The sequence below is a fragment of the Ipomoea nil genome, unplaced genomic scaffold, assembly GCF_001879475.1.
Source record: "Ipomoea nil cultivar Tokyo-kokei standard unplaced genomic scaffold, Asagao_1.1 scaffold3169, whole genome shotgun sequence".
In the NCBI taxonomy this organism is placed as follows: domain Eukaryota; kingdom Viridiplantae; phylum Streptophyta; class Magnoliopsida; order Solanales; family Convolvulaceae; genus Ipomoea; species Ipomoea nil.
This window is the reverse complement of record NW_017619597.1, coordinates 1,176,245-1,248,333: the sequence shown is the minus strand read 5'-3', so window position 1 is coordinate 1,248,333 and position 72,089 is coordinate 1,176,245. Positions and strand designations below refer to the sequence as shown.

The 72,089-nt window shown below is 38.8% G+C and overlaps 5 protein-coding genes across 6 annotated transcripts; 3 read left to right on the top strand and 2 right to left on the bottom strand.

The window, feature by feature from the left end:
- The first annotated feature begins 17,447 nt into the window (after nt 1-17,447).
- LOC109167613 (7-deoxyloganetin glucosyltransferase-like) lies at nt 17,448-20,097 on the top strand. Its single transcript, XM_019316661.1, has 2 exons — nt 17,448-17,986; nt 19,120-20,097. Exons 1-2 carry the CDS (start codon nt 17,485-17,487, stop codon nt 20,061-20,063), a joined length of 1,446 nt encoding a protein of 481 aa, XP_019172206.1. The 5' UTR covers nt 17,448-17,484; the 3' UTR covers nt 20,064-20,097.
- Nucleotides 20,098-37,890: 17,793 nt separating this feature from the next.
- Nucleotides 37,891-39,342, top strand: LOC109167520 (7-deoxyloganetin glucosyltransferase-like). The gene has a single exon (XM_019316542.1). It carries the CDS (start codon nt 37,891-37,893, stop codon nt 39,340-39,342), a length of 1,452 nt encoding a protein of 483 aa, XP_019172087.1.
- Nucleotides 39,343-39,591: 249 nt separating this feature from the next.
- Nucleotides 39,592-40,350, bottom strand: LOC109167519 (uncharacterized mitochondrial protein AtMg00810-like). Its single transcript, XM_019316541.1, has one exon. The coding sequence runs from the start codon at nt 40,348-40,350 to the stop codon at nt 39,592-39,594; it is 759 nt and encodes a 252-aa protein (XP_019172086.1).
- A 4,263-nt stretch (nt 40,351-44,613) lies between these two features.
- On the bottom strand, nt 44,614-63,298 carry LOC109167562 (7-deoxyloganetin glucosyltransferase-like). Its single transcript, XM_019316594.1, has 3 exons — nt 63,293-63,298; nt 50,808-51,158; nt 44,614-45,735 (listed from the first exon to the last, which is right to left on the bottom strand). Exons 2-3 carry the CDS (start codon nt 51,156-51,158, stop codon nt 44,650-44,652), a joined length of 1,437 nt encoding a protein of 478 aa, XP_019172139.1. The 5' UTR covers nt 63,293-63,298; the 3' UTR covers nt 44,614-44,649.
- Nucleotides 63,299-66,421: 3,123 nt separating this feature from the next.
- Nucleotides 66,422-68,149, top strand: LOC109167481 (7-deoxyloganetin glucosyltransferase-like). Of its 2 annotated transcripts, none has more exons than XM_019316491.1 (2): nt 66,422-67,079; nt 67,165-68,149. In XM_019316491.1, exons 1-2 carry the CDS (start codon nt 66,579-66,581, stop codon nt 68,095-68,097), a joined length of 1,434 nt encoding a protein of 477 aa, XP_019172036.1. In that variant the 5' UTR covers nt 66,422-66,578; the 3' UTR covers nt 68,098-68,149. The 2 variants fall into 2 exon arrangements, with proteins under 2 accessions (XP_019172036.1, XP_019172035.1); XM_019316490.1 differs by having other exon boundaries at nt 66,422-67,083; nt 67,163-68,149.
- Nucleotides 68,150-72,089: the final 3,940 nt, after the last annotated feature.

The following is a 72,089-nucleotide window of genomic DNA, read 5'->3' as shown; positions in this document are numbered from 1 at the left end:
CAGTGTTGGAAAATTTTTTGGGAAAAATACTTCTAGACCTTGGATTTTCTTGAAAATTTTTGTGTACAGTCTAGGCTTGAGGTAATTTTTATCTGGTAAATTTTGTGTCAAAATGGGTTATCATTTTTTCCCAGAAAATTCTGCAATCCAGGTCAAAATTCTGAAATTTTATGCCAGTTTCAGTTTAGCTTGTATATCTTGCTATTTTGTGATGTTTTCATGCTTGTATGAAACTATGAGATAAAATGAGAGCATGCTTGGAAAAGTGCTGTTTTTGACTCCCCGAAATAGGAATGAATGAGCCCGGCAGCAAACATGTGCTCGTTATCCTTTGACGAACGGTACTTCTCTCATTTTATTTTATAATTTATGAATTAATAGAATCTCTCTTGTCATGTGGATGTGCATGACTTAATTGAGTTTTTGGTGTCCAAGACATAAGAGACAATTATATTACATATTGAATATATGATAATAGCACCAGGACAAATTCCCCAAATGTAAAATTGACTTGGTACTGATTTAAAAGTCAATTGTTATTTGTCCAAATTCAAGTTTATTGGTTGCGCTAATTTATTATAGCGTTGTTTCACATGAGTTTTTGACATTGAAATAAATATCAAAAACAATTTTTAATATCATAAATTTTGCATGTTAAAAATATGAAAAAATGATAAAAGTAATGACCGCAGTCTACGCAAGAGTACAAGAGTATAATTAGGGACTAATTATAGCGTTAGTCACTCGTTATCTTGCTTGTCATTTATGATAGTCACATTGTACTCCGGTAGTAGTACATGACAAATTACACTAAGTGTTTTGAATGTCTATTGATTTTTTTTAAAGATATAAAAAACTTAGTTTCCTTTTGCGAGAACATACTCTTTGAGTTTTAAATCTTCCCTACTTGACAATGTGTTTGGTCATTGGGCCTTTAAAAAAAAAAAAAAAAAAGGGTCTGAAAGATTCTGAATATAGATTGATCTTTGAGCGACTAATGACTCATGACTCGTGAATGAAGTCTGCAACTTCTATTTTTAATGCTACTATGCAAAAATGCTATGTGCTTAACCGCCAAAAGCGAGTCACATCATGTTGGTTTGCCTGAAGCAAACAAATTGTTAATATTTGATAATTTTTCAACATCTATACTTCTTTTGGCATTTAATCTCCCTAAGATTATATTGTCGAATGTTTCACTCATTTTGTTCAATGTGTATGCTTGCCCTATATGATTTTATATGCCACTTGTGGTAAATTTCATATACATTTGAGAACTTATTGTGTTGCGATAATCTTTACATTTTAGAGACCCAATTTTTAATTATGGCATGACCAATTGGGTCATTGAGGGCAAACATACTGAGTTAGATATTATAATTTCTTATCCACATGAGAATTTTATAGAGCATGTGTGAAGGAGAAATTAGTGAATTATCTATTTTAGGGATATACTTTTGTTTGAAATCCAAATCTAACTCACTGCATATCACAAACCAATCCCTCAAGGATTGTTATACCTAGTACATGGTTTCAAAATAAACATTTCCCTATCTGCGTCATTATTTATAGTGCGCAGTCTATTTTAATATATCACCACCACAGCGTACCTCTAAAAAGGCTACCAAAGAAGCCTTAGTCTCTTGATTAATTAATGCCAAGAGCACATTGGTAGGGAATATCCCGACCGACATAGCTTCACCACGACCGAGAAGCCTTTGTCTTTTTCTCTTTGTCTTTGCAGGTAACAGGTCGGGCTCCTTGAGAAGAACCCGGTCGGGTGCTGACCGGGAGTTGCCCGAGCGACGGTGTCGACTGCCGAGCGGTAGCCCTTTGGCGAGAGAGCTGACGAAAGACACGTGGCGATTCTCTACGACGACAAACAGGGCACCCGGGAGGACGACACGTGGTGGCTACGTGGAGGACATGCCGAACGGCTGGAATCCTGTCCCTGGCATAGCGGCTATAAATACCCACAGTAGCTACAGTGGAAGGGACTTTTGGACGATCGATAGGTTGTTGTTAGAGAATCCCGACCGCAGTCAGTCGGTACTCAGAGCAACCAAGTAGATTGTACTTAGGGCCTTTACCGTGATCAATAAAGATATTTACTTGCTTTAATTGGTCTCGTGTTGTTATATATTGCTACGTATAATTAGCAGTATCATTTTGGCGCCGTCTGTGGGGACCCGTGCAAGAAACCAACGTCTTGACGAGCACCCGATCACTATATCGACATGTATCCGTGGGCACACAACAACTTTGCCGACGACCAGGCGGATGCGGCGAGCTCCTTCGACCACTATGCTACCCAACAGCAGGGTCAGACGATGGACCTCAACCTCAACCTCTCACCACCGCATCCATCAAATGCATACCCGGCCGCCCAGCAGCCGGTGAATTACATACAACCGGGATACCCAACACCCGGTCTGCCATACCAGCAGCAGCCGATGATGTATCCCGCCCAGTATCCGTACCCGGTCCCACCTCCGCCGTATGGGTATTGGCCAGGCCAACCGATGTGCTACACTTCCCCGGTTGGTTATCCACCATATACGCCTGCTTATACAGCTCCAGCCGCCGCCCCTCCAGTACAACCGACCGCACAGGTAGAGCCGCAGCGTCAGTCCGCATCCCGGGCTAGACGCTCGGCTCATTCGCGGTTGGGGTCGGGGGGTGCTGATGCAATGGAGGCACCAGCTCAGGCCGTTCAAGCGGAGGACCCTGAAGAAGTTGCCTGAGCGGTAGCTTTTGATCGTCTTCGACCGGAGATGCGCCAGCGTTTGGGACCCCAGGACCCGAACCGCGGGCAAGAAGACGTACAGATGCAGGAGGCTAGCCAGGAGGCTTCCTCTGGGTATAGCGGGTCGAGATCTCATCGACGGCGACGCGCTCGGGATACAGCCCAAGCCGCTCAAGCCGCCGAGCTCAACGAAACCCGAGGATTACTCTATAACCTCCAGGCGGAAGTTGCGCAGCTCAGGAATGCGTACCCTGCTAACGCCCGACCCGGTCGCACGTCTGATGTTTCGTCGTAAAATTGGCCAACCCGACCGAGTTTATCCGATCTCCCGGCCTTGACGATTTTTTGAAAGTAGATTCGTCATAATATTGACCTACCCGACCAAGTTTACCCGGTTTCCAGGTCTTGACGAATTTTCCGAAAAGAAGTAAGCCCCACGGTCGGGATATACCGAGCGATATGGGCCTATCAACACTTCATTTATCCCAGCCCCCACACTATTGTGCCCTCGAGGCACGAGTGGGTGCAATAGTGGACAGAAGTTGGACGGATCGGGGAATTATGCTGAGAGCTCCTGGCTTCCGCGATCAATGGCGTGACTCGAATGTCCGCCAATGTGGAGCGCATCTGACCGGTCGATAGATTCGCCCGGTCGGTGTAGCTTGAAGATAAATTGATCTGCATGCACTGAAGGTATAGAAAATAGCCGATCGGGCCGCCGTATGCAAACCGTCGTGCAATCACCGATCGTATATACATTAATCCTTCCCGCTCGCAGGCGGTTAAGTAAATATTTACAAACATAGGAATTTAATTACAAACGACGACCGGGACCTACACGCAGGTCAAGCCCCCTCTTCGTCCAAAGATTACAAAAAAGAGGCTTAATGCCTAAACACAACGAGGTGCTCGGAATTCCAAGTCCCCTCGATTACCCGACCAGTTGTCGTCTCCAGTCGGTATGTACCCGGGCGTATAATTGCGCTAATGATGTACGGCCCTTCCCAGTTTTGAGCTAACTTTCCGCCCTCTAGAGGTTGACCGGCCTCCCTTCGTCGTAGAACGTAGTCTCCGACCTGAAAGTAACGAGGGTTGACTCGAACGTCTTTCGAAATCTTAACACGCTTCTGGTACTCGGCCATACGTCGAGCGGCTAGCTCTCTTTTTTCTTCGACCGCATCGAGATCCACGGCCATCGCATGTTCGTTTTCCTCCGCATTGTAGGTTCTCTCTCGATCGGTCGGGACCCAAGCCTCGATCGGGAGTCGGGCTTCAGCTCCGTAAACCAGGGCGAAAGGGGTCTCCAAAGTAGCTTCCCTCGGGGTCGTCCGATAAGTCCATAAGACATATGGCAACTCATCGGCCCAACTATGACCGGCCGAGTGTAGCTTCTTTTTCAGACCTTCCAAAATCGTCCGGTTCGCGTTCTCCTCTTGACCGTTTCCCTGATGGTAAGCCACCGACGACCGGACGTGAGTCGTCCCGATCGTGGCCAAGAAGTTCTGGAAATATTGGCTTACGAATTGGCGGCCGTTGTCGCTGATGAGATGCACGGGCACACCAAAGCGGGAAACCACATTGCGCCAAAGGAAGCGAGCACATTGCTGAGAGGTAATCGTGGCTAAGGGCTCGGCTTCTATCCACTTGGAGAAGTAATCAATGGCGACGATCATGAACTTTCTCCGACCAGAGAGCTGAGGGAAGGGGCCCAAGATGTCTACTCCCCACCTAGCGAAAGGAATTGCGGTCGTGACCGGCTGATAGAAGGTTGCCGGTCGTCCAGGCATCCGGGCGTACAGTTGGCACGTCTCACATTCCCGAGCTAACTTTTCACAGTCTACCTGGAGGGACGGCCAATAGTACCCGATCAGCATGATACGACGGGCCAGGGATCGGCCTCCTTGATGTGAAGAGCAAATTCCCGAATGCAGTTCCTTCATAACTAAATCAGCCTCAAATGCGGTCAAGCAACGCATGAGGGGGCCTCCATACGATCGTCGATATAGATGACCGTCCAAGACTTGGAACCTTAGGGCTCTAAGCTTGGCCTTCCGAGCACGCTGTGGATCGTCTGGGAGGCGACCGTGCTCGAGGTACTCCTTCAGATCGGTGATCCAATTGTCATCGACCGGTTGGATGGGATTGACCGGTAGGCGGTGAATACTGTGTCTCGGGATCACCAAAATCCGAGCTATCTTCGACATGTGTTCCGGGGCATCTTGAGCCAATTTAGATAAAATATCTGCGTCGGCATTATCCAATCGGGGTATGTGTCGGACGGTATACCCCCGGAACTGAGCAAGCTTCTCCATGGCAAGATCTCGGTAAAGCTGCAGACGCTCTCCATTGATTTCGTAATCCCCGAGAACTTGCCCGACCACGAGCGCGGAATCTGTCTGAGCCCGAATGTACTCAGCCCCCAAGTCCCGAGCGCACTGTAAGCCATTAACAAATGCTTCGTACTCGGCTTCGTTGTTGGTCGGGTGGAACTGGTACATGAGAGCAAAGTAGACCTTGAATCCTTCCGGGCTCGTGACCACCACTCCTCCTCCTGCCCCTTTCTTGCTACTTAACCCATCTGTAGCCAGCGACCACCACTCAGCCTCGGGATCCGCAACCTCAGGAGGTCGGGTATCCCGGGCGGTGCACTCAACCAAGAAGTCCGCAAGAGCTTGACCTTTAATAGCCGGTCTCGGTCGGTATTCGATCGCGTACTGGGTCAGCATTAACGCCCATTTGACTAGGCGACCTGATGATGAAGCAGTTCGGAGGACTGGCCCGATCGGCTGATCGGTCAACACGCGAATTGCTCAACCTTGGAAGTAGGGAGCCAACTTCTTCGCGGCAATGTATAAGGCGTAGACGACCTTCTCTAGCCGGGAGTACCGGAGCTCGGGACCATGTAGCGCGTGGCTTACATAGTACACCGGTCACTGGACCCCTTCCGGATCGGTTCGGCACAACACTGCGCTTACTGCACGATCGGAGACGGCGAGGTACACGTCTAGCTCTTCTCCGGGTTCGGGCTTTGAGAGCACGATCGGTGACATGAGATATTCCTTCAGCTCATCAAAAGCCGCTCGACACTCCTCGTCCCAGACGAATCCATTAACCTTCCGCAATACCTTGAAGAAAGGTAAAGCGCGCTCGGCCAGCTTGGAGAGGAACCGGCTGAGGGCTGCCAACCGACCGGTCAATTGCTGGACTTCCCGAACGGTGGAGGGTGGCTGCATGTCCAGAATCGCTTTTACTTTGGCCGGGTTAGGCTCGATTCCTCTCTTGGTCATCATATAGCCGAGGAACTTGCCGGTCTGAACCGCGAATGTGCACTTGGTCGGGTTCAGCCGCAACTGGTACTTCCTCATGATCTGGAAACACTCCCGGAGGTCCCGAGTGTGGTCGGATCGGTCCCGACTCTTAACCAGCATATCGTCGATGTAAGCTTCCATCGTTCGGCCCAGTAGATCGGCAAAGAGCATGTTGACCATCCTCTGGTAGGTCGCTCCTGCGTTCCGGAGACCGAACGGCATCACTCGGTAACAATACAGCCCATCCAGGGTCACGAAGGCTGTCTTGCTCTCGTCTTCATGGTGCATCATGATCTGATGGTACCCCTTAAAAGCATCCATGAAGCTCATTAATTCGGCCCCGGCCGTCTCGTCGACCATCTGGTGAATGCTCGGTAGAGGATACGGGTCGAGCGGACAGGCCTTGTTGAGGTCCGTAAAATCGATGCACATCCTCCATGCTGGGGGCTTGGGAACAAGAACGATATTTGTCACCCACTCGGGATAGACTACCGGACGGATGTGCTCGATCGCCGCCATCTTTTTGACTTCCTCCCTGACAAATTCGCGGCGATCGGAGGAAAGGTGTCGTGTTTTCTGCACGACCGGCTTAGCTGCGGGATCGACGGCCAATTTGTGACAGATGACCGACCGATCGATTCCGGGCATGTCTTCGGGCCCCCACGCAAAGATATCAGCATACTCCCGGAGTATGGCCAAAACTTCCGCTCGATCGCTCGGTATATCCCGACCGTGGGGCTTACTTCTTTTCGGAAAATTCGTCAAGACCTGGAGATCGGGTAAACTTGGTCGGGTAGGTCAATATTATGACGAATCTACTTTCAAAAAATCGTCAAGGCCTGGAGATCGGATAAACTCGGTCGGGTTGGCCAATTTTATGACGAAACATCAGACGTGCGACCGGGTCGGGCGTTAGCAGGGTCGAGTAATGCAAGACCGGGCCAAAAGGCTATGAGGTCGAGCATTAAGGTTCGGCTTGTGCGTGAATAAAAATAAAGATACAGAAAGAGGGACGAGTGACGCAAGTTTAACAAAATGTGAATTTCATTGATATAATGGAGTGCCCGGTACAAATCGGGACCGGGCTCCCGATCAGTGGTCCTTTACAAAAAAGAAGAAGAAGAAAAGAAGCCTACTCTACTTCTTCGTTTCCCGAGCTCCAGCAGCCGTCTCCTTCCCGCTCGGGGTGGCCGCAGATGTTCCACCGGGCTCAGCCGCTCTTTCTTTCGGAGCAAAGGGAGAGGGGCCAGGGTCAGCTAGGTCGGGAGGAAGGGCAGACAGTACGAGTTGGAGGTCGTCGCCTTCGAGGGCTTCCCCCAACCGTTTCTGGGCCTTTTCTAACATCTTCCTTTGGCCGGCCTTGAAGGCCCACCGACCAAAGGAGAGAATCAGGTCCTCCCCGACCTTGGTCCTCCGAGCAGCTGTGAGGAAGGCCGAGCCGATCTGATCGTCCTTGAAAGCCGAATGGGCCAGCTCCTCCGGGCTCTCCAGGCGGGTCTTCAATTCCTTGTTCTCGCCGATCGCCCGCTGGGCGACCTTCTCTGCAAGGGCCCGGTCTTCCTCGCTCTTCTTCAAGGCCTTTTGAGCCTTCTCGAGCTCGGCTTGGAGCTCTTTAACCTCCAGAAGGCGACGGGCGGCCGTCTTCTTGTGGTGGTCGGCCTCCTCGGCCAGCATGGCCCGACCCTGTAGTAGTTGGGCCGCTCGGGAGATCTGCAAAGGCAAAAACAGTCGGGGTTAGCCCGGTCGAAGGCACTTGCACAAAAGATGGATAGTTAAAGGAGGCTTACCTCGGCCAGATCATAGCCGATCCTCTCGGCCACCTGTGTGGGGGTCATCTTCCCCAGATCTTCTTTGGCCCGCCCCGCATTGCCAATCCGGGCCAAGATGGACGAAGCGTCCCTTTCTCGCCCGACCGACGGGCTCAGGCTGCGTTGCTCACGGCGGCGTTTCATGCCGCCCACCTCCTTCACGCCCTGCTCGGGCATTTTCTCTTTTCCCCGGGCGACTTCTACCCGGGCGACCAAGACATCGGACGGCTCAACGATAAAGCCCTCGCCCGTCGTCACGGTCGAGGCACTTAGGGGTCGGGCCAAGGGGATCTCCTTTTCCCCGGCTGGCTTGGCTTTCGCCTTCTTCTTGCCGCCAAGGGAGATCTTGGTGGGCGGGGGAAGGGAAGTGTCTTCATCACCGAATTCGGCCATAGCTGCAAACAAAGAGATCGAGTTAGTGTGATCGAGGCATAAAGTTAAGTCGGGAGGGTTAGCTTGAGTTAAAACCTTTCTTCGTTCGCCTCGACGGTTTGGCGACCGTCACGCCCATCGGCACGGGCAGGTATTTCTCCTGTAGCTCGTACGTAGGGGGCGGGAGCTTGGATGCTTCAAGACTTTCAGCCGTCCGGAAGATTGTGTACTCGTGCAGCTCGCTCGAGATCCGACTGACCGTCTCCCTGAGCGCTTGCGTCTCGTCCGGCACCACTTGTTTCCGAAAGTGGGTGCTCCAAGCGCGGTCAACCGGGAGAATCCAGGGGTCGTATTTGAGGGAGAAAATCCTATTCTTCCACCCCCTGTTGTTCCCGGGCAGGCCTCTGATTGCGCACATGTCGGCTCGGGACTGCAGCATTAAGAACCCGCCCCCGTAGCTGCCCGGGAGAATTTTGACTTGGTAGATGAAGTTGAACAGCTCCATCGTGCAGGCGGCTTCATGCCGAGCGCATATCTGCGGAAAGCAGGCGATAATCCGGTGCGCATTGGGGCAGATCTGGGCCGGAACGACCCGGTAGTAGGCCAAGAAGGCGTTCAGGAGGGGGGTAAAGGGAATGGCGATCGGGGCCATCAGGGAGTCGTAGTGCATTCCGATCCATTTGCCCCGATGCCGATCGATGACATTCCCTAACTTCCGGCTCGTGTCGAATTCCACTCGACCTACGAGCCTTTCAGCAATCCTAGCCGCTTCACCCGTGGTCAATAGGCTCATTTGTTGTTCGACATTCTCGCTGTTCAAGAATTCGAACTCCGCTGCGGCTGGTGCGGCCGGCCCGGCCGTGTTTTCCTCGGCTTGCTCGGGGGTGTTTTCCCGGTCGCTTCCTCGAGCAACGGCTTCCGGGTGGTCCCCAACCACCCGGGTTGGCGTTTCCCTAGCGCCTTCGGTCGGAGATCCTTGTTTCCCTGACGTGGTTCCTTCTTCTTCTTCTCCTTCGCCGGAGCTCCCCGATCCGCTTGAGCTAGAGCTCGATGACCCGGATGAGCTGGGCGACGTGTCTTGTGCGGCGGCCTGCTCGGGGGCTGGCGCCGGTCGGTAGATAGCTTCGGGGGAGTAGGACATGATGTCCACCTCCTCGTCGCTGAGATGCTCGACCTCTTCGTCGTAATCCGCGATCGAGGTATTCTGACTGTCAGAGTCCGTCATTTCGATCTACCTAAAGGTCGGTCGGGGTTATTAGAGGACTTAGAATGTCCGGGACAGTTAGCTGACCTAGAAGTTCTACCTAAAATGGAAGCATAAAGAAAAGATAAGGGTTGAGAACTTACCGAATGAGGGAACTTCGCGGATGAAAGCTTAAAAGTCCTTGCTCGACTGCCTTGCAAAGGTGCTCTGCTCGGGACTCTCTGAGGGTACCGGTTGAAGCAAAAGAGTGAGGAAAGTTCAAATGAGGGCCTCAAGGGCCTATTTATAGGAGGGCATTTAGGCGGGAAAAGAGCCCACTTGCGCGACACGACCAGCGCTGATTCCGAGGCAACGGTTGCAGTCGCAGAGGCCGGCAGTGGCCGACACGTGGCGGAGAAGGGAATGACAGTTGGCCGGTCGGTTTAGCGGCCGGCGGTTGGGTTTCTTCATCCCGGCCCATTTTTTCCTGGGCGATAAAAAAGGCCCGGGCTGGGGGGCTCTTGGTAGGGAATATCCCGACCGACATAGCTTCACCACGACCGAGAAGCCTTTGTCTTTTTCTCTTTGTCTTTGCAGGTAACAGGTCGGGCTCCTTGAGAAGAACCCGGTCGGGTGCCGACCGGGAGTTGCCCGAGCGACGGTGTCGACTGCCGAGCGGTAGCCCTTTGGCGAGAGAGCTGACGAAAGACACGTGGCGATTCTCTACGACGACAAACAGGGCACCCGGGAGGACGACACGTGGTGGCTACGTGGAGGACATGCCGAACGGCTGGAATCCTGTCCCCGGCATAGCGGCTATAAATACCCACAGTAGCTACAGTGGAAGGGGACTTTTGGACGATCGATAGGTTGTTGTTAGAGAATCCCGACCGCAGTCAGTCGGTACTCAGAGCAACCAAGTAGATTGTACTTAGGGCCTTTACCGTGATCAATAAAGATATTTACTTGCTTTAATTGGTCTCGTGTTGTTATATATTGCTACGTATAATTAGCAGTATCACACATGATAGGAGGCTAATATACATATCCTTAGGTACGCTGACTGCATACTTAATTAATGAAGATCGTTTCTCGGCATTAGGGGGAGATAAGAGCTCAAATTTAATAGAATGCCAAGAAATTTCATAGACTGAAAATATCTTCATTATTTAAATCCATGTACTAGTTAGACTGAACTGGATGTTCAAAAGATAATCTATTTGTGATATTAGCAAATAATCTGCCAAATACATATATTGATCATACTGATCATAAAAGAGTGACTAGGTCTCATGTACCTTCCCCAACCTGGACCAAATGAATATATCAATACTCCTTGATACCAGAAGTATAGGAGATCCATCAGTGTAAGAAATAAGAATCATTATACTAGATCTAGTATAGAAACATTGTCACTCTTGAAATAGTATTTGAATAATTTAGTCCTGAAGACGCTCGTCCAGATGACGAGAATTTATAGTGGATGTGGAATGACCAGATCAAAATATCTTTGGGAAATGTTAGAATCTGGTTGTTTTAGAAATTGCCATTACTTTTACAAATATGGGAGACATTTATAAAAAGGTTATAGTTGTCGACAACACAATTGCCATTACAAATTGCTCCGTTATATGATAATCTGGATCCAGAGTTAGGCACCGGAAGTGTCATGACTATTTAACGTATAAAGGAGCAATTAAGGCATAGCTCGACTCGCTAAAATGGATAATTCTCTTTATAACAATACACCGTTTAAGCGTTAACCCTGAAGGTTACAAATGGGTGTGTGCATGAAAGAGAAATAAGAATAATGAGGTGATGAAGCGAGTTTGTAGCCTATGGGTTCACGCAGAGACCCTTAATTGATTTTAATCATATATACTTTCCCACGGTAAATGACATTAAGTTCCGCTATATAATACAATTGGCAGAATAATAAATTTAGATATGCCCGCAGTTAAATTTATTTTGAGAAATCCCTGAAGGATTTATATTTCCCAAAATGAGGATTTATTTAAAAGTATCATTATGTGCCATTATTTACTCTTTAAAGAGTTGCGAATGGGGTTATTATCCTCATGTAGAAGGAATAATATGTACCATTATGTGCTCAATAAAGAATTGATAATGGACTTATTTATTATCTCAGTCACTATTGATGGTATAAACATCAATGAAATATCGAAAGAGCTTGATATCAGTTTATGTCTAAAGACGGAGATTTTGAAGCAAAAGCTTGGGAAAGCTAATTATTATCTCGACCTGAAGATCGAGTTTTTCCTTAAAGAATTTTTATACACCAGTAAGTCAATATATAACCCAACAGGGTAGCTCAAGTGGCAAATGAGCTTTCTTTGTGGGGGAGAATTTCGGGATAACCAGGGTTCGATTCCCACAAGTGACGATTCCCTTTGGGCCAGCTTCTGTGCCTCTCAGAGCGAACCGGGTGGACCTGGACCGTTAAACGGACAGAGAAAGACCCGGACCACAATGTGTGGTTTCCACCAAAAAAAAAAAAAGTCAATATATAATGGGCTACTTGGATACATGCTATTATCTTTGTATTCCCATAATGCCAAGTTCCAAAACTGGTTGTACTATACTTACCCCTATTGTCCTATAAAGGGATAATAAAGATTGTATTGCAAAAATGATAAAAAGGATATATAATAAAATCTTTTTGACTAGATGTTATGATGTCAATATTATACCCACGTGAGCTCCAGAAGAGTCACGAGATTAGTATAGAGTATATTTATTCCATTGACATTTGTACATATTTATTTACTAAATTTCTCTATACTTTTTGAAAATTTAATGTATGGACTTAAAAATTGTTATCTTGAGGGGGAGTATCATTTTACATGAATCAATCCTGAAGATTGGGTCTTGACAACTAATGATTGTACTCTTTTCCTTAGCTAAGCTTTTTCCCTCTGGGTTTCCTTAGCTAAGGTTTTTAATGAGGCAGCTAATCTAAAACAAGATTATACATACATCATGTACTCTTTTCCTCAACTAGTTTTTCCCACTGGGTTTTCTAGTGAGGTTTTTAACGAGGCATGAGTATGATATAGTAATGTAAATGGGGAAAAGTTGTAAAATAATTGCTTAAGTAGACAAATCCCAAAATCCTGAAGATTATGTCGATTGTGCCCTGAAGGCTTATGATTGTACTCTTTTTCTCTTAATTAAGTTTTTCCCACAGGGTTTTCTTAAGTTAAGGTTTTTAATGAGGCAATCAGTACAATATATGTTCTTACAAATACCATGTACTCTTTTCTTCAACTAGGTTTTTCCCACGTGGTTTTCCTAGTGAAGTTTTTAACGAGGCATGAATATATACATATATACTCTTTTGTCTAGGTTTTTCCCACAGGGTTTTCCTAGCAAGTTTTTATCGAAACAAGATTGTAGACAAATAATGTCCAAGGGGGAGTGTTATAAACAAATCATCATGGTGGACATTATTATCCAATTGTAACCGTTGTAATAGTTATTCACATTTATGTGTATTCATTATTCATTATTACCTTTATATTGTATATAGAGATATATACTGTTGTAATTGGAAATTGTGGAAGAACGAACAAAGATGATCCTCCCTCTTCTCGATTTCTCTATTCTACGAATTCTTTCAACAAAGTGAAATTTATGTCAAAATTTATTCAAGTTGACCACCAAATGCGACAAATAAAATCTGTGTGGATTATAGTATTGTACCCGTCATTATCATGGATCTGGATCTGGAACACGTTTTAATTAGATGGCGACTTTAATTATATTTAAAGGGTTTCTGCAGATAGGGGTTAAAAGAAACCATTGCAGGGTTTTTAATTCATTCAAATGAATGATTAAGCTAAGCATAAACTATATTTAAATGGATTAAAAAATAAGTTTAAAGTTTAAAGAGTAAATTTCATTTTTGGTCCTACTGTTATAAGGGTTTATCTAAGTTTAGTCCACCTTAATATAGAGCAATCATTATTGTATGGACCATGGTACACAAGTTGTGTGGACCATATTTTGTCTACTGTAAAATAATGTACATTTAGTACAAAAATAATGTACAATCAGTACAAAAATAATGTACATGATATTCAGGAGATATACATTATTTTTGTTCTGAGTGTACATTATATTGTATAATGTACATTCAGTACAAAAATAATGTACATTTAGTATATTAAAAATATATATTTTATTATGGTCCACATAACATTGTGTGGACCATGGTCCATACAATAATTTGCCAATATAGAGGGAAGTGGTTCATGCAATCTAATGCTTTAGTATTTTACAGCACGTTTGGTTCACAGAATGAATTTTGAGGTAATAGGAATGTTATTCCATAAGGAATAGAATAGGCAAGGAATAGAATAGGAATTGTATTCTATTGTTTGGTTCGCGGAAGTAATAGACTTTAGGAATTATGTTACAATTTTTGGTTGGTTTAAGGAATAGAATGAAATATGTTTCAAAAGACATAAATACCCTTATAAAAATATGTGGTGGTAGCAGTGGCGGTGGCGGTGGTAGCAGTGGCGGCGGTGCTTGTGGTAGCGATGGTGGCAGTGGAAGTGGTGGTGGCGGCGGTGGTTGTGGTGGCGATGGCGATGGTGGTGGTGGTGACGGTAGTGGGGTGGTGGTGGAGACAGCGGCAGAGGTGGCGGTGGTAGGGTATTTTCGGTATTATAGTACTAAAGCTATTCCCAAATACTTGGGAATAGCTAATACCAGGGGGTCCTCTAGGAATGGCTATTCCCCATGCAAAGGGAATAGCTCATTCCCGGGAACGCTATTCCCTTGAATAAAATGACAAAACAAACAATGGAATAGGTGTATTCTCGGGAACTGTATTCCATTCCCGACCTATTCCATGAACCAAACACGCCATTAGTGAATTGAATAAGATCGGGAATATATGCATAAACCTCTACTAAGTACTAACCTCTCTGGCTTCATTCATCATGGCCATGAAATTTTGCTCTTCCAGCTCAATATCGTTTGATATTCGAAGGCTTACAAAATAAACTGGCCAATATTAATTACCGTCGAACAAAATAATCTGGCCAATTCCGAAAAATTTTTGGCAAAAATTGTCCGGTACGTTGTGTATCCACCAGTTGACTTCGCTGTTACATATACATCGAAAACAAAAACCGTCCACAAGTACGTATCCACCGAAAACAAAAATCATACGGTATGTTACCTATCCACCGGTTGACTTCGCCGGTACGTATCCACCGAAAAACTTTTAGCAAAAGAATGGACGTCCGCTTGATAGGAGCATATTGTCTCTCAGAATGACAGAGTTTGGGGGGTTCGATCGGAATTGCAGAACAAGAAAGCAGAAGCGTGGGCTAGCCACCTTCAATCCCGGTCTGTTTAATTACCTCCCCAACTGTTTTGCCAAAAAAAAAAAAAAAAAGACTAATCAATCTGATCTGCAACCAAGAATTCCTGACAGAAAGTTGGGATAGGGGAAGAGAAAGTGTTTTAATTCATAAGGTTAAAATATATCATTACTTTAAAATAATAAGGGTAAAGATGGAAAAAAAGTTATGAAGCTAGTAGCTTATTTTGAAGCGCTACCTAAAGTAGCGTTCCAAAATAAACTCTTATTTTAAGCTAGGAGCTTATTTTGGAAATATTACCAAACAGAGCTTATAGCTTATTAGTAGTTTAAAATAAACTATAAGCTCCTAGCTTAGCGTTGCCAAACAGAGCCTAAGCCTTTATACATATTTAAAGATTTGTCGCCGCGAGCTTTGGCAATAGTTATTAGAAAATTCATTTATAATATTAACAAACATAGATTAAATAAATCAACTTGACGCTTATTACATAATTGGTTGGCGCTTAAACCTCCCCTCTCACGTGTTGATCTGACAAAAACTACATAAATAAAAATTGTGATTTTTTTTAAATACTACTGACTCTGTAGTATTGGTTTCAGGGCCGGTCCTATCATTTTATAGGCTCGGGGCAAAATAAAAAAAAAAAAGACCCCGATTAATATATATTTCATGCCTAAAATTTAAATTAAATAAGGAAAAAATTCTTAATATCATTAACTTTGAATAAAATTAACAAGTTTTTAATAATTAAGTGGCTTGTGGTCCATTGGTATCTGGTTTGGTCCCTTATGTGGGAGGTTTAGTGTTTGAGCCTTTGCATAAGCGAATATTGGGTATACATGTGGGTGTCCCCCTTTCTTTGTAATAAAAAAAAAAAAAAAATTTTTAACAATTTCACATACACAACAATAATCATGAAAAAAATTTCTAGGTGCTTTCCTTAATACAAAATAATAAATAATCGTATAAGTGCCTTCATAAATAAATAATATTATAGTTTATAAAAATGAATAAATAATTTAAAATCGAGTAAACTTATAAACAATAACATTTATCATAATAAATAATAAATTAATTATTATTAAAAATTTATAAAACAATAATTACAAACATATGGAAAACTAAAAAATATTTTTTGACTACGAAGCAAGAAATTAAAATATTTCAAAACGCAATAAAAAAATGCAAAAAGATAGAAACATAATTATCTAGATAAAATAGTTTGAACATAAAGCATATTATAAATCACACAATCTTCTATATTATTTATATGATTTTTATAAATACTTTTTTTTAATACAAATACTTTTTCTTTTAAATAGATAAATTTTAAACTTTTTTAAGAATAATTTGAATACATATAATGACACATGATAGAAGCTTCTATATTACATTGATTAGATATTCATAAAAAAAAGGTACGGAGTAAATTATCTTTTAATTTTTTTTTTTTTATAATTCAATCTCAAAATATATCATATAACCCCCTCCGTCCTATTTTTACGTGTCTTGTTTGGTTAACATGAATTAATTGAAGTTTTTTTAATTCAATTTTACATAATATGTTTAGTATAAGTATATAAAAGTTTATAAATTTAAAAATTGCATTAAAAATTTAATATAAAAATTTATATATTTAATATAAAAAAATTTCATAATATGTTTAGTATTAATATATGAAAATTTATATATTTAAAACTACATTAAAAATACTACTCCGTATTAAACACAAAAAATTAATAAAAATAAATTTTTAAAATATACATTAGAATATAAGCAAAGAAGTAAGGACCTTTGATTAAATGAGGTTGAAATTCAAGTATCTTACCAAACAAGCTAATTCATATTACTATAAAACATATGTATATAAATTACTTATACTCAATACATATATACTATATATATATATAAAAGATAGGATGGGGCCCTCCCCAAGCATGGGCCCTGGGCAAGGGCCCAGCCTGCCCTTGCCCCAGGGCAGGCCCTGATTGGTTTAATAACCACTTATCAATTTACTGAAGCACAAAGAGTCAAACACATAATCTCCCACTTGGGAGAGTTAATTCATATCACCAGATCACAAGGTTATTGGTAAGATGAATGTTAGGACAACTAGCGCGCTAGTATATAAGTACAATATGGACTGTGGTTTACATAGTTATGTGGACCACAGTTCAAAAATGACGTTATTTAATGTATTTTTTCATGTGACTCGTTGCAACATAAATTTTTAAAATTTATAATGTACATTATTCTAACACATAATGTATATTATCTTACTCCAAAAGTATCATTATTTTAACACATAAAATACATTAGTCTAACACATAATGTACATTATTCTAATACATAATGTACAGTATTTATACCCTAAACTTTTATTATTCTAACACATAAAATTTAACAACATTGTTTTCGACCATGGTCCACCAGCTACACAAATTGAAGCATGTGCTCCATATCCACTAAAAGCCTAAACTGATAGTTGGATTGCACATTAATGGTTATATGCTAACACACAATAATTAGTCTAAGCACAAAGAGCCAATATCATCTTCATCGAAGTTTAATCCCACAACCTCCCTTAAAAGGGAGCACTTAAGGTCCTTGGCCAATAATTTGGGTATATAACTATGCTTGAAGTGAACATATATGCATATTGAGAAACAAGAAATTAGAGAAAGCTTAGAGAGGGAAAGATAGATAGATGGAGGTTCAAAGGCCACATGCCGTCTGCATTCCCTATCCAGCTCAAGGCCACATATGCGCCATGCTCAAGCTAGCCAAGCTTCTTCATCACAGAGGCTTTCACATTACCTATGTTCTCACTCAACTCAACTATACCCACATCATGAAAGCCAGAAACTTCCTCCCTCTCACTCAATCACCCACCTTCCGTTTCGAAACCATCCCCGACGGCCTTCCCTCACGGGAAAGCCCCGACACCGCTCTAGACATCGCCGACCTCTGCTTCTCGACGGCCAAGAATTGCTATGCTCCGTTGATGGAGCTGATTCATAGGCTGAACAGTACGGCGTCGGATGTTCCTCCGGTTTCTTGTGTTGTTTCTGATACTGTTATGGCGTTCGCTGTTGGGGCTGCCCAGGAGCTCGGTATTCCGGTAGTATTGTTTTGGCCGATTAGCGCCGTCGCCAGTTTGATGCACATATATTCTTCTGATCTCCGTGACAAGGTTACCAAAAACAAAGGTGTGAAAAATCTCTCTTAGCTTATCACATCCCATCCATTTGTATACCATATCAGGGCTAGCCCTATTATTTTATATGGCATCCCATTCATTTCTAGATTAGATTAGACTAACTCTATCATTTATAGGTCTAAGGCAAAATAAAAATAATAGTTCCACACATACACATATATATAGTTACGTTCAAATATGAATCAATCAACTTCCCTTCCGAACTTCGAAAAGAATGCACGATAAGTTTTACATGAATGCACAACACCGTAAATACTACATGGTTGCACAACAACATGGTGCATTCGTGTAATATATATATATATATATATATATATATATATATATACACACACACTAAGGGTACATTATTTATGTACGTAAGGTACATTTTTTGAAAGTACATTTTTAATATACTAAGGATACATTATTTTATAGGAATAAGGGTCAAATAAGTCATCTAACTGCATACAATTATGCAATTAGACCACTGAACCTAAAAAAGCTACAATTAGATCCCTAAACAAACTATTTTCTTACAATTAATCTAATTTGTAAGTTTTCTAGGTTGCTAGCAGGTCACCTTTATTTAAAAATATTTATTATTTAAAATAATTATTTTAAAAAAAAAAACCAGATCGTCTTTGGCCATGGATTCGTCTCCATGGCCGGAGACGATCTTTCTTCTTCTTCTTTTTTTTTTTTTAATAAATTTTAAATAATTATTTTAAATAATAAATATTTTAAAAAAATATTTTAAATTAAAGGAGACCTACTAGCATCCTAAAAATTAGACTAATTGCAAGAAAATGGTTAGTTTAGGGATCTAACTGTAGTTTTTTTTAGGTTCAGTTACCTAATTGCATTATTGTGTGCACTTCGATGGTCTGTTTGACCCTTATTCCTATTTTATATAATGTACCTTAATAATGTACCTTTAGTACAAAAATAATTTATTTTTAATATATTAAAAATATACCTGATATTCATGGTTCACACAATTGTGTGGACCATGGTCCATACAATAATTTGCCCCCTTTCCAACATTGGGCTCAAAGCGGGTGCCAGCTAGTCCACCATTATGGCCAGCCTACATTATTTCCAAGAAATGCTTCATGATATATATGTCGTTTTTGCATACAGATGTCATTTTTGGTGACTATATTATTGATTGGATCCCGGGAGTCGAGAGTATTCGTCTGTGCGATATCCCTACCACAGCTTGGTCCACAGATCCAAATGACCCCTTCATTGACTATATCATTTCAGAAGTTTCCAAAAGCTACAAAGCTTCAGCTCTCATCTTTCACACATTTGATGAGTTAGAACCCGAGGTGTGCAAGACATTATCCTCTATGTTCCATCGGGTCTACACTCTCGGCCCCATCCCAATGCTTCTCAAAGGATTACCAAAGAGTGATGAAATCGACAAAATCGAATGTAATCTATGGAAAGAAGATTCCACTTGTATTCAATGGCTGGACACTAAAAACCCAAAATCAGTAGTTTATGTGAACTTTGGGAGTCTGGCAGTTACCGACCCAGAAAAGTTGGTCGAGTTTGCAATGGGGCTGAGTAAAAGCATGCAGAATTTCTTGTGGATTATCCGCCCAGAACTCATTTCTGGCGACTGGTCCACAATTCTCCCTCCCCAGTTCATGGATGCGGTCAAGGACAGAGGCTATATAGCCAACTGGTGCGATCAAGAACGAGTACTAAACCACCCTTCTGTCGGGGGATTCTTGACCCATTGCGGGTGGAATTCTATGGTGGAAAGTATGAGCGCGGGAGTGGCGATGGTCTGTTGGTCGTTTTTCGCCGACCAACCGCTAAACCGCTACTGTTGTTGCTCGCAATGGAGGCTCGGTTTGGAGATAGAGAATGATGTGAAGAGAGAGAACGTTGAGAGTGTGGTGAGAGAGCTGATGGAAGGAGAGAAGGGTAGAGAGGTGAAGAAGAAGGCATTGTTTTGGAAGGAAAGAGCTGAGGTGGCTACTAGTGTTGGAGGCTCATCATTTCTAAATTTGGATAAGTTGATTGGGGAAGTACTGCTCAGTGGTGGCCAACATTTCCCAAACGGTGTATAATATAATGGGAAATTGTTTAGATATATTTGTATTTGTGGAGTTCTACTACATAAACTATGTTTGTCAGAGCTTATTTAGGAATTTATAGTTTATTTTAAGCTACTAATAAGCTATAAGCTCTGTTTGGTATTGTTTCCAACTTCCTAATTGTTTTTTTTTTCATCTTTATCCTTATTATTTTAATGAAATGACATAATTTACCCTTCCTAATAAAACCATTTTCTCTTCTTTTTATCCGCAACTTTCACCGCAAATATTATTATTATTATTATTATTATTATTATTATTATTATGATGAGATTTACAACAATATTGCTACTTCATTATGAGATTCTAGATCATGATTATGCTAGTAGTTTTATTTCAAAATGTTAATTTTTTTAAAAGACAAAATGTAAAATTTTAATATGTAAACAAACTAATTTAAAATTTATTAAGATGTCATTTTTAGTCTTTTTACATATATCAGCTTATCAAAAAGCTAATTTTACCAACCACTTTCAATCATAACAGCTAGCTTAACAGCTTTTCAGTTTTCAGCTCCGAGTTTATAGCTTTTCAGCTTTCAGCTCCTAGCTTATAGCTTTTCAGCTAGGTTTGCCAAACAGAGCCATAGACTCCCATAATTTTACTCCCTCATTTATACTTTTTGAGGTGACAAATCAGGATTGGTTATTTTTATCATGTGGCTCCATAGAAAAATGTCGAACATGTTAGAGGGAATACAAGTTGAGAGTTTAAAATGGGAGTACACAAAGTATTTTCCACAAGTTAATTATGTATCAGTACAGTGTATCACTATATATTTATTTTTGAAATAAGGGAATATGATTGTATTGCAACAATTTCTTTTTTGGGGTGTATTTGGAAACAAAGGAAAATAATTTTTTGAAAATTATTTTCTGGTTTCCTTATTTAGATGTGTCTGGAAAATCAAGTCAACGAAAATAATTTTCTGTTAACTTAGGTGATGGATATATTACGATCGGAGCAAGACCTGGAGCCCCGACCCACGGGGCCTCGGCTTTATGGGCCTCGACCACGGGGCCTCGGCCCTTGGAGATTTCGGCCAACAGTCCGCCCACCCGGCTTGGAGAGGTCGTCCGGGAGAGGTCATCCACAAGGGGTCGACCACGGAGAGGTCGTCCGTGAGAGGTCATCCGCCGACCTAGACTCGGTCAAGGAGGCCCGGTCAACACGGATCCAACCACCCCCCGCCTTAGGGGGTGGCAGTTAGGGGTGGGGGTTGTATAAAAACCCCCCACCTTGTCTCATTAAGACACAATCTATTCTACTTGCATACTTTGTCCTAAAATACTATTGTAATAGCCAATTCTACGGCATTTAATATAATATACGGTCTCACGGCCTTTACGACATCGTGTTATCTATTTATTTATTATCATATTCTTATCTGGATTTAGTGATTCGGGTCCACCCCGGGTAATTAAATCCATCATTAGGAAAATAAGGTAATTTGACGAAAGTCATTTTTCACAAGTTGATAACAATAATCGTTTTTGGCAGAAACCAGGATTTACTGGTTTCTGCCGGAAACTAGAGGGTTTTTTTTTTCTTTTTAATTTTTAATAAATAATATTATTTTTAATATTATTATAAATATTTTTATATTTTTATATTCTAAATAAAAAATTAAAACGTTTAATTATACAATTCTACTCATTTTCTAGAAAATGAACCAAACACACCAAGATAGTTTTATGGAATGTAACCAAACCTGAAAATATAAATATTTTTTTTAGAAAATGACTTATTTTCCAGAAAATATTTCCAAAATTTATTTTGTTGGTTTCCAAATACACCCTTAATATAATGGTCGCATGAAATTTAGTTTAGGCGACTAAAAGTGAAATTTTATATCAAATACGTCAACAATTAAAAGTGAATATAAATCAAAGTTAAAGATTACAAATATAAATGTCATTTGTAATTGATAGTGCTAATAAGTACTGGATCTATATGCTAGGTTATAATGATAACAACTCAATACAATGGAAATACATATAGTAAAATATAAGTATTATATTGATAGTATTGAATTCTTAGTACAATTCAAGTAGAATATAATTAAGGAGCTCGGAAGGTTGGCTTTATTGTGGTCGGGAAGTGTACTAAGTCTATGAAATTGAATTATTTTGTTCATTGAACGGGGTCTTTATTTATAGTATCAGAATAGGGAGACATGCTAAGTTCTCCATTAACAGGTTTGGCGTGGCGGTGCAGCATTACTGGCACACGTGAGCAGGGGAAGATACTATTCCGACGATTTTTGGTATTCAGAAAAATTTTCGTCGCTATTTCCGACCACCTAGCATCCAATTTTGTGAAGTGGTCGAAAAAATCAGCTACTAGAAAGATTGACGGAGCGAATGAAGATTAATCAGATGGACCTAAACTGTTAAACTGACAGAGAAAGATCCGAACCACGTTTAATTTACAAAAAAAAAAAAAAAAAAAAAAACCACGTCGTGGTTTATAAAAATAAATAAATAAATAAAAAGTATGCATACCATATATTCCTATCAGATCAGATATATTAAAGTGAAATAAATAATATTTGAAGTGTGATTCGTTAATATATAATTGAAATTATTATAAATGAAATTTATGTCAAAATTTATTCAAGTTTACCACCAAATGGGACAAATAAAATCTGTGTGGATTGTAGTATTGTACCCGTCATTATCATGGATCTGGATCTGGAACACGTTTTAATTAGATGGGGATCGACTTTAATTATATTTAAAGGGTTTCTGCAGATAGGGGTTAAAAGAAACCATTGCAGGGTTTTTAATTCATTCAAATGAATGATTAAGCTAAGCATAAACTATATTTAAATGGATTAAAAAATATGTTTAAAGTTTAAAGAGTGAATTCCATTTTTTGTCATATTGTTATAGGGACATGTCTAATTTTAGTCCACCTTAATTAATTTTGTTACATTACAATCACTGTTATTGGACGTGTTCCACTTTTAGTCCACGTTAGTATTTTCGTCAAGAGGCTGTGTAATCCAAGGGCATTTTGGTCTTTCTATGTTAGTAAGAGTACTTGAACCGCCATGGCTTCCCATTCTCATTGTTCAACGAGCCATCGTCGGATATTGGCAAGGTAGAGATCTTAACGTACGCCGTTGATGGAGACGTGAGAATCGTCGAAGGAGGAGGACGAAGTACATGCTAATGTAGAGGGAAGTGGAGAGGGAGAGATTGGGGATTTTGGAGCCTAGAGGGAGAGAACAGAGGGCGGAGATAGAGAGGGCGAGAGGGGAGAAGTGGAGGAGATGACGTAGCGACGGCTGGCCGATGGCAGCGAAGACGGAGTCCAACGCCGCCTCCAACTCCGTCGCTTCTTCGACAACAATCCCAACTTCCCTTCAATTAAGGCCCTACGGCTACGACACCACCCAAGAATTATATATTGGAAGCAGCATCTTATAAGCCCAACAAGTCGTCCTCCTCCATGTCCCTCGATTTGGATATCTGATCAAATCACTCCATCCCCAGAATTGCAGAAAGAAACAAACAAACAAAGCAAGCTCGATCTCCTCAACTCATAGAAATACCAAAATTCCCTAGGATTACGCAGCCTCTTTGACAGAAATATTAACGGTGGATTAAAAGTGGAACACGTTCAATAACAATGGTCCTAATGTGACAAAATTAATTAAAGTGGACTAAAATTAGACACGTCCTATAACACTAGGACAAAAGTTAAAATTCACTCATGTTTAAATTATTTGGACCTTTCTTTCAAAAAAAAAAAAAAAAAAATCATTTGGACCTTATCCATTATCATGTTGTGAACCAAGGTCCACCACAAATATTTGAACTCCAATCCAAATGAAAAAAAATATAGTTAACAAATTATGTATATTTTAAATAGATTACATACATTTTTTAAAATACTATTGACGCTATTATAATATACGGAGTAATATTTGTCAATTTCTCGATTTATTAAAGTACAAAGAGTCAATGTCTTCTTAAATATATCATTGAATTACAAGCTCATCAAAACTACTAACACAATTCACTAACCACATTTGTCAAATAAAATCTTTGTTTTTTTTTTCTTTTAAATTTGTTGAAGGAAAAAAAAAAAAAATTTGAAAGGCTGTGGGTTTGGTGGGGGTTCGCATGGGAGAGAAAAAACATGACTAGTGTGTGTTGTGTGCACGATGCACGAACATCGCTCGACGGGTGTGTTTAATGGTTCTTTTTTTTTTTTTTTTTGGAATAAGGGTCAAATAAGCCCTCAAACTATACTTAATAATGCAATTAAGCCCTTAAACTAAAAAAAGCTTCAATCAGGTCCTTGAAACCTGTAAAAATGTGCAATTAGATCTATTAACAAGTAATCAATAGGTTAATGCTGAGTTGTAGCTTACTTGAGCACTAATTTAGATTCCATGTCAGCTTAATTGCTTGTATATGCTTCCATCTCATTTTTATTATTTATTTAATGCAATAATTTATTTTTCTTAAAATGTACAAATAAAAAAATTAAAAATATATTAAAAATTAAAATGATAAAACTAATTGCGTGATGAAAAAAAAGGTGGATTACTCCACCCTGCTCCGCTTCTTGAATTCTTGAATTTCAAATAATCCACGCAAAAACCCACAATTGAAGGAGGCAGAGAAAGATAGAGGACGCGAGGTTTTCATATATCATATGCTATAGTTATTCATATCTGGGTCTTAGGATTCAGAGCTTGAACACTCGGAAAGATCGAGGAAATGAGTCTTTTGTGTGTGTGTGTGTGTGTGTGTGTGTGTGTGTGTGTGTGTGTGTGTGTGTGTGTGTGTGTGCTTGGAGCTGTGTTGTCGGAGCTGGAATGTGAGTATACGTGGAGATGTTTGTGTTGGGTTTGTCGACGTTTAGATTTGTAGAATTTGGTTCGTAGCTCCGGGGACTGGGGATGGATGGGAGGAGAATAACTGCGAGCCCGCGGCCGGGTCGTGGGCAGCGTCGCGGTGGCGTTGATGAGTTCGTGAACAGCGTTAAGAAGCTCCAAAGGAGGGAGATTTCTTCAAAGCTCGACGGGGCTTTTAGTATGAAGGATGCGCAGGAGCGATTTCGTAACATTTGTTTACAGGAGGAGTATGATATACTCATGATCCTAAAGAGCATTGTACCATTACACTTTTGTTTCTGAAGAAAAGGTCAAGAATTATTTAGATAATTGTTGCGCATGATATTGTTTTTGCTCTTGTGCGGCCTAGAGTCTATGCGACTTTTAGCCGAGAGACCAACAAGAGAATATGTTTCCTGAATGACTACGAGGATTGAATACATAAAAAGAAGATGGATTAGTGGTGATGCATACTGGAAGGGAGCCTACTTTATCAATACGCCATAAAAAATAGTTATATTATTTTAATTTTTTATATATTTTAAAAAAATTTATTTGTACATTTTAAGAAAAATAAATTATTGCATTAAATAAGTAATAAAATGAGATGGAAGCATACATAAGCAATTAATCTGACATGGAATCTGGAATCTAAATTAGTGCTAAGTAAGTCACAACTCAGCATTAACCTGTTGGTTACCTACTAATAGGTCTAATTGCACTTTTTTACAAGTTTCAAGGGCCTAATTGAATCTTTTTATAGTTTAAGGACTTAATTGCATTATTAGGTATAGTTTGAGAGCTTATTTGGCCCTTATCCCTTTTTTTTTTTTTTTTTTCCTCTATCCAACTTGCAAGAAAAACACTAACCCAAAAAAAAAAAATAATAATAAAAAAAAATCATTTAGGAAGCTTTGAAACATTGATTAAATAAATTGGCGAATTGGTCAGTCGCTGCAGACTTTTACCAAAATCTCATTCTAATGATTTTCTTAATTAAAAAATAAATTATTTAATTTATAATTTCGCTACTTTACTGAATGTGTCACTGGCGTTTAGGTGTGAATAAGTGTCTAGGTGCGAAATACGAACCAATTAGCACGGGTCACGTGTTAGCATTCACTGATCGGATGCAATTATTTCACCTGCAAGTGCACCTATTTTCGCCTGTAAGTGCATATAATTTTGCCTTGTTAACGTTCATTAATCTGAGTTTAGCGGATAGTAATACCCCTGAAAACCACCCGCAAACATTCATGCACCTAGGTGCAACTACTTATAACTATAGGTGCACTTCGTATTGATGCTCAGTGTAAATTTTTACTTGCACGTATAATACATATTACATGCACTTGTAATACATTTTACTTGCACTTTGATGTTAAATTATTTACGAAAATGCCAGCGCATTTTTTTTAAAAAAAATTAGTGTTTCTCATCCACTATATCTGGACACGTGGACGGATATCATGCATTCGCATATTCGCACATGGACGCTTCATTCGCACCAGAGTGCAATTCTACATGTTTCATGTGTTGTGAGATGTGTGTCGTTGGTTATTATTTGAAAGCATTGAACAAAATATTAATATTTATTATATTTGTATAAAATACTTGGTAAATATATATATATATATATATATATATATATATATATATAGCATGTATTATAACTTTGATATTTAATTACAAGATAATGTAAAGAAGACAATGGATAATGTAGTGAATATAATAAATATAATAAATTTGAAGGTAAAAAATCTTTGAATCATAGAAAATAAAGATAATATAACTAATGAAATTATATTTCTTTTAATTTTTTTATAATGAATAATTTTTTAAAAACAAAGCATTATAATTATAGATATCTAATTCTAAATTAATTAAATGCATATGTATTACTTTTGTTGTAGCTATTAATTTATTTAATTTAATAAGAGTAATAAAGTGCCCGTACATACTTTTCATCAACAATAATGAAATCAATGATTTTTTTTTTTTTTAATTTCCATTCCTTGTTAAGACAAATTGTTTTGAGAGTTTGTCAACGACAATTGCTACAATTGCTGTCAATAGAAGATGATAATAAATAATTCAAAATATATGGTTACAATAGATATTGTTATAATGATATAGTAAAAAAAGTTAATACCCAAAATAGTCCCTCGACTATGTCGTAATTACCAATTTGGTCCTCGACTATCATTCTTACCCAATTAAGTCCTCAACTATACAATTTTTACCCAATTTAGTCCTTTGTCAATTTGACTGTTTGTTGACTGTCAAAAGTGGAAATAAAGTTGTAATTTTACAAGTTTTCTCCTTCCTCCTCATTTAGCAGCGCCAAACCATGTAGCAATAAGCTCCAGTTGGGTTCTAAACCTGTCAGTATCGAAGTAGTGGTTATGCATCGGATAGCCCATGAATTTGATTTCCAACAATTTTTTGACGATCGAAATCTGATCGGAGTGTATTGCTGCATGGTTTGGCGCAGCTAAATGGAGAGGAAGGAGAAATCTTGTAAAATTATAATTTTATCCCGACTTTTGACAGTCAACAAACAGTCAAATTAATACAGAGGACTAAATTGGGTAAGAATTGTATAGTTGAGGACTAAATTGAGTAAAAGTTACATAGTTGAGGACTTAATTGGGTAAGAATGGTAGTTGAGGACCAAATTGGTAATTATGGCATAGTCGAGGGACCATTTTGGGTATTAACTCTAGTAAAAATTAACTTACAAATTTCTTTAGAAGTTTTCTTACATTGATAAAATTCTGATGTGTAAACTTGTTCAATTGGAGCTAGTAGAATGTTAACATTGTCAATTATTTGGAAAATAGTCCTACCGTTTTAAAGTCCATGTGTAATTGTATTTATGATCAACAACTTTGTAGTTAGGTCGCGCATATCTGACAATGATGTAAGAACAATTTTGTCCGATAAAAAAAATAGTATAATATTTGTAAAATCATGTACAATTGTACCATTATAACAAAAATACAAAAAATATTAATACTATAATGACCTAAATCATTCCAATAATGCAAAAACATAATTGAAATATTAAGTTTTGTTCTAAATAATCAAAGGAAGATTAATTAAACGTTAACAAAGAAAAAAAAAAAGAAACTTAACCTAAATTTGTTTTAAAAAAAAAACAATTAAGAAAATCAAATGATTTTTAAAGTTCCTGATTTATACTTTGAATGCTATGTATTTAGTCGGGCTAATTATTTGATCAAAGTTTATGTTAAATTTTATATTATATATATTTTTAATACATTTTAACATATTCATAATATATGTTTAACAATTATGTCAACTCTAATTGGGATGATGTTCGAATCTAAGACCTTTCTTATATAAATTATATAATAATGAGTATGTTAAAAATAATAATAAATAGTTAACGGAATATTTCATTACTAAAGTTTATACTAACAGAATTTAGGATTATTTAAGGGAAGAAAATAATATAATAGAGGGTAAATAAGAAAAATCAATAAAAAAAATACTAAAATCAAAATAATATAAACTATTCATTTTAAGAAACAACTTGTACCGACATTTTTTTGTTTCAGTTAAGGGCCTAACATTATTGGCTCTTATTATTATTATTATTATTATTATTATTATTATTATTATTATTATTACTATTATTATATATATATATATATATATATATATATATATATATATATATATATATGGAGTGGTTTTTGTGCGAATATGCTCCCAGGTGAAAGATGTGGTTGGATCTATGCTGTTGATCAAATCTAAATTAACGGCTCAAATCAATGAAAATTAAAAAAGAAAAACGTAGTTCACGATTTGCTACTGGTCACTCATAAGCAATTCTACTTCCTTTGATCTCTATTCTGATGGCTGAAACATGATTGGATAAGGATAGTGGTTGTGTTTTGGGACTACAAAAGAAAAAAAAAAGGTGCATCTTAAGAAGGAAAACAACGCATCTTAAGAAGGAAAACCAAGCACCTAAAGCTTTAGACCAACACACCTTAAGATGGAAAATAACGCACCTTAAGAAAGAAAATCACACGCCTAAAGCTTTAGGCCGACACACATTAAGTTTTAACAACTGACGCACCTTAAGCACACAAACCACACACCTTAAGAAAGAAAATCACACGCCTAAAGCTTTAGGCCGACACACATTAAGTTTTAACAACTGACGCACCTTAAGCACACAAACCACACACCTTAAGAATGAAAATCACGCATCTAAAGTTTTAGGGACGCACTTAATTTCAACAACTGATGCACCTTAAGCACATAACACAAAAACCACTCACCTTAAGCACAAAAATCACGCATCTTAAGAAAAAAATCACACACCTTAAATTTGACCAAGATGCAAACAGACCAAATTGCAACAGTGTTTTTTTTTTATTTTTTTTAATTCTTGTTAATCCTGGACGTTGATCTTGGGGAGATCAATGGCTCTCATCTCACCCCACGTTCACACCTAAGCATACAATCGGCATTTGAACCGTATTATATATATATATATATATATATATATATATATATATATATATATATATATATGTGTGTGTGTGTGTGTGTGTGTGTGTGTGTGTGTGTGTGTGTGTGTGTGTGTGTGCGCGCGCGCGTGCGTGTGCAAATGAAAACTTATCTTATCGTGTGAACCTGAGAACCTATGCACAATTTCGATGTTGCATCATCCAAAGACCTAGAACATAAAAAGTCAACACCAGGACGTGGTGCACAACGGTGTGCATTGTGTTTGCAGTGCACTACGTGTGTATTGTGTTATAGATGACATACACCATCCACTAATCTAGATAAATGGCCCATATTAGTTCTCAGGTTCATATGTTAATATAAGTTCTCATATGAACATATATCTAAAGACATAATAAGTATCAATCAAAATTATATCACTAATTTATGTCCATGTTTTTAGTGCTAACCATTTTGTACATTGTTCTTTTAGAGTTGTATTATACAATTTTTTTTTATATAAAAATACCCTTACCGTTATAACTTCTGTTATCTTTTCCATTACTTTTACCATGCACATGCATCCACCATATATTTTCTTACATTTTTTTTAATGATAATAATATTGTAGACATTATATATTGGATTAATATAATAAATAAATTTTATTTTATTTAGATTTTAATAAATAAAAATTTGTTAGTTATTTTTTAAAATATAAATATTGGGCATATGTTTGTGCGCATTGCGCATAGAAAAGACTAGTGTGTGTGTTGTGTGTGTGTGTGTGTGTGTGTGTGTATAAAAGTTTAGGATCAGGTGCACATGCCACTTTCCGTGCGAAAATGCGGTATGTGCACTTGAAAGCTCAAAATCCATGCACTTAAAGGTAAAAAATGTGCACTTAAAGGTAAAAAAAGTGCATTCGAAGACAAATAGATGTGGAATTGATGCAATTTATGGTACCAAAAAGTGTGATTATTCAACTTAACTATTATTAAATCAATTACCGATACAAATCGTTTGTAAATCTCACAAATTTCATTAGAAATTTAGTTATATGTTATTGAAAATAATGCACAAGATATAAAAAATACTGCCCAGAATTGTGCACTTGAAGGCAAAGAAACATACACTTGAAGGCAAAAAATCAGCACCAAAAGAAAAAAAAAGGGTTCACTTGAATGCTAAGTATTTTTTTTTACACAATAATAAGATACACATACATTTTCAAAAAAGATACACATACACTTGTAGGCATTAAATTGAGCACATGAAAGCATAAAGAGGATCACAAGAAAGCAAGGAAGAAAAAAAAAGGATACTAAAAGGGAAAATTCGAAGGAAATTAATTATGCATTCTTAGAAAGGTAAACATGCACTTGACGGCTACAAAACGGTGCACTTGAAGGCTACAAAACGTGTACTTGAAGGCCAAAGATTTGCACCCAAAAGCACAAAGATGCGCAGTCAAATGAGAAACTAAGTACTGAAATAAAAATGATGCACTCGAAGAAGAAAAATATGCAGTTGAAGAAGAAAAAATGTGCACTCGAAGAAGGAAAAATGCACACTCGGATACAAAAGACAAGTTGACTTATTTACTCAAAAATAACAAATATGCCATTGCGCGATTTTTAATTAAAATTCAATTTGGACGGTTGATTTGGATTGCATCTATGGCTGAAAATTGTTTGCATTTTTTACCTGATGAGGCATTTTTATTTGATCCGGAATATATATATATATATATATATATATATATATATATATATATATATATATATATATATATATATATATATATATATATATATATATATATAGAGGGTTGCATTCACATGCAAACCCCCTTAAAATACAAATGTGTGGACATAATCTAGCCATAGGATATCATTTGATCAATGGACGGGATGAAACATTAATAAGGACACACGGATTAGTAATTAATGTAGAAAATGGTAAAAGTGGGAATGTACCAACACTGTAAAAACGGAAGAATTTTAATAGAAAAAGAATACAATTGATTCCTAAAATATGCAACGGTAAAGGAAGTTAAAATTGGGTAGGATTTGAACACATCATACTCCTGCGGATGAAAAATTATTCACCAACGACAAGGATATTCTGACGGAAAAGTGTGCAACCATGGGCGAGAGAGAAGATCCCATTCGCGACAAAAACGAGCGAAATTACGACGCCATACCAGAGTACATTGATGCTACAAACCCAGGTAATGATCTGTGTGCAATGCTTGTGTTTTTTAATTTTTCCCCGCTACAAAAATAGGGCAAATATGAATAATGGCATACGCGTAGCAGAAGAGTTTTGAATGTAATGTATACAATTCTGCAAATTAAACAGCTATGGAGACAATATGGCGTAGGTTTAGAGGTCTGAATGAACTAGTGCACACGTTATTAGCCGTATGTACACACATTTAGAAGTGGCGTGCACGCATGCGTAAATGTGTCTGCATGGGTTATTTTTCCGTTTCATAACGAAGTGTTGTGCACGAATGCGTAAATATGTGTGCATGGGTTAATTCTTCCATTTTGAGTGAAATATTAGTAACGACTTGGGGGTGGGAAAAAACCAATCTATTATTAGAATTTTTTGTGTGCACTAAGTACCAATTAATAATAACTTTGCAAATACAGGCTTGTCTTTGTACCATTTACGTGAGGGGACAACCATAAGAAGAGCATTACCTTTGGTGCAGGCCTCCTTGCGAAAGAAGACGTCGACTCGTACGAATATTTATATGGCCAGCTAACTCAAAAAAAGCTAGCCACTGTTGCAATTTTTTTTTTATTTTTTTTTATTTTTTTTTAGCTACAATCAATAGTTGCAAATTCTTTAGACATAAATGCACAAAGTTATCCAAAGTATGTGCATGTGCTTTGGTTTTAAAAGCACACAGGCTAAAGTTGAACTACTTACTTCAATACCATTAACTAACATCTTATACATAATTTAAATAGTTGTTAATACACACAGAGTAACACCATCGTGCACACATGAGGTCATTAGACAGCATAGGCTGTGTTGAGAATTGTACTAATTGGGTCATGCACACGGTATAGCGCCACAGTGCACACACCTATTCATTCCCCTAAAACCAACTGAATTCATTTAGTGGTACAAGACTATGCACACGGAATTATTACAAAGTCCAATCCAACAAACACACGCGCACCCCAAACGAAAGTAGACAACGAAAATTAAATAAATGCGGAGCAATTAATACCATAAATTTGTCAGTAATAAACATACAACTAACTGTGAAAAGACAAATTTCAAAGGGACCCAATGAGGAAAAATAGGTGCAGCCTGTACTTAGTAAAAAGATGACAACTCAACAAACTAAATAGTGGATTAATCACCCACAAAAATTAATAATGGTATCTAAATTAAAACCCTAAAAAAGGAAGTCATACCACTACTTAAACTGCAAAATACAATCCATCAAACCAAGTATACGAAACCCACTACGGACCTACAGGATCGATGACACGGAATGATACGCCCGATAAACATTGCTCCACTTGAGTAAATTGAATTATGATGTTGCAAGTTCCTTCATGTAGTGTAACAACTTCTTCATACTGTCATGGATATCTCACTTGATCAGGATAAGCGAATTGCATTGTTCAGGGATAGACTGCACGAGGAGTTTCATATGACGCCATAAACCGCTCCTGACAATTTAACAAACACGCCCAATAATCAACAACCCCAACCTCAACCAAAGACCTAGGTGCCAATGACAACAAGTCCGCCCACCGCGAACCCCTACCACCCACATCAACCAAAATCTCCTCCCTAAACGAAAGTAATGGAAAAAAACACACAGATCAAACACACACAATCAACAAAATATGTGTATCCAAGGAATTGGTTGGAACTGGAACAACATGGAAAGAGATATCCCCTCGGCCAATAAACAGTTCATGGACCTACTAAACTTGGATGGCAAGGAGATGGAGAAGGATGATATTTACTGGAGAGAAAGCTCAGGACTCTTCTCGGTTGCTTCCGCATATAATATTGCAACCGGTGCGATCAACAATTCCAACAGTCATTGGGAGAAAATCTGGAAGATTAAAGTACCTAATAAAATATGTGCGTTTTTGTGGCTCTTACGGCACCAGCGGATCCTCACAAATGCCGAGCGAAAACGGAGAAGTTTCACTTGGGATGCGAGCTGCAGTTGCTGTGGTCACAATGAAGAAACAATTGACCACCTCTTCCGATACTGCAGGGCGGCAAAGGATGTCTGGAGGGCGTTCCTACCTGGCACAGAAATTATGAGACAGGATACTTTAGATTTTGAGAGATGGATGGACGACAACATTAGTGGCAAAATTAACACTCGGGAACAGAGCAATTGGAAAGAAGTTTTCGCCATTATTCTATGGTGGATATAGCGTTGGAGGTGCAATCTGGCTTTCAACAATGAAGACTGGGATGCAATGCGCAAAGTGGATTGGATCAATACGTATGCTGATCAGACTACCAAGGTGTTCCGAAAACAAAGGGAAGTTCACTTCATGATGATAAATAATCAACATGGTAAGTACTCCGTTGTGAATACTGATGCTTCTTTTTTTAATCTTGACAGGCCTGCGGGATGTGGAGGATTAATGAGAGACGCGAATGGCAATTGGAAGAGAGGCTTTAGTTGCATTGCAAAAGCCGACACTGTGGCAGAAAGCGAAGCTTGGGCACTCTATCTCGGAATCAAATGGGCTTGGAATAATGGAGAGAAACGAGTTCGTTTCCTTTGTGACTCGCAAGAAGTGGTAAATTGGATCAACTCGGATACACAGATCCTCGGGCCATGTGGTAGAATCATTAAAGAGTGTAAAAGCTGGCTAGACAAGGATTGGGAAGCTAATGTTCAACACATTACGAGAGACCATAACAATGCGGCGAATGCTCTAGCCAAGATAGCTTTGAGAAGACAATGTGATTGGATTGAGTTCACAAACCCCCCGAATGAGGTTTTGAGCTATCTCCAAGCTGACGCTGCGAAGAGCTGCCTTACCAATGAGGCAATGAGAGCTAGGAATTAGCCTAGCTGGGTTCTCCCCTCCCCACCTTTTCAAAAAAAAAAATGGTTTCTGGAACTAACATGTTCCCCTCAGCTACACACATCAACCAGTTGCAAATAACCGGACTCTTCAGGATTGGCAAAATTAAGCAACCCCAAATCCAAATGTGACAGCTGCAAAGGCAAACCATCCGGCGGGATACCAACACCCCTGAAAGGTTTGACAGGGGCTTGACAAATAGGTCCATCAAACAGACACCGACTAGGCTCACCCCCATGAGAAGACGGCTGCACAAAAAGTGGCGGCATCAATAACCACAAAGAAGTATAAAGAGCACGGAATTAAACGTGCAAACCTGCCGTGCACACAGGAAACAGTTAGCATGCACATATGGATGCTCATGCAACCCCACCATGGTGCACGAAACAGTCTCACGATGTGTGAACGAACTGCATAAATCGTAACACACATACCAAACCAGACTCAACCGACATATATAGCGGAGCTTGAACATGCCTGAACCCCCCAAGGCAAGAACCCTCAGACACAAGATCAGAAACCATGGACACACCATCTACAATCCCACCAACGCAATCTCCACCAACGCAAACCCCTAGAAACCGAACATGGAATAACACCACATTGACAACAACATACAAATACAAGAGATTACAACGTGCACACAAGAAAATGCTATTATGCACACAGGAAATTGTGCATATATAAATCCCAGCAAATGCCTCCATTTATTCACAAACATGCACACATCAAACTCATTACTTAATAACACAACCTCACCAGTAAACCAATACTTGAATTCAAATTACAAACACCATTTAATAAAACTGTGCACACATAAATCACAAAAAATGCATCTACATATTGACACGCAAGCACAAGCCTAGAGTAAAAAATACACATTACATCTTATTTAAAGAATAAAAACAGAAAAAATGCATCCAAACTAACAATACATCTGAAATAGGCGTGATTCACAGATTAAAAACAAAAATAATTTCACAGAATAAAATTATAAAAAATTATATTTAGAAGACAATTGATCCCATCAGTACACCAAAAAAAAAAAAAAAAACACCCAGTAAAACCCTACTGTAATTCCGCCGCCTCAGCCCACTGTGAACCACCGTCCGCCACCCACCACCCACACAACAAGTGACGATGGGAAACACACATGCATAATCACCATCTACCAACCAAGCGACAACAACCCCACGAAAACCAAAAGCCAACCCCCCCCCCCCCCCCCCCCCAAAAAAAAAAAAAAAAAAACGAGAAAAAATTCGCAAGGAGATAAAAGGGGGCAAAACATACCTGGACTTACAACCCGAGATGGTGAATGCAGATGCTTGGCTCCACGGCGATCACCAACTGCGACCATCATCCGAGCTGCTGAAGAAGAGGAGACATCGATGGCGTGAAAAGCTTTGCAGACGCACGACAACGACACAGAGAGAGAAACCAGAAAGTCGAAAACACAGATAGTAATTGAATTTGAATAGGATTAGAATCAATTAAACAAAACTCAAAACCCCCCAAAATGCCCCCCTTAACGTAAAACAGAGTTGCGTTTCATTAAAATTCACCATAAATAATTAAATAAATCCTAGCCATCCATTCCCAAGATCCAACGCTTCTAACGAATCCACACGTTTGTATTTTAAGCTATGTTTGTATTTGAATATAATCATATATATATATATATATATATATATATATATATATATATATATATATATATATGTAACGAAGGGTTCAGGTGCGGGAATGACTTCCCATGCGGTTGTGCGGTTGGACGCACCTTAAGCATTAAAATGGCGCACATTAAGTATTAACTTCGCGCATCTTAGTTTATAACACTGACACACCTTAAACATACGAATCACGCACCTTAAGCACACAGCACACACACATTAAGCGCAAACTCACGCACATTAAGCACAAAACTCACACACCTTAATTTTCAACAACTTCTCACATTAAGCACTAACCTCACGCACCATAAGCACAAAACCCACGCAGCTTAAGCACAAATCTCACGCACCTTAAGTTTCAACAACTACTCATATTAAGCACACAACCCACGCACCTTATGCACAAACCATACGCACCTTAAGCACAAACCACACGCACCTTAAGCACAAACCACACGCACATTAAGCCCAAACCCAAGCACCTTAAATTTACCTAGATGCAAAAATGACCAAATTGTCACCGCGTTTTTTTTTTTTTTTTTTTAATTTTGGTAATCTTGGATGTTGATTTAAGTAAGATCAATGGCTCAGATTTAACCGCACAACTGCACCAGAACCTATATATATATATATATGGAAGGGTTCAGGTGCGGTTGTGTGATGGACGCACCTTAAGCTAGCATTAAAATGGCTCACATTAAGTTCACAAACCACGCACCTTAAGCACACAAACAAAACACCTTAAAAACACAAATCACGCACCTTAAGACACACAAACCACGTACCTTAAGAATAGAACAAATCACCTTAAGAACATAAACCACACACCTATGATTTTAAAATGGTTCACCTTAAGTTTCATACAACTGACGCAACTTAAACATACAAATCACGCATCTTAAAAAGGAAAATAACGCACCTTAAGCACAAAACTCATGCACCTTAAATACAAAACCCACGCACCTTAAGCAATAAACCGACGCACCTTAAGCACAAAACTCACGCACCTTAAGCACAAAACTCACACACCTTAAGTTTCACCAACTACTCACATTAAGTATATAACCCACGCACCTTAAGCACAAAACCCACACACCTTAAGCACAAAACTCACGCACCTTAAGCACAAAAATCACACACCTTAAATTTCACCTAATACAAAAATTACTAAATTGCCACCGCATTTTTTTAAAAAATTTTGGTAATCTTAGACATTGATTTAATCAAAATCAATGGCTCTCCTCTCACCCGCACCACCCGCATTTGAACCAAATTCTCATACAACCATTTTTATTTAATAGTATAAATAATTTGCTTTTTTAACATTGGTAAATCTAATGATAACGTCAATTACATTGATGTACTTAATTATGACATTTGATGAAGCTAAGGTTAGTTGCAACTGGTCCCTCGGACACACCAGCCAGCTTGTATTATTATAAAATGTTAAAGAACATGTACTGATGTACGTACTATACCGCAGCCATAGACAACTGGCCAGCTTGTATAGAAAAATGTGAATTCTATTATTGTTGCCAAGCTAAGTGTACTATTTTCCTAACACAATTAATCCTGATTGTATATCCAAAAAATAATAAATAAGTGAGTCAGTCTTGTAAGTAAATTAACATCGAAGAAGAAGAAAGAAAGAAAGAAATTAAAGCAGGCTAAGCTACACAGAGAAATTAAAGATGGAAGGCCAAACACCACATGCAATCTGCATTCCAACTCCAGCTCAAGGCCACATATGCGCCATGCTCAAGCTAGCTAAGCTTCTTCATCACAAAGGCTTTCACATTACCTATGTTCTCACTCAACTCAACTACACCCACATCATGCAAGCCAGAGACTTCGTCCCTCTGAATCAAACGCCCACCTTCCGCTTTGAAACCATCGCCGACGGCCTTCCGGCACGGGAAAACCGCCACAGCGCTATAGATTTCGCCGAGCTCTGCTTTGCGACTGCCAAGAATTGCTTCGCTCCGTTCAGGGAACTGGTTGATAGGCTGAACCTAGCACCGGATGTTCCTCCGGTTTCTTGTATAGTTTCCGATGCTTTTATGTCGTTCACTGTTAGAGCCGCCGAGGAGCTTGGTATTCCGGTGGCATTGTTTTGGCCGGTTAGCGGCGTCGTTAGTATGCTCCACCTACATTCTCCTCACCTCCGTGACAAGGTATCAAAAAACAAAGATATGAAAATGGCCCTCGAGACCGATCATATTATTGATTGGATCCCGGGAATCAAAAGTATTGGCTTGGGTGATATCCCAACGACAGCATGGTCGCCTGATCCAAATGACCCTTTGATTGACTACACAATTTCTGAAACTTCAAGAAGCTACAAAGCTTCAGCCATCATCTTTCACACATTTGATGAGCTAGAACCCGAGGTGTGCAACGCTTTGTGCTCCATGTTCGATCGAGCCTACACGATCGGACCCATTCCATTGCTTCTCAAGGGGTTTCCAGAAAGTGAAATCAACAAGATTGAATGTCACATGTGGAAAGAAGATCCCAATTGTATACAGTGGCTGGATTCTAAGCCTCCAAAATCAGTAGTTTATGTGAATTTTGGTTCCATGGCAGTTACCAGCCCTGAAAAGATGGTAGAACTCGCAATGGGACTGTGTAAAAGCATGCAAAGTTTCTTGTGGATCATCCGCTCGGAACTCCTTTCCAGCGATTGGTTTGCAACTCTCCCTCCCGAATTTATGAATGCGGTCAAGAGCAGAGGGTACGTAGCTGGTTGGTGCGATCAAGAACGGGTGTTGAATCACCCGTCCATAGGAGGGTTCTTAACCCATTGCGGGTGGAATTCGATACTGGAAAGTATGAGTGCCGGAGTGGCAATGCTTTGTTGGTCCTGTTTTGGCGATCAGCCGCTAAACCGGTTGTGTTGTTGCGCTCAGTGGGGACTTGGTGTGGAGATAGATAGTGATGTTAACAGAGAGAATGTTGGGAGTGTGGTGAGAGAGCTAATGGAAGGAGAAAAGGGTAGAGAGGTGAAGAAGAAGGCAACGTTTTGGAAAGAGAGAGCTGAAGCGGCCACTAGTGGTGGAGGCTCATCATTTTCCAATTTGGATAAGTTGATAAGGGAAGTATTATTGTGTGATGGGCAAGGCCACTATCCTAAGCATGTTTAAAAATGCAATCTTTATATTCTTGAAATAAAGGTGATGGAGATATAGTAGTTATAATATATTACTATGTGTAAGTCGTTTTATATGCATTATTTCCAAATATGCTAATATGATATTGTAACATTTCATATTTGTTATATTTGTATTTTTTCCACATACTTCTTTTTATGTATTTCCACCATTCTCATTTTCTCGTTTCTATACAACTTAATTCATAATCGTAAACGAGTATAACAATACTAACACACCACCTCAAGCACAAGGTTGGTGAGCCACAACATTGAGCTTGTCTCGAAGGATAGCGAACCTCGAACCAGGCAACGGTTTGGTGAAGATGTCCGCAAGCTGGTCCTTAGTAGAAACAAAATTGACGACGATGTCCCCGGAGGCCACTTTGTCGCGAACGAAGTGATAATCAATTTCGACATGTTTGGTGCGCGCATGGAAGACCGGATTGGCACAAAGATACGTTGCCCCGAGGTTGTCACACCACAAAGTTGACGGCTGTCCAGAGTGTAACCCAAGTTCACGGAGTAAAGAAACGACCCAAGTGACTTCAGCGGAAACATCGGCGAGGGCTTTATATTCGGCTATAGTAGATGAACGGGCGACAGTGCGTTGTTTCCTAGACAGCCAAGAGACAAGGTTAGACCCTAGGTAAACAGCATATCCACTCGTGCTCTTCCTATCAATCGGACAGCCGGCCCAGTCGAAGTCCGAATAGGCATGAATGGTAGTTGACGAGGATGGCGAGAGCCGTAGACTGTAGTCTAGCGTGCCCTTGGTGTAGCGTAACACACGTTTCACTAGCCCCCAGTGGTCAACGATTAGAGAGTGCATAAACTGACATAAGCGATTGACTGCATACAAGAGATCTGGCCGGGTGATAGTTAAGTACTGCAGTGCGCCCACTATACGGCGGTATTGTGTCGGGTTCTCAAACGGTTGATCAGACGGAGTTACCACCAGTGTGACGGCCGTTGGTGTGGCTAGGGGTTTACAATCCACCATTCCCGATCGACCAAGTAGGTCAGTCATGTAGCGCCGTTGAGAAAGAACTATACCATCTCCCACTGCAATTGTCTCAATACCCAAGAAAAAAAGAAGCCTGGTTTGCCAAGATCACGAATTTTGAAGGCAGTAGCTAGGCACTGCAGCATAGTACCAACCAGAGCGACGTTGTTGCCCATCAGAATGATATCGTCTATGTAAACAAGTAGAAACACTCGGGAATCACCCGCAGTATAATAAAAGAGTGAGACGTCTGTCTTTGATGACGAGAACCCTATAGACAGTAAGAAATCATGAAGCCTTTTAAACCAAGTCCGCGGGGCTTGTTTCAGACCATATAGAGAAGGCTGCAAGTGACAGACATGACCGGGGTTGGCCGGGTCTTCGTATCCTGGCGGTTGTCTCATGTATACAGTTTCTGCTAAATGCCCATTTAGGAAAGCGTTGTGAACATCCAACTGGCGCAGGGTCCAGCCGTTTGACACAGCAAGAGAAAAAAGCATTCGAACCGTGGTCGGTTTGACGACAAGGCTAAAAGTGTCAAAGAAATCTTCTCCCGCTACCTGATTGAAACCTTTGGCCACAAGACGTGCTTTGTAGCGCTCTACTGAGCCATCAGCAGTGCGTTTGGTGCGGAACACCTATTTGCACCCAATTATATTCATGTGTGATTCTGGTGGCACTAACCGCCAGGTGTTATTGTGTAGCAGGGCATTGAACTCCTGATCCATAGCCTCACGCCAGTGCGGGTGCCCTACAGCCTGGGAGTAGCAAGTAGGGTCAGTGGTTGCACTCAAGGCATGAAAAAGCTCATTTGTGCCCTTATTCATGTGACGGAGGCGCATGACATGATCCCGTCCTTGTGGTTGGATGCGAGGCTTGCGTACATGACCATGTGCGAGCCACCCGCGTCAGTCACCGCGGGGTAGTCATCAACGAGTATAAACTTGTGGGCCTACAAAAAATCCGATAGGTGAGGGAGAGACACCGGAGGGCCCGAGGCAGTGAGCGACGCAACCATGGCTTTGAGTTCCGGACGAAGGCCCCGGAACACGTAAAGATTTTGCTCAATTAACGATAGCGGACGGTCGACTTGCGCTAGAGATTCGACGAGGAGCTCCGCTCATCCCAAGTACTCTGCCGTCGAAGCGTTGCCTTGGCACAACGACTAGAACTGCCCCAGTAGATTCAGGCACCGGGCTTGGATAGAGGAACCAAGGGCGTTGGTTATCGAGTTCCAGACTTCCGCGGTGGTGTTCCGGCCAACGGCCAAGTGTAGCACTTCATCCGACATGGAGGGGACAAGGAGTGAGAGGATCGATTGATCCTGCTTCACCCACGCCTTGTGATCCGGATTGGGAAGAGGAACCGCCGCTGCTACACTTGTGAAGGGGTCGCTGGAGGAGGGGGCGGCGTCGATGGTCGCCGGTGGGCACGGGTTGCTGCCATCAACGTAGCCAAGTAAGTCTTGGCCCCATAGAAACGGAATTAATTGTGTACGCCAGAACAGGAAATTTCTGGACGTAATCTTCATGGAGACGTAGTGGTTGGCTCCGGCGAGAGGGTTTGGAGTAGTCGACGATGGAGTTCCGGCGGCGGAGACCGTTCGTTCCGAAGAATCCGTCGACTTGACTGAAGGTACACGGCGAGGGAGGGAGATTTGTGGTGGAGATAGAGAGAGAATCGATATCCTTACTGATACCAGATTAGAGAAATTGTTTCATTCAGTTGTAACAGGAAAGAGATTACAAAGTATATCTATAATACAACGCTAACATCTCCTGACTAATAGACTGTACTAAGTCAACTAAACTAACACCACACAAATACAAAGTGTAACATAAAATAATAATAAGAGAAAATTTCAATTTTGGTCCACTGACTATTGGAGTTGTGTTAATTGCAACACTTGACTTTCAAAAATGTTAATTTAGTACCCTGACTATGCAATTTCTATCAATTTTGGTCACGCCGGCCAAATTGCCGGCCAAATCTCACCGGAAAAATTTAATAGGTCAAATAATAAGGGTATTTTAGTCATTTGACTCATCTTCTTTCTTCTCCGATGAACTTTCCTCCATTTCCGGCGATATTCCTTCTCCAATGGTTATATATATATGTAGCCACTAGCCAGTGTTTCTATGTTTGTTCCTTTTATTTCATCACAAATAACTAACCATGGATTCTCGTGAAGAAGGAGAAGCACTTGCATTTACCAGAACATTGAAGCAAAACTTCCCAAATTTCAAATCTATTTCAGAAGCGTTGAAGGTTTTTAGGGATGGAAACATAGAACCCGCCGCTCTCGTTTCCAAGGTCTCCGAGCTTCTACGCGGTCGCCGTGACGATCGCCGGATTCAACTACTTCTTGCTGGAGAATCACAAGCTGCCGCTCCCCAGTGCCGACGTTCCCACCACGCCCCAGTTATCGTTGAAGAGACGAAAGCAAGTTCTAAACGAGGCCGTCGAATTCGTGAACAAAGTTCGGAAAATTTCCAAAGACGATGGAGTTTACGCCTTATTTCTCCGAGCGGTTACTGACTTTGAAGCCCACAGTGACATCATCCGAGCGGACAAACAAATCTCGGCTCTGTTCAAAGACAACCCCGGAGTTGTACATCGACTTCACCTGGTTCGCCGCCGCCGCCGACAACTATCGAAACCATGATGTTCGAGTATCATCATCGTCCCCAAGAAAGCTGACAGAATTGGGAAAATGTGAAGACAAAGTGTACAAGAGCGACAGGGTTTTCCATTCCGTGGAATCAACCAAGAAACCAACAGAGAAATTGCTTAAAGAAACGCGATAAAATGGCATTAATGGAGATGGTGGGACGATCACTACTCGATCTGCTATGAACATGAGGTGCATAAAAGAGATGTATGTTGAAGAACATGGATTCTCTGGGACAAGCTTATTGATTATTGGTGGAAGGAATCTCAGGGAAGGAATCTCAGAGAAGGAATCTCGCCGGAAATGGAGGGAAGTTCATTGGAGAAGAAAGAACATGAGTTAAATGACTAAAATACCCTCATTATTTGCCCTATTAAATTTTTCCGGCGAGATTTGGCTGGCAATTTGGCCGGCGTGACCAAAATTGATAGAAATTGCATAGTCAAGGTACTAAATTAACATTTTTGAAAGTCAAATGTTGCAATTAAAACAACTACAATAGTCAATGGACCAAAATTGAAATTTTCTCTAATAATAACATAGAATAATAATAATACTAACAATAAATAGGGAACCACTGGGGCATATATACAAGCTGGCTAAATAGAGCATATGCATTATGGAGTAGGGAAAGAATTTAACGTGTTTAGCTTGCCCACAAAAGGTAAAATCTTTAGTTCTAGGGTCTTTATACACTAGCTTGACAAGATTTGTGGAGGTGTTATAAATCGCAGTGACTTAGTGGCATGTTAGGTGAGAGGACTATTGTCTTGTGCCTACAAAGAGTCTATTCACATCGTATTAGGTGTAACTTTCATACTGCGACTGTTATGCATGGCTTGATCTTGTGTCATTTCTACAATCTGTCACTCATCAGGAACTAACTGGGTTGCGTTGCCCGTGCGGACATTTAATGTAATTAGCTAACTGCACTGAACGTGAAGATATGAAACTGATGAAAGATGTTGGGATCATTGAGACTCTGTTTCATATCTTCATGTTCCGGTGTAGTTAGCTAATTACATTAAATGTCCGCACGGGTAACATAACCCAGTTAGAAGAACTGATGAGTGACAGATTGTAGGAATGACACAAGATCAAATCATGCATAACAGTCGTAGTGCGAGAGTTATACCCAATATAATGTGAATAGACTCTTTCTAGGTACCACTCAATAGTCCTCTCACCTAACTTGCTGCAATTTATAACACCTTCACAAAGCTTGTCGAGCTGGTATATAAACACCCATAAACTAGAGATTTTACCTTTTGTGGGCAAGCTAATTAAAAACATTAAATTCTTTCCCTAATCCTCAATGCATATGCTCTATATTTAGCCCGCTTGTATATATGCCCCAGTGGTTCCCTATTTATTATACACCCCCTTTAAATATATATAATTAATTTTTATTTATACTCATTTACGATTATGAACTAAGTTGTATAGAAACGAGAAAATGAGAATGGTGGAAATACATAAAAAGAAGTACGTGGGAAAAATACAAATATAACAAATATGAAATGTTACAATATCATATTAGCATATTTGGAAATAATGCATACACATAGTAAACTATTTTAACTATATCTCCATCACACTTCATTTCAAAAATAAATATTGCATTTTTAAACATGCTTAGGATAGTAGCATTGCCCATCACACAATAATACTTCCCTTATCAACTTATCCAAATTGGAAAATGATGAGCCTCCAACACTAGTGGCCGCTTCAGCTCTCTCTTTCCAAAACGTTGCCTTCTTCTTCACCTCTCTACCCTTTTCTCCTTCCATTAGCTCCCTCACCACACTCCCAACATTCTCTCTATTAATATCACTATCTATCTCCACACCAAGTCCCCACCCAGAGCAACAACACAACCGATTTAGCGGCTGATCGCCAAAACAGGACCAACAAATCATTGCCACCCCGGCACTCATACTTTCTAGTATCGAATTCCACCCACAATGGGTTAAGAACCCTCCGATGGACGGGTGATTCAACACCCGTTCTTGATCGCACCAACCGGCTACATACCCTCTGCTCTTGACCGCATTCGTAAATTCGGGAGGGAGAGTGGCAAACCAATCGCTGGAAAGGAGTTCTGAGCGGATGATCCAAAGGAAATTTTGCATGCTTTTACACAGTCCCATTGCGAGTTCCACCATCTTTTCGGGGCTGGTAACTGCCATGGAACCAAAATTCACATAAACTACTGATTTTGGAGGCTTAGAATCCAGCCACTGTATACAACTGGGATCTTTTCTCCACATGTGACATTCAATCTTGTTGATTTCGCTTTCTGGAAACCCCTTGAGAAGCAATGGAATGGGTCCGATCGTGTAGGCTCGATCGAACATGGAGCACAATGCGTTGCACACCTCGGGTTCTAGCTCATCAAATGTGTGAAAGATGATCGCAGAAGCTTTGTAGCTTCTTGAAGTTTCAGAAATTATGTAGTCAATGAAAGGGTCATTTGGATCAGGCGACCATGCTGTCGCTGGGATATCACCCAAAGCAATACTTTTGATTCCCGGGATCCAATCAATAGTATGGTCGGTCTCGAGGGCCACTTTTGGTACCTTGTCACGGAGATGAGGAGAATGTAGGTGCAGAATAGTAGCGACGCCACTAAGCGGCCAAAACAATGCCACCGGAATACCAAGCTCCTCGGCGGCTCTAACAGTGAACGACATAAAAGCATCGGAAACTATATGATGAAGCATGCTGCTAATGAGATGATAAAGCATGCTGAAAAAGAGTAAACCAATAGTCTAAGGACTTACTTGTATTTTCCTTTCTTTTTCTGTTATAACTGCTTCTGCCACCATACTTAAGGGGTGATATTTTCCCTCCTGGTAAAGTAAGTTCTTCTGTATTCTTTCTCCCACTTTCAATACACTTCTTCCATCAATCAGCACTCATGTTCTGTGTTCAAGCATTCTCTCTTCCATATCCTGAGATCATGCTCTAAGTTCTCCAACATGGTATCAGAGCTTCATCGAAGCTACGCAGCAGTGGTCACGATGAATACTGGAGCAGACGAAGGAAATTCTAGTAGACAAGACGCCATTCCTGTGAATCAGACTCCAACAAATTAGAATCTGAATCAAAGGAACGAAGAACTTGATGATCCTTACTACATACATGCTACAGAGAATCCAAATCTGGTTCTCGTATCTCCTCTTTTGTCCGAAATTAACTACACTTCATGGAGCAGATCTATGAAGATAGCTCTTGAGATCAAAAACAAATTCGGCTTTGTTGATGGATCCTTGCCATGTCCAGGAACATTGGATCCAAAATATGGCGTGTGGATGAGGTGTAACAAGATAGTCTGTGCCTGGATCATGAAGTCGATCAATTCCACCATTGCAGAGAGTTTTCTTTACTTTGACATTGCATCAGACATCTGGAGTGCACTCAGCAAGAGGTATTCACAAGCAGATCCTCACAGAATTGCTGAAATCCAGAATCAGATTTTTACAAACGTGCAAGGTAACAAAAGTGTTAATGAATATTTTACAAAGTGTAATTCTCTTTGGGGACAAATGAGTGCTATGAGACCCCTGCCTGTCTGTGAATGTGTCCCTAAGTGTTCATGCACATTGATGAAAAAAATTCTGAAGGAGAAACAAGATGATCAAGTCATAAGATTCTTAGAGGGACTTAATGATGAGTATGAATCTGTGAAGTCAGGGATCCTTGTCATGGATCCAATCCCTAACATGGAAAAAGTTCTGAATATGACTTTGAAAATAGAGAGAAAACTCAATGGAACTATCAGCCAAAAAAGTATTGAACCAGCTCACTCAAATGCTGTTCAAACTGATCAGAATCAGTCCTTAGATGAACAAAGTGTTGCAGCCTTCTCAGGTCCAAACAACAGGAAAAGGTTCAACAACAATGGAGGCAAGAATGTGCCTAAGTGCACATATTGCAATATGATTGGTCATACAATTGAGAGATGTTATAAAAAAACATGGATACCCTGCAGGCTGGATTGCAGGTTACAAATCTAAGAACAAACAGAGTCAAGATGTCCCAAATTCCTCTGTGAATCAAGTGGGAGACATAGGAATGACTGCAGAACAATTTCAGAGACTTGTGACTCTCCTACAGAACCAAGGCCAAGCAAACAAGTCATCTTCTAATGCTGCTGTTACTATGCACAATACTGGGGTGAGAACTGAATTCAAAAACAGTCTTGAAGGCTCTACTGAAGGCAAGTTTATTTCTAACCTTCATATTAACAATGCAGTAGATATTATATGGATACTTGATTCAGGTGCCACAGATCATATTGCTTGCTCTTTAGAATACTTTGACAGCCACTGCAAAGTAGATGGAATATCTGTTAAACTACCTAATGGAGAAAATGTGAATGTCACACATATAGGAAACATTAGACTCCATTCAGGCCTTGTGTTGAGCAATGTGTTACATATCCCTTCTTTCACCTTTAATATTGTGTCTGCTAGCAAGTTGACAAAACAAGGGACATGCAAAATTATTATGAACACTGATTCTTGCACCATTCAGGGTCCTCATGGGATAGTGGATGGTTTTACTAAAGAGAAGAATGGACTGTACCTGATTTCTCAACCCCCTCCTAGAAGGAAGCATGCTGAAATTGATAGGACCATTAAATGTAATAGTCTATCTTTACAATTGTGGCATTATAGACTAGGTCACTACCCTGTGAACAGAATACATTCTCTGAATGGAATAAAAGATGCTCACTTCTACAAACTAGCTAATTTTGCCTGTGATGCTTGTCATTTTGCCAAACACAAGAGGTCTAGTTTTCCTATCAGTATTTCTAGAGCTGAAAATTGCTTTGACTTATTACATATGGATGTTTGGGGTCCTTTTGCTGTTGCATCTTTAAAAGGACAACACTATTTCTTAACAATTGTTGATGATCACAGTAGATTTACCTGGTTACACCTAATGCAAAGCAAATCAGAGGTAAAAACTCTATTTCAGAACTTCTATAGCTATGTTGATACTCAGTTTGACACAAAAATTAAAGCTATAAGGACTGATAATGGCACTGAGTTTATGATGAGTAGCTTCTGCAATGACAAAGGAATTTCACATCAGAAATCATGTGTGTACACCCCCCAGCAAAATGGCATTGCAGAAAGAAAACATCAACACATACTGAATGTAGCCAGGGCTCTTAGGTTCCAAGCTAGTTTACCAATTGAATACTGGGGTCATTGTGTTATGTATGCTTCCTATTTGATCAACAGATTGCCTACAGTCAAGAATGATCACAAAACTCCCTTTGAAATCTTATTTGGGAAGAATGTGGATTATAATCAGCTCAAAGTTTTTGGATGCTTGTGTTATGGATCCACAATTTCACAAAGAAGGAATAAGATGCAACCTAGAGCTAGGAAGTGCATTTTTTTGGGGATTCCTGCTAATGTGAAAGGTTATATTTTGTGTGATATTCTTGACAAGGAAGTGTTTATTTCCAGAGATGTCAAGTTCTATGAACACATATACCCTCTAAAAGAAAGCCATCCAACAAAAGGGTCAGATTCTCCTGAAGCTGAGACATTCAATCCTCCCTTACCTCTAGTGCCCATCTCCACTGACATTGACATCACACCTCTAGTACAAAATGATGATCATATCTCTCTTCACAGTGAGGAGACTATGGAAGCTGATGATAACATAAGAAGTGATATACATTCTGGATTGCATGATGAATCTATTCCAGAAGAGAATGAAGGGCAAGAAGATTCTATCAATGAAGGGGAAGAAGTTTCTGTCCAAGCACAACCTAGAAGGTCAGAGAGAACAAGAAACATTCCTGCCAGATTACAGGATTACTTTTGCCACTCAAATAGCAAATCCAAGGTCAGAACTTCTCCACATCCTATCAGCAATGTAATTTCCTATGATTGTCTGCCCCCTAGTCATAGGGCATGTGCTGCATCTATTCTCTCCACACATGAACCCCAAACTTATAATGAAGCAGTAAAAGTTGAAGCTTGGAGGGAGGCTATGCAGTCTGAAATTAAAGCTCTAATTGAAAATAAGACATGGATTCTCACAGATTTGCCAGCAGGGAAAACTCCTATTGGATGCAAATGGGTTTATAAGGTGAAATATAAGGCTGATGGTTCCATAGAAAGACACAAAGCAAGGCTGGTTGCCAAGGGTTACACCCAACAGCTTGGGGTAGATTACATGGAAACATTTTCTCCTGTGGCTAGGATGACAACAATAAGAACTTTTCTGGCCATAGCTGTTGCAAAGGGGTGGGACATCCAACAACTTGACATTAACAATGCTTTTCTACATGGAGATCTAGAGGAGGAAGTATATATGGTTATGCCTCCTGGTTTCCAGAATGATAAGCCAAAACAGGTCTGCAAACTATTGAGATCCTTGTATGGTTTAAGACAAGCTAGCAGGCAATGGAATGCAAAGTTGACAATGGCTTTAAAAGACAATGGCTACAAGCAATCTTCATCAGATCCTTCTCTATTCACTAAATGCTCAAATACTTCATTCATTGCCTTACTTATATATGTTGATGACATTCTAGTGGCAGGAAATGATCTCAACCAGATTGCTCAGTTGAAACAAAATCTGGACAAGGCTTTTAGAATAAAAGATCTAGGCCAATTGAACTACTTTCTTGGTATTGAAGCTTTTAGAACTCCTGATGGCCTCAACTTGTGCCAAAGAAAATATGCTATGGAGATTTTAAAAGAACATGGTTTTTTGGATGCTAAGCCTGCTCAAACACCCATAACAGCAGGTCAGAAACTCAACAATGAGGAAGGATATCTTCTTGACAAGCCTGAAGAGTATAGAAGGTTGGTTGGTAGACTTCTCTACTTAACAAATACCAGGCCAGAAATCTCCTATGCTGTGCAGCAGTTAAGCCAGTTTGTGGATAAGCCTAGAAGCACACACCTTATGGCTGCCCACAGAGTCTTAAGGTTTCTTAAAGGAGCCCCTGGAAAAGGTTTGTTCTTCCCAGCTCATTCTCAACTACAACTGCAAGGGTTCTCTGATTCAGACTGGGCAACATGTGCAGAAACAAGAAAATCTATCACTGGTTACTGCATCTACTTTGGGGAATCCCTAATTTCATGGAAGACAAAGAAACAAGCTACTGTGTCCAGGTCATCATCTGAGGCAGAATATAGGGCCCTAGCCTCAACAACATGTGAAATTCAATGGTTATTGTATCTTCTAGCAGACCTTGGACTGAAACATGGCCAGCCAGTTTCTTTATTCTGTGACAATCAATCAGCTATAGCTATTGGGGAAAATCATGTGTTTCATGAACGCACCAAACACATCGAAATAGATTGTCACATAGTCAAGCAAAAGGTATGTGAAAAGAAGATCAAGTTGATGCCCATACCTTCACAACAGCAGATTGCTGATGGATTCACCAAGGCCCTGCCTAAATTGAGCTTTGATATTTTCCATTCTAAGCTGGGGCTTCGAGACATCTACGCTCCAGCTTACGGGGGGTGATGAAGCATGCTGCTAATGAGATGATAAAGCATGCTGAAAAAGAGTAAACCAATAGTCTAAGGACTTACTTGTATTTTCCTTTCTTTTTCTGTTATAACTGCTTCTGCCACCATACTTAAGGGGTGATATTTTCCCTCCTGGTAAAGTAAGTTCTTCTGTATTCTTTCTCCCACTTTCAATACACTTCTTCCATCAATCAGCACTCATGTTCTGTGTTCAAGCATTCTCTCTTCCATATCCTGAGATCATGCTCTAAGTTCTCCAACACTATACAAGAAACCGGAGGAACATCCGGTGCTAGGTTCAGCCTATCAACCAGTTCCCTGAACGGAGCGTAGCAATTCTTGGCAGTCGCAAAGCAGAGCTCGGTGTAATCTATAGCGCTGTAGCGGTTTTCCCGTGCCGGAAGGCCGTCGGCGATGGTTTCGAAGCGGAAGGTGGGCGTTTGATTCAGAGGGACGAAGTCTCTGGCTTGCATGATGTGGGTGTAGTTGAGTTGAGTGAGAACATAGGTAATGCGAAAGCCTCTGTGGTGAAGAAGCTTAGCTAGCTTGAGCATGGCGGATATGTGGCCTTGACCTGGAGCTGGAATGCAGACAGCATGTGGTGTTTGGCCTTCCATCTTTAATTTGTTTGTTTCTTTCTTCTTCTTCGATGTTAATTTACTTATTGCATGAATTGAAGCATTCTTATATACAAGACTGACTCATTTATTTATTATTTTTTTGATATACAATCAGGATTAATTGTGTTATGAAAATAGTACACTTGGCAATAACAGAAATCACATTTTTCTATACAAGCTGGCCGGTTGTCTATACATGTTCTTTTTAACATTTTATAATAATACAAGGTGGCTGGTGTGTACGAGGGACCAGTTTGACCTAACCTTATCATTAATTGCACCAAATATTATAATTAAGTATATTAATGTGAAAGACGTTACCATTAGATCCACCAATGTTAAAACAGTAAATTACTTACACTATTAAGTAAAAATAGTTGCACTTTTAAGTGATTTTACTTGCACACTTGCACCAGTTACTTGTATTTTTACCAGATGTTATTTGCACCAAAGTTTGAGTAATTTTTGAAAATTTCACCCAGGATTTTTTTTTTTTAATTACATCTAATCCATTAAATCTAGACAAATACATGGTTGCGAATGGTTCTCAGTTCTTTCCTGGACATTCGTTCTCACCTGAGCATTAGGTTCAAATGCGGGTGGTGCGCCAGGTACAACTGTGCGGTGAGAGGAGAGCCATTAATTTTGATTAAATCAATGTCCAGGATTACCAAATTTTTTTTTAAAAAAAAAAATGCGGTGGCAATTTGGTAATTTTTGCATCTAGGTCAAATTTAAGGTGTGTGATTTTTGTGCTTAAGGTGCGTGAGTTTTGTGCTTAAGGTGCGTGGGTTGTGTACTTAATGTGAGTATTGAAGATAATGACAAGTATTGAAGATGAAGACAATGACAATGCTACCCAAAATAGAATAAAGAAGACTTAGAGAAATTTAAATCGAAAGTAGTATTTATTTAGACTATCATTTTAGATTAAGTATTTATACTAGCGTTATTACAAAGTTGCAAACATTTATTATAGTGACAATTATAATTAATCTCTCATATATTATCTTGCATCTATATATACTTTGAATTACTGATTTAAATAAACAAGTTCAGCATTCAATTGCATATGCATTAACATCTCCTATATATAATCTTGCATTGATATACTTCGAATTACTTATTGGGGTTGTAATCATTGAGCATTATCTCATTCACGCAATGCGCGTGAAAATATATATATATATATATATATATATATATATATATATATATATATATATATATATATATATATATATAATCTAATAAGAGTTAATAAAGTTAGGCGTGTATGATGGGAACTAAAAAATGTTGGTCCAATTGTTGGTTGAAATGAATGATTCATATTATTTTGGTTTTAGTATTTTTATTTTTTATTTTTTATTTTTTCCTACTTTACCTTCTTAACTTATTGATTTCCATAATGAAGGTTTTAAATTTGAACATCATCTCAATCAGAGTTGGCATGGTTATTGAACATATACTATTAATATGTTAGAGCTTATTAAAAAAATACAATATAAAATTTAACATCTCCATCAAATAGGTTGACAAACTTAGGGCTATGTTTGGTAAACCTAGCTGAAAAGTAGCTGAAAGCTGAAAACTGAAGAGCTATTAAGCTAGCTGATTATGCTTAAAAGTGTTTGGTAAAAGTAGCTTTTTGATAAGTAGATAAATGTAAAAAAAAAACTGAAAAGAACATCTTCATAAAATTTAAATAGTTCTAAATTTAAATAGGTTTGTTTACATATTAAAATTTAACATTTTGAAATAAACTATTAGCATAATCATGATTTAACATCCACTAATGAAGTAGCAATATTGTTCCGAATCTCCTTCATCTTAATAGAGGTCTCACTTAAATTTTCGTTGATGGAGATATTACTACTTCAATTTTGAAGATGACCAATAAAAATATAGAAGAAGAGAAAAGACCAAAATGGTTTGAGAGAGGTAAATGATGTCATTTATTTAAAATAATAAGGATAAAGATTGGAAAAAAAAAAGTTACGAAGTTACTAGAACACTTGATATTCTTTGGCTTCGGTGTCGGTCCTTAACCACTGAGTGGAAATAACGATTGTTAGCATCACCCTCTCGCAACCACTTGATCCTGGCCTTTTGTCTCCAAAAACACTCCTCCTGCTTAAGTGCCAACAACAGATCAGCTTGCAGAGCATGGAGCGCAACTCTCGACTCCCCGGAGGGATTGTTAGCGTAGGTGTGTTCAGCTTCCGCCACCCCGGCCTCTAAATCCTTCACACGGTCAAAAATATTTCCAAAGACTTCTTTATTCTAGACCTTTAGCGCTATTTTTAGTTGTTTAAGTTTGTACGCAAATGCTTTCATGCCTCCACCGTTAGCTGGCAATGCCCAATTCTGGCGAACCACCCGCTTAAAATCTGGATGAGATAACCACATGCGTTGAATTCTAAATTGTTTCGGGCAAGACATGTTTTCATTTGTAGCAGTAAACACTAGCAGAGCATGGTCCGAGGTTGTTCGCGCTAGCACTTTAATTTGCACCTCTGTAAACGAGTCGCGACTGAAAAAGCCCGTGTATCTTGAAATCAATTTAACACTAAGGATTCTACTTGATTTTATATTACGAGACAATTTCGCTGTTTAATTAAACCAATTTAATCAACATATAAATAACGAAATTGAAAGCGTAAATAAAGTAAAGACACAGTAGAATTGTTACGCAGTTCGGAGCTCCTTCTCCTACGTCTGCGGGGCAACCCACGTCTGCCCAATCCACTAGATGTTCACCACAGAGTATTACAAGAGGTAACTACACGGCTCACCGAGGTAACTACACGGCTCACAGCCTTTACCACTACAACTCTTCTAAAACACCTACTCAGGACTGAACCGTGCATGCCATAACCATCTTTGGTGTAGCACTTCAGCTGTCACAGGTACTGGTTTGTAGTACAGGTTTAAATCACAATTAATATAATCAATATTAAAGCAGTAATGTAGGAAGCTTGCAAATGAGATTAGAATTTCAGAATTGGCAACTTCCTCTTTCATTTTCCCTTCCTTATATACTGTACGTAGCTTCCTTTTCACCATGCCTTGATTATAGCTTTCACATGTGGCTAGAATTCTTCTCAACCACATCTTCTTTTAACTTGAGATCTTCAGACTTGCTCTTTGTCCAACTTCTTTAACAATAAATCTCCACCACACATTTTAGCTTGGTCCAAAATACTAATTACAATCCATGCTAATTAACTTTACATATTAATAAAATAGACTAATAAATTAGCCAATCTAATGTGTACTATTTCGTACACTTACAGCGACAGTGGGAGTTCAATAGAAATCGATCTAGCCTTTTCCATACGGCTCCTGTGGTTCGCGTCCCATGCCAGGTGTATAGGCTTCCTGTTACAGGTAAATCTAGCAAATTATTATCCAAGATGAAGTTGGAAAAATCCCCAATGTTGTTTGTGTCCGGCAGTGCGCTACCCCTGTATTCAGAGATACTGGATATCACATTAAAATCCCCTCCTAGTAAAACTCATCCTTAAGTTATAAGCTTTATTTGGTAATGTTCATAAAATAAGATAACAGGTTAAAATAAGAACATATTTTAAAACGCTTCCTTAGGTAGCGTTTTAAAAATAAGCTAATAGCTTCATAACTTTTTTCATTCTTTATCCATATTATTTTAAACTAGTAATTGTCCCGTGCGATGCACGTACTATTATTAATTTAATAAATTTACCAATTAAATTTTTGACATCCTCTGAATTAGCAAAAAGAAGTAATGGTTGTGGAAACAGAAAAACGTACTTGAATTTTTGAGCTCAAAAGTAATTTGATTAAAAATGTATGTATAACTATATAATGTAATATTTAATATTTTTAAAATTTTAATTATGCTATTATTATATTGATTTTAAAGTTTATTGTTACTTGTATTATTATTTGAATTTGAATTTTTTTTGAAAGAAATTTGAATTTGAAATAACTAATTTAATTATATAACTAACGTATTTAAATAAAACTTGTAAATAAAATAACAGGTGATATTTAAAAGTGTTTGGTAAAAGTAGTTTTTTTATAAGTAGATAAATGTAAAAAGACTAAAAAGAACATCTTCATAAAATTTAAATAGTTCTAAAAGAACATCTTCATAAAGTAGTTTTTTAATCGCGTTTAGGTGCGAATTTCTCACCCAGGAGAGAAATAAGAACGCATGTCATCCGTCCACGTGTCCAGATCTAACGGATGAGAAACACTGATTAAAAAAAAAAAAAAGTGATCGCATTTTCATAAATAATTGAACATAAAAGTACAAGTAAAAATGTATTACAAGTGCAAGTAGCAGTTTCATATAGTGCACCTCAGTGCATTTAAAATGTATTACAAGTGCAGGTAAAATGTATTACAAGTGCAAGTAAAATTAAAATTGAGAATCAATACTAAGTGCACATAACGTTATAACTATGTGCACCTATAGTTATAAGTAGTTGCACCTAGGTGCATGAATGTTAATAACGTAAATTACTTGCACTTTTTACTTGTAAAGGTGCACCAGCTACTTGCACTTATAACACATTTACGTGCATCAAAGTTTAAGTTATTTACGAAAATACCACTATGTCGTTTTTTAAAAAATTACATATGATTCGTTGATCTAGACACGTAGACGACACTGAATGGTTGTGTGTCTGCAAATAGGAAATCACGGGATGGAGTGGATGGTGGTAAAATGTGTTAAAAGGAATTCGACCAAGTGTTTTTTTTAACATTCAAATTAATGATTGAAACTAAATGTGAAGCACTTAAAAATGTTTTGATTAATTGCATATATCCATGTACTTACATCAACGAGGACTAAACTTGATATTAAAGGAGTGAAAACAGGTTACAAGCAATGCGGTATGTGCACTTGGAAGTTCAAAACCATGTACTTGAAATTAAAAAATGTGTACTTAAAGGCAAACAAATTGCATTCGAAGATAAATATATGTGCAATTGATGTAATTTATTGTACCAAAAAAGAGAGGTTATTCAACTTAACTGTTATTAAATCAATTACCCATACAAATCGTTTGTAAATCTCACAAATTTCATAAGAATTTTAGTTATATGCAATTGAAAATAATGCAAAGGATATAACAAATACTGTCCAGAATTAGGTACTTGATGGCAAAAAATCTGCACCAAAGGAAAAAAAAAAAAAAAAAAAAAAAAAAAAAAAAAGTTCACTTGAATGCTAAGTATTTTTTTTTTTTTTGTACACAATAATAAGATACACTGCACATACATTTTCAAAAAAGATACACATATATACACTTGTAGGCATTAAATTGAGCACTTGAAGGCATAAAGAGGATCACAAGAAAGCAAGGGAGAAAAAAGAAGATACTAAAAGGAAAAATTCGAAGGAAATTAATTATGCAATCTTAGAAAGGTAAACATGCACTTGAAGGCTACAAAACGTGCACTTGAAGGCCAAAGATTTGCACTAAAAGGCACAAAGATGCGCACTCAAATGAGAAACTAAGTACTGAAATAAAAATGATGCACACGAAGAAGAAAAATATGCACTTAAGAAGGAAAAAATGTGCACTCGAAGAAGGAAAAATGCGGACTCGGATACAAAAGACAAACTGACTTATTTACTCAAAATTACAAATATGCAAGTGCGTTTTTTAATTAAAATTCAATTTGGACTGTTGATTTGGATTGCATCTATGGCTGAAAATTGTCCGCATTTTTTACCTGATGAGGCATTTTTATTTGATCCGCAATATATATATATATATATATATATATATATATATATATATATATATATATATATATATATATATATAGAAGGGTTCAGGTGCGGGAATGGTTTCTTGTGCGGTTGTGCGGTTGGATGCACCTAAAGCATTAAAATGGCGCACGTTACGTATTAACTTCGCGCATCTTAGTTCATAACACTAACGCACCTTAAACATACGAATCATGCACCTTAAGCACACAACACACGCACATTAAGCACAAAACTCACGCACATTAAAAACAAAATTTACACACCTTAAGTTCCAACAACTATTCACATTAAGCACTAACCAAACGCACCTTAAGCAGAAACCCTACAGACCTTAAGCACAAATCTCACGCACCTTAAGTTTCAACAACTACTCACATTAAGCACACAACCCACGCACCTTAAGCACAAATCACGCGCACATTAAGCCCAAACCCAAACACCTTAAATTTACCTAGATGCAAAAATTATCAAATTGCAATCGAGATTTTTTTTTTTTTTTAAATTTTGGTAATCTTATATGTTGATATAAACAAAATAGCTCAAATTTTACCGCACAACTGCATCAGAATCTAATTACATATATATGTGTGTGTGTATGTATAAAGGAGTACATACTAGCTAGTGTATATGCATTATGTTTGTAAATTAAAAATGGAAGAAAAATGAAAAAGCTTTTAAATGTTTAATAACATCTAAGAATAAATTCAAATAACAACTTATTTTTAAATTTTTACTATAACAATCTTATAATTTATTGATAGTTTAAAATAAATTATAAAATCCGTTAAATTGACCAGGACTATGTGGTCTAATGGTACCCGGGTTGGACTTCCATTTGGAAGATTATGAGTTCAAGCCTTAGTGGAGGCGTTATTGGTTCTTTGTGTTTCAGTAGGTTGAGAAAGTATATGAACAGATACTACAATGTAATAGAGCCAGTAACTTTCAAAAAAAAAAGAGTTCTCAAAGTCATAAAAGAATTAATTTTGGTTGTTCAATATCTTCAACTTTGTTGTGTGACCACTTGAAACTTAGTTGTCATAATCTTGTTGATACAATTTAATACGGGCAATATGTAGATAGGCCTTGAGAAACAAAAGTATGTTATAATTAATGCAATATGTAGATAGGCCTTGAGAAACAAAAGTATGTTATAATTAATAAAAGAGAGTTAGAAAAAATAATCTGATATAATTTCTCAGTATAAAAGTCAATGTTGCAAAAGTCGCGCCTAGGCGCTAGGCGCCATTGCGCCGCCGCGAAGAAGGCTGAAATCAGCCATCTCCGCGGCCGGCTAGACCGCCTAGCCGGCTGAACCGGCACTTTTAATTTTTTTTTTTTTTTTTTTTTTGAAAATGTCGAAAAACTTTCGGAAGGCATAACTTTTGACTCGGTTGTCCGATTTGGATAATTTTTTTTTTTCAAATTGCGTATTTTAGTTTTTTATGTATTTAGATCTTTTGAACACTTTTACAAAATGCTTATTTAGCTCTTAATTTTAGTTTTTTATGTATTTAGATGATTTAAACAATCTTTTGAACACTTTTACAACCACTTTCGTAAATAGTTTCTAAGAAATAACTATGGAAACCTTATGTTTTATTACTAAATTTTCAAAAATTTTAATTTTTAATTAAAAAAAATAAATAAATAAAAAATATCGGCGCCTTGGCGCCTAGGGGGCGCCTAGCGTGTTTTGCAACATTGATAAAAGTTAAGAGTACACTTTAGTAGTAACTAGAGACACTATATCTAACTTCTATTGATAGTGGAATTTGTTTGGTAGCCTCTAGATCTTATAATTTTTTTCTCAATAATAATTTGGTTTCTAAGTAGATTTTGATATGTTCTTTCTATTAAGTTAATTTTTTTTTTCTAATGTTTGTATATTATTTCGTGCTATATGTTAAATATTTTGACATATTAAAATGGGGGCAAGTTCGATTTCCAGAGGGAGTGACCTATTGGCCTTCTCAGTTTGAGTCGATCAACTATAAATAATTTAGACTATTTTAGGTCATTTTTCAGCTAAGGTCACAATGTAGGATTTATACAACACGCACTCTCAAATAGTAGCTCTAGATTTTTCTCGTCATCCACAAAACAAAAAAAAGGTGATAAATTTATCCCAATACTAGATGGCTCAAGATGTGCATTAAAAAACACGTAATCGTTATTCAATGGTGTATCTTAATTTATAATTTTGATGCTTATAAATTTAAATCAAAATTTACGTCCAATAGAGTATGTATGTAAGACAAACAAATTTGTACATATGAAAAAAAATTGTACTACGTACATATGAAATATAAATCATCACTAATAATTGAGCACGTGTTATAGCATATTTAATTACATTTAACTTGTGTCTGCAGATAGGGAACCACTGCCCACTGGGGTATACCGCATACTGTACTGGCATCTGGCTGGTCATCCGCAATTTATATCGTGCATCACGGCACACATAATAATGTGTGTTCAGGCACAAAACGCGCGTGTTTCATACTGACATCATTCCGTCTATCCTTACAAACCAAATCTCATTATGTGTATTTAGTAAAAAATTTATGTGTATTGTGTTATGAGTTTATGTGTATTCAGTTAAGAGTTTATGTATATTATGTTAACCAAACTCATTATGTGTATTCAGTTAAAAGTTTATGTGTATTGTGTTATGAGTTTATGTGTACTATGTATTATGTAAGATTATGTGTATTCTGTTATGAGTTTATGTGCATTCGAAACAGGAAATTTTTTTTTTAACAACTTAATAAACCGACGTCGTTTTGGAAGACGCGAGGCGCATAGTGCTATGTGCACCCTGGTGTACGGGATAACGATTGTCGATTGATGGTCATCAAATGGGTTAAAAGGAATTCTTGAAGATTATTTTATTTTCTTTTTTTTAGGTAATATCCGTGCAATTCTAATCACTTATTAACTTTGTTAAAAATCTAATTCGAATTGACATATTTATATTTATTATATATAAGAAAGAATTATTTTGTTATAAATAAATAATAAATATGGACATTATGTTAATTGATATTGTAACGGACGTAACGGTCCGTTAATTAAGCCTACCATTATTGTATTCGTTACATTAGCATTATATATAAAGAAACATGTACTGTATTGTATATTGGTTAATGGAAATCCTGATTACCTACATTATTATCTACTCTCTCTCTCTGTCTGTCTTTTACTCTTTACATTATCGCTATTCGATTCATTTAACTGATGAAAACGCTAAGGGCTAAAGGGAATCATAACACGTTATCAATATACTTCTTCGGTGAACGCAAAGTTTTTCTGATCTGCACCGTGCGGTCGGCAATTGTGTTCCAGTGGAGGGAAGCGGCGGTTGTGTGTGGTCGCGCTATGATTGACGATTGACGATTGCAATTGGAAGTCGCTTCTCAATGCAACGGTTATGAAGGTTTTTTTGCCGTTCTGTGTTTTCATCAATCGGTTAATAGGCATGGGTTTATTCCCAGTTGTTATACACGTATACAGTGGACCATGATCCATAGTGCTAGGTGGACCATGGTAGTCAAATGAAACTATAGTAGAATTTAAATGATACTCTAGCATTGCTATAATGAAACTAGTGTGTGTGAAAAATGAAACTAAAAAAAAGCAAAAGTTCATTTAAAAACGTATATTGTCACATGAAACTGTAGTATAATTAAAATGATACTTTAGTGTTGTTATAATGAAAAGATGAAACTAGGTGTTTTGAAAATGAAACTAAAATTCAGAGTCATACAATAACATATATTGTCAAATGAACCTAGAGTGTAATTAAAATAGTACTTTAGTAGTACTTTAATTATATTACAAAAAATTTCAAAAAAAAAATAGTACTTTAATATTACTATAATTAAAGTAGTGTGACCAGGACTATGTGGTCCAATGGTACCCGGGTTGGACTTCCATTTGGAAGATTGTGAGTTCGAACCTCAGTAGAGGCGTTATTAGCTCTTTGTGTTTCAGTAGGTTGAGAAAGTATATGAACAGATACTACATTCTAATAGAGCTAGTAGCATTCAAAAAAAAAAAAAAAATAATGTATATTGTCAAATGAAATTGTAGTAGAATTAAAATGATACTTTAATATTGCTATAATGAACTAGTATGTGTGGAAAATGAAATTGAAAAACGGAACAATATTGTCAAATGAAAATGAAGTGTAATTAAAATGATACTTACTTTATGGACCACACTGCTACATGCACCATGGTCCAAAGTAAATTTTACCCGTTTATTCCTTGCTTTATAAATTACTTGTGGGGTTTGGACCTTTTTTGGCCAAATTATATTATTCAAATTATTATTTGAATTTTTATGTGCGCATATATTAAATTGTTCATATTGCACTTTATATGAGTTCATATGATGTTCAAATTACCAGGACTATGTGGTCTAATGGTACTCGGGTTGGACTTCCATTTGGAAGATTATGAGTTCAAGCCTCAGTGGAAGCGTTATTAGTTCTTTGTGTTTCAGTAGGTTGGAGGCGTCTTTTGTATTTGGTGTTTGATTAAAATTTTATTTTTCTATCAAATTTCGTGGGGAATCCGAGTGTACCCAGTTCTTTATCGGTGGATGAAATATTATTAGTGCTATTAGATTTATTAGTGCTATTAGAAATCTATGTATTTGAGTCAATCTAAATCTCCTACTCCTAGTTACTATGTGACTCTTTACTGTATATATTCCCATCACCTGAACTCATTGTAATTATGTTCTGTTAATACAATTCCATCATTTCTCATCTGGTATCAGTAAGCTAGGGTTTTCTTTTTTTCCCTATGGCTAACGGATTTGTTAATTCCTCTGAACGGACCGTTTCTGATGCTACTATTTCCTCTAGTTCTTCTCCAATAACATCTTTGTCCACCGCCCACCACTTCATTAGCACAAAATTAATCTACAAAAATTTCTTGTTTTGACGAACACAAGTTGTTCTGTTTTTATATGGACATGATTTAATGGGATTTTTTGATGGCACAAAGTCATCGCAACCTGCACTCCTTCCGGCCGTCGGCGATACCGCCGACTCCCTCCCACGGTTTAATCCTGAGTATGGATTATGGATGCGCCAAGATCGAGCATTATTGTTTATGCTTGTCTCCTCCCTCTCCGACGAGGTTATGCCCTTAACCGTCGGTCGTTGTACGAGTCGTGCCCTTTAGGAGGCTATCGTTCAAGCTCTATCCTTTTCCTCACGAGCTCGCACTCTAAATCTTCTTGGTCAGTTACAAGGTTTAAATCAAGGTGACTCATCCGTAGCAGACTACATCGGCCGTGCACAGGTAATCATTGAGGAACGAACCCTGGCCGACCAAACCGTAACCCTAGATGATCAAAATCTATTCGTCTTTCGCGGTTTGAGGCCGGTGTTCCGGGCATTGACGACCTCTCTTTCCGTTCGAGGTCAACCAATAACCCTTCAAGAGTTGGCAGATTTCCCCGGCGCCCATGAATTTATCTCCAGTTGGGACTATGGTGGTCCCCAGGCGGCATTGGCGGTTCGACGTGGTGGCGGTCGGTCAGGCCATGGTGGTCAAAATCGCGGCGGAAATCAATGAGGCGGCGGCAGAATTCAGAGTCGCGGTGGTGGAGGCCGGCAGCAAGGTGATCGCGGTCGTAGCAATAACGGAGGAGGTAATCCGGTCACGTGTCAAATTTGTAGACGGACCAGTCACGAAGAGGTTGCATGTTACAATCCGTATGACCCACCACCTCCGGCCAATATCACCTACCCAAACAATTCAGATATTGGTGGGTCTCAGATGTGGATTCCAGACACTTGTGCTTCCAACCATGCTACCCCAGATATTGCTGCCTTAACCACTTCGGAGGAATATATTGGTAACGACACTTTACGTGTCGGTAACGGAATGGGTTTATCTATTAGTCATGTTGGTCATGCTTCTTTCAACACCCCTTCTCAGTCTTTTCAATTGTTTGATATTCTTCATGTTCCACGTTGGTCAAATTCTTTATTATCTGTTCAAAACTTTGCATCTGATAATAAAGTTTTTTTTTTTTTTTTTAAGTTTCACCCCAACTTTTTGGTTGTGAAGGATATCAATACCAAGGAAGTTCTTCTTCGGGGCAATAGTTTTGGGGGATTATACACTCTACCGCTGCCAAACACGTCTCCCTCAGCTTTCTTTTCAGCCCGTGCCTCAGCATCAGTTTGGCACAATCGTCTAGGTCATCCTCATCATCATGTTCTTAGTCGTATTCTTCAGTCTTCTTTAGTTCGTGGGTCTTTAGTTAGTCGTGCAAATAATTTATGTAATGCGTGTTAATTGGGTAAATCCGCCTGTTTTCCCCTACCACGTGTTACTTCTTCTAGTTCGCATGTTCTTGATTTAATGTACACAGACATTTGGGAACTTGCTCCTCTTTTATCTACAAATGGGGACTTGCTCCTCCCTATGAAATTGAAGTCTGATCTTTATGTCATATTTGATAAGTTTTGCATACTTGTTGAAAGGTCATTCAATTGCAAAATAAAATCCATTCAATCTGACCTAGGTGCTGAATATAAAAAATTGCACAACTCTTTTGTCCAATTAGGAATCCAACATGGGCAATCCTGTGCATATACACATGAACAGAATGGTCGTGTTGAGCGTAAGCATCGTCACATTGTTGAAATTGGTCTAGCTCTCCTAGCTCATGCTTCTGTTCCTTTAAAATTCTGGGATTTTGCTTTTGAGACAGCCACTTATTTAATTAACAGAATGTCATCTTCTGTGTTAAATAATTACAGTCTCCATCATTTAATTTGTTGCATAAATCTCCTCTATCCTACTCTTTTCTTCGTGTCTTTACCTGTCTGTGTTATCCTCATCTTCGTCCATACAATCGTCACAAAATGTCATACAGATCCTCTCCCTGTGTCTTCTTAGGTTATCCGGATTCCTTTAGGGGGTATAGGTGCATGGACCTTCAGACTAACAAGATTTACACATGCAGCCATGTCAGATTTGATGAAGAAAATTTTCCCTTTGCTACTAAATCTTCTTAACAGGATTTGTTTCGATATTATGAAGCTCCGTGGTCGAAATTTGTTTTAACTCATCAACCCGCCACCATGCCCTCGGATGTTGTGCCCCATCATGCTCCTCCTCCGGATCAGCCGCCACCTGCCGGCGTTCAGCCGGCCATTTCCGATGATTCTGTCACAGTATCGGCTGACGTCGCGGCTCCACTACAGTGACGGCGAGGGCGCCCTCGCGGTCGGTCCACCAGGCCTGCTGAACGGACTCATTATATGGCTACTCGTAGCAGGTTCGAAGCAACACTTACGGCTCTATCGACTCAGGTTATTCCTACGGAACCCACATGTTATTCTCAAGCTGTAAAATATCTTGAGTGGCGTGATCCTAAGGACCAAGAATTCAATGCTCTCTTGCAAAATCATACTTGGGCTCTAATTCCTCCCACCACAGGTATGAATGTTATTGGTTGTAAATGGGTTTTTCAGACAAAAAGAAAAGCGAATGGTACTATGAGAGACATAAAGCAAGATTAGTGGCAAAAGGGTTTAATCAAGTGCCTGGCCAGGATTTCTTTGACACATTCAGTCCTGTGGTAAAACCTACAACTATAAGAATTCTTTTTTCTTTAGCCTTATCTTCGGGATGGGCTATCAGGCAATTGGATGTTCATAATGCCTTCTTGAATGGTAATCTTGCTGAAACTGTTTATATGAAGCAACCTCCTGCTATGTTGATACTAATTTTCCATCTCATGTCTGCTTGCTAAAGAGATCTCTATATGGATTAAAACAAGCCCCTAGAACCTGGCTTAATCGTTTGCATGCCTTTTTATTATCAGTTGGTTTTCAAGCATCCAAAACATATGTCTCTCTGTTCTTTTATTCTAAGGATTCTGCCTTAGTCTATATGTTGGTCTACGTGGATGACATTCTTGTAATGGTAAGTGATCATGTTTTGGTTTCCCACTTAATATCAAAACTGTCCTCTTGGTGAGACAAATTTCTTTCTAGGTATTGAAACTGTTAAATGCAATGATGGTATTATTTTATCTCAGCAAAGGTATATGAATGATATTCTTAAACGTGCTGGAATGACTTATTTCAAGACATGTTCCATTCAGTGCATAACTGCATATACATATGATGATCCTACACAGTACAGGAGTCTAGCTGGTGCTTTACAATATCTCACAGTCACGCGCCCTGATTTATCCTTTGCGGTTAATCAGCTCTGTCAACACATGCATGCCCCCACTGTATCACACTGGGAACAGCTCAAGCATGTGCTCAGGTATGTCAAGGACACTCTCGGCCTCGGGTTGCGCATTCGGTAGTCCAGTTCAAAGGAAATTCATGCCTTTTCTTATTCGGATTGGGCTGGTTGTCCAGAAGATCGTAAGTCCACGAGTGGGTATGCAGTCTTTTTAGGAACTAATCTTATATCTTTGGTTTGCAAGAAACAGAGAACCGTTGCTATAGATCTTCCACTGAAGCTGAATACAAAGCTCTAGCTGATGTTTTTGCTGAGGTTTTATGGATCATGTCATTATTACGATAGATACAGGTGCCGGGAATTTCAACTCCAAAGCTCTGGTGTGACAATCCATTTTAAGCACAAAACTCATGCACCTTAAGCACAAAAACACATGCATCTTAAGTTTCAACAACTATTCACATTAAGCACAAGACTCACGCACCTTAAGCACAAGACTCACTCACCTTAAGCACAAGACTCACACACCTTAAGTTTCAACAACTACTCACATTAAGTACAGACCCACTCACCTTAAGTACAAAACTCACGCACCTTAAGCACAAGTCTCACGCACCTTAAGTACAAAACTTACGCACATTACTCACCGCACAACCACACGGGAAATATGCACCCACATCGGAACTTAATAATATATATATATATATATATATATATATATTAGTGCAACTAATCTCACTAACACATTTTTCTCAGATATTTGTTTGAAAGAGAGTTAGTTGCACTAATATATATATATATATATATATATATATATATATATTAGTTAGTACTATTATATTGTTCTAGTGTAGGAAACTTACATTGAAAGGGTGTGTACAATGGAAAATACTACATATACTCCTTTTCTTTACTCCCATACTTCAATATTGATATAGACACTTTAACAGGGACCACATGAAAGAAAAAAAAAAAATCTATTAGAGTCCATAATTTATTAGTGCCCGTCATATCAGGAAGTAAAATTTGATAGTATATATAATAGATCTCGTGTACAAATAGGGAACCACTTGCCAGTGGGGCATATATACAGGCTGGTTACCTACATGGACAACTCAACTGGTCATAGAGGTGAAAGTTTAGAAGAATGATCAGGGATTGAGTCTCACCAGCGGCAGTGTGGGAGCAACCTCTCAAAGTGAGGGGTTCCTTGTGCGCAGTGAGCAAAGATAACCTGTGTGGTTCATGTTCAGTTGAGTTAACATGATTTTCATCCCAAATGTTCTGTTCGGTCGGGGTGTGAGGGCCCTTAGAGTTGAGGTTCAACCTGTTGGAGGAATATATATATTATGGTGCGTTGAGGAATAGGGAAGCTATTAGTGTGATTAGCTAACTGCACTGAAACTGTAAGACATGGAAGCCCAAAGACCACATGCAGTCTGCATTCCAGCACCAGGTCAAGGCCACATATCCGCCATGCTCAAGCTAGCTAAGCTTCTTCATCACAAAGGCTTTCACATTACCTATGTTCTCACTCAACTCAACTACACCCACATCATGCAAGCCAGAGATTTCCGCCCTCTCAATCAAGCACCCACTTTCTGCTTCGAAACCATCCCCGACGGCATTCCGTCAAGGGAAACCCGCAATAGCGCAATAGATCTGGTCGAGATCATCTTTTCCATTTCCAAGAATTGCTCTGCTCCGTTCAGGGCGCTGATTCATAAGCTGAACGTAGCGTCGGATGTTCCTCCGGTTTCTTGTATAGTTTCCGATGCTTTTATGTCGTCCACCACTATTGGAGCTGCCCAGGAGCTTGGAATTCCGGCAGTAGTGTTTTGGCCTTTTAGTGGCGTCGGGAGTATGCTCCACCTACACTCTCTGATCCTCCGCGACAAGGTATCAATAAACAACAAAGGTATGAAAAATCTCTCTCTCTCTCTTAGCTTATAACATCAATATAATATATATATATATATCTTTTTCAATTTATACAGATGATGACTATATTATTGATTGGATCCCGGGAGTGAAAAGTATTCGTCTAGGGGATATCCCAACCTCGGCTTGGTCGCCCAATCCAAATGACCCCATAGTTGACAACACAATTTCTCAAGTTTCAGGAAGCTACAACGCTTCTGCTGTCATCTTTCACACATTTGATGAGCTAGAACCCCAGGTGTGCAACGCATTGCGTTCTATGTTCAATCGAGCCTACACTATCGGACCCATTCCACTGCTTCTCAAGGGGTTTCCAGAAAGTGATGAAATTAACCAAATTGAATGTCACATGTGGAAACAAGATCAAGATTGTTTTCAATGGCTCAATTCCAAAACTCCAAAATCCGTAGTTTATGTAAACTTTGGTAGCATGGCGGTTACCAGCCCTGATAAGCTGGTAGAGTTGGCAATTGGCCTGTGCAAAAGCATGCAAAACTTCTTGTGGATCATCCGCCCCGAACTCATTTCTGGCAACTGGTCTGAAATTCTCCCTCCCCAGTTTATGGATGCGATCAAGGGCGGCCGCAGAGGCTATGTGTCCCATTGGTGCGATCAAGAACAAGTGTTGAACCACCCTTCCGTCGGAGGGTTCTTAACCCATTGCGGATGGAACTCGATTGTAGAAAGTATGAGCGCGGGAGTGGCAATGATTTGTTGGTCATCTTTCGCGGAACAAGGACTAAACCGATTGTGTTGTTGCTCCGAATGGGGGTTTGGTCTAGAGATAGAGCTTGATGTTAATGGAGAGAACGTTGAAAGTGTGGTGAGAGAGCTAATGGAAGGAGAAAAGGGTAGAGAGGTGAAGAAGAAGGCATTTCTTTGGAAGGAGAGAGCTGAGGCGGCCATTGGTGTTGGAGGTTCATCATTTTCCAATTTGGATAAGTTGATTGGGGAAGTGTTGTTAAGTGGTTGCCGACAGTTTAAAAACTAAGACCTGGGAATTTGTTATTTTTCTAGGTTATTCAATTGGGGTTAATTAATTTGCCCAACGTTTAGTATTTTGTGAATAAGAAAGGGAAAATGACATTTTTCCCTCCTGTGTTGTTTACTTAAAACACATTTTTGTTCTGTGTTATTTATATAACCACTTTATCTTTTTTTTTTTTGAAGGTCAACCTGGCTACGTTGTATTTATAGATAAGTTGAAATAGAATTCGGTGGGACATTGTCCCAGTACTTAGCCGTAGCGAAATCAAAAGTTGTAGTAGCTAGGGAATGAGCTAATAAGTTCTGTAATCTATGAATAAAAATAACTAAGCAGAAAGTAAAAGTAAATATGTAGGTTCTGCAACTATCAATAGCATAACCTAGATATGAACGTGATGTGGTAAGTGGTCTAGACAGATAACTCTGTAGCAACTGACAGTCCGTGTGAATTTGTATAACCTGTTTATCCCGCCTTTTAAGCTAGGATAAGGCTTCCTTGCATGCAAATGCCTCGGCCATGAGTGGGGAGAAGCAACCTATCAGGGGGCACTGAAAGCCGACACATACCGGTCATCGGCGTCGAGAAGAACTGCACCAACTGTAGCCACATTTGTTCCGTGATGGTAGTCTGCATCTATGTAACATTTCTTTGGCCTTGTCATCGTGCCATGTGGGAGAGCAGGATGGCTGCGTGGTGGAGAAAGTGGACGCCCAGCGTCCTGCGTGGCTGCGTGTAACCCCTTTATCCCCTTAATTGTTTTTAAAGTGACTATTTCTTCTCCTCTTCATTAAATAAATGTTTAGATTGTTAAAAATGAGATAAAAATGATATTTCACTTACTATTAGTATTAGTATTACTATTACTATTGGAGAGGTCGTTCAATTCACGTACGGCAAATATGTTCACGTAATTAAATAATAATAATAATAATAATAATAATAATAATAATAATAATAATAATAATAATATGTTCACGTTCACGATCGCAAATATGAACAACCCCTCCTTCAATAATAATAATAATAATAATCATCATCATCATCACCATCACCATCACCATCACCATCACCATCACCATCACCATCACCATCACCATAATAATAATAATAATAATAATAATAATAATAATAATAATAATAATAATAATAATAATAATAATAATAATAATAATAATAATAATAATAATGAAATATCATTTTTACCCTCATTTTTAATAATCCAAACATTTATTTAATAGAGAGGGAGAGAAATACCCACTTTAGAAACAATTGAGAGGGATAAAGCGATTACATAAACAACATAGGGAGAAAATGTGCTATAAGTAAACAATACAGGGAGAAAAAGTGTCATTTTCCCAATAAGAAATAATAGAGTTATTTGTACTATTTCTGTAAGTTAAAATAAATTGATAATGCAACATTTGTATACACTACTGGAAATTATGGAATTTCCAACCACCTGAAAGTGATCTTAAATCAAGTTGAAAGCCTTGTTTCGACCACTTTTGGTATTTGAAAAAATCTTTGTTGTTATTTCCGACCACATTTTACTTTCGAATTGATTTAAGGGTGTGTTTGGAAACCCGAAAAATGATTTCCAGAAATCATTTTCCGGATTTTTGGTGTTTGGTTGTGCAAGGAAAATGGAAGTCAAAGGAAAATGTCACATAGTCAATGGAAAATGAGGCCTCTTTTCCGGAAAATGACTTCCCCTTTTTTGGGGGGGAAGTCATTTTCCATTCTTTGCTCTCTCATCTTTTGGCCAAAAAATTTCCACAACTTCACCAACACTTATTGTCTCCTCCTCGAATTTAGTTCTCGGATTTGTAACCGTACATTTTTCGGCGAGCACTGGTGTCCGACCGGAGACCAGAGAGCACTGCTCTCTGGTTTCCAGCCGGAAACCAGAGAGAGATTCTCTCTGGTTTCCGGCCGAAACCAGAGAGCACCTGCTCTCTGGTTTCCGACTGGAAACCGTCGGAAACCAGAGAACACGGTCGGAAATCAGAGAGTATTACTCTCTGGTTTCCGCTGTTTCTTTTTTTAAAAAAAAAAAAATTTATAACTTTTTAATAGATAATAATATTATTTGATTGTTCTAAAAAAAATTATTTGATTTCAAAAGCATAATTTTTTTTATATTTTAAACAAAATAATTAATTATATAAACTGCTTAATTATATAATTCTATCTCATTTTCCAGAAAATGAACCAAACACACAAAAGACAGTTTTCCGTTTTGTAGCCAAACACGTGAAAGGAAAATATTTTCTGGAAAATAACTCATTTTCCAGAAAACATTTTCCAGAAGTCATTTTCCTGCTTTCCAAACGGACCCTAAAATTAATTTCAGATGATCGGAAATTCTATAATTTCCGGGAGTGATAATTCAATTTATGTCAAAATTTACGTCCAAAAGAGTATGTATGTCAGACAAACAAAAATGTACGAACGAAATATAAATTCACTCCAGCTGGCCTAGTGTATTCATCCTAGAAATTTTACCATTTGTAAAATGATGTAACATGCTTGTATGTAAAATATTTTTATTTATTTATTTTGGTTACTTAAGTGTCTTGCAAGTTTTCTGCTTTTTAAAAAAGAAAGGTCAAGCACCTTGTGTTCAAATGACACCCGGATTGAATTCCCATATGGGAGGTTGTGATTTCGAGCCTCGGCTCTTTGTGCTTCAGTAAGTTGAGAAAGTAACTATGAACAGATACTACATTGTAATAGAGTCAGTAGCACTGATTTTATTTTAAAAAAAATAGTAGTGATATTTTCGTAAATAATTGAACATTAAACTGCAAATAAAATGTATTACAAGTACAATTAGCAGTTTCATATAGTGCACCTCAGTGCATGTAAAATATATTACAAGTGCAAGTAAAATGTATTACAGGTACAAGTAAAATTTAAAGTGAGCATCAATACTAAGTGCACATAACGTTATAACTAGGTGCACCTATAGTTATAAGTAGTTGCACCTAGGTGCATGAATGTTGAGTAAATACCCAAAATGTCCCTCGACTATAGCTAAATTCACAAATTGGTCATTGACTTTCAATTTCAACCAATTAAGTCCTTAACTTTGCAATTTTGACACGATTTGATCCTCCATCTATTTGACCGTTTGTTAACCGTGATCGACGATCTCCAAAAGAACCTTCAGCTCTCGTCGGAGCACGTGGAGGCCTCCAGGATGACGTTGCACCGGTTCGGAAACACGTCGTCTTCTTCGCTCTGGTACGAAGTCAACTACATTGAATCCAAAGGGATGATGAAGAAAGGCAACCGGATTTGGTAGATTGCTTTCGGAAGTGGATTCGAATGTAACAGTGCGGTCTGGAAATGCAATCGGAACCTTAAAAAACCGACTATGGATCATGAAAGTACATATATATCCTCAAAAATCACAGTCAACAAACGGTCAAATAGACAAAGGACCAAATTGTGTTAAAATTACAAAGTTAAGGACTTAATTGGTTGAAATTGAAAGTCGAGGACCAATTTGTGAATTTAGCTATAGTCGATGGACCATTTTGGGTATTTACTCATGAATGTTAACTAACAACATAAAATTACTTGCACTTGTAAGTGACTTTACTTACACTTTTTACTTGCAAAGGTGCACCAGCTACTTGCACTTATAACACATTTATGTGCATCAAAGTTCAAATTATTTATGAAAATGTCACCGCGTCATTTTTTTAAAATTACATCTGATTTGTTGATATTAACACGTGAACGGCGTTGAATGGTTGTGTGTCTGCAAATAGGAAATCACGGGATGGAGTGGATGGTGGTCAAATGTGTTAAAATAAATCGGTCTGAAAGTGTTTTTTTGAACATTCAAATTAATGATTGAAACTAAGTGTGAAGCACTTCCAAGTGTTTTGATCAATTGCATATGTCCATGTATCTACATCAACGAGGACTAAACTTGATATTAGAGGAGTGAAAACAGTCTACGTAGGTTACAAGCAATGAGGCTA

Bases quoted from the DNA above. Each gene is read 5' to 3' on its own strand.
- LOC109167481 (XM_019316490.1), top strand. From the start codon at position 66,579: ATGGAAGCCCAAAGACCACATGCAGTCTGCATTCCAGCACCAGGTCAA. The intron at 67,084-67,162 runs GTATGAAAAATC...CAATTTATACAG, and splicing joins GGTATCAATAAACAACAAAG to ATGATGACTATATTATTGAT.
- LOC109167520 (XM_019316542.1), top strand. From the start codon at position 37,891: ATGGAAGGCCAAACACCACATGCAATCTGCATTCCAACTCCAGCTCAA.
- LOC109167562 (XM_019316594.1), bottom strand. From the start codon at position 51,158: ATGGAAGGCCAAACACCACATGCTGTCTGCATTCCAGCTCCAGGTCAA. The intron at 45,736-50,807 runs ATAGTGTTGGAG...ATGCTTCATCAT, and splicing joins ATGTTCCTCCGGTTTCTTGT to ATAGTTTCCGATGCTTTTAT.
- LOC109167613 (XM_019316661.1), top strand. From the start codon at position 17,485: ATGGAGGTTCAAAGGCCACATGCCGTCTGCATTCCCTATCCAGCTCAA. The intron at 17,987-19,119 runs GTGTGAAAAATC...TTTTGCATACAG, and splicing joins CAAGGTTACCAAAAACAAAG to ATGTCATTTTTGGTGACTAT.
- LOC109167519 (XM_019316541.1), bottom strand. From the start codon at position 40,350: ATGGTGGATTGTAAACCCCTAGCCACACCAACGGCCGTCACACTGGTG.